Below are 70,832 nucleotides of genomic sequence, written 5' to 3'. Positions count from 1 at the left end.
GAGACCCTCGCAGGGCCTGGAGAGCCCCCGATCTTTTTACACTGGGTTTTACTGGGACCAGGCTGTTGGTTCACCCTTAAGGAGCTGAACTTGTGCCCCTCACCCCACACAGAAGCTCTGTCAGCAACTTGCCTCCTCCTTGGGTTCTTCCCCATTTTAGACCAAGGACAAGTTCACAGCCTTGAGAGCTAAGGAGAGATTAAAGGAGCTGTGGTTTTTAAAATTTGTGAAATTCTTGCAAGACAAAGGCTCCCACTGTTTAAAACCAGCGATATCAAGGCGGCAGAAGGAAAACCATAAGTTCTTAAGAGGTCTGTCTACTCCAGTCATGGGTTCTCCCAGAGTCGATGAGAGGCCCTGCTCCCCCAGGTTTCCTTGTAAAAGCCAGGGGATCTGACTCGCCCAAGTCACTCCTCTCTCGACTTCTCGGTCTTGGAGGTGCCCCTCTGTGCACAGTCTGGCCCCAAGCCTGAACTCCAAGGAGAGCTGATCTTCGGGGAATCTGCAGTGTGCCTTGGGACACTGAGGTTGGGGGACTTAAGAATGGTCCAGGTCACCTCCCTGTGACAGTGGGGCACACTGTCTGCCTTGAGGCATCACTTGTCACTTTCCCTCTCAAAAGCTACCTTCTGGCTTCTTATCAAGGAGGGGGCTTTCCTTATCAGAAAGGGCTTCTCTTGTCACAGCAGAGCCCCAAGAAGTGTTTGTCCAGTGAAAGGCTCCCTCTGCCCTGGACCTGGTCAGGGACTTTGTTGGGACCAGAAAGCTCAGTGCAAAGGCAGAGGGGCTCTGGTTTATGATAAGCAAGGAAGGTAAATAGAACAAAAGTTTCCCATGGCAGGATAAGCAGGTGACTCAAGGTCTGATGTTTCCAAAACTTGGACTGGGTCTCCAGTGCCCAGCTCTGTGTATGTGTATGAATATGTATGTGTGTATGAGTGTGTATACTCATATAGTAGCTGCTTAATTAACTGGTATTTAGCAATTCTGTTTGTACAATTGGACAGTAAGCTGATGCTGACTTTTCCTGGTCTCTCCAGGCTGGCCCGTGTGTGGTTTATAAGTAGGGTGACTGTTTAAGGGGGCTTCAAAAATAGTTCATGGAAAAATGAAATTAAGAGATACATTTATTTTGGTGCAAAATTATTTGAAGTTCATGCATAGCTTTTTTTCTTTAATTTATTTATTTGAAAGGCAGAGAGGTCCTCTATCTGCTGGTTCACTCCCCAGATGGCCGCAATAGCCAGAAATGTGCTGATCTGAAGCCAGGAGATTTTTCTCCGTCTCTCACGTGGGTGCAGGGGTCCAAAGACTTGGGCCATCTTCCACTGCTTTCCCAGGCCACAACAGAGAGCTGGATCAGAAGTGGAATAGCCCAGGCTCAAACCAGCTCCCATATGGGATGCCGGTACTGCAGCCAGCAGCTTTACCCGCTACGCCAGCCCCTGTGCATACTTCTTTTATAACACACATTTTGCAGGAACTTTTTGAAGACCCTTTATATGCATGGGTTTCAAGATTTTCTTGCACCGCAATGAACTTACCTTTTAATTCAATTTTTGAACATGTTTAAAGTACCCTCTCTCATATAATTATTATTCAAATTGGGACACTTTGGCCTGTGACAAATACTAAAGTCTTGGGACACCAGTACAATGTCCTGAACCAGAACCGTCCTGGGCAAACCAGGCACATGGGCTGGTTTTCTTCTAGAAACATCCTGCACTGAGATCCTGGGCAGCATGTGTCAAGGCTTTGTGGATCTACACGTGAGTATGGGGTGGGTAGACAGTGGAAGCTGCTGGGAGGCCCAAGGACAGTTGTCCTGATCTATGAGGGATTTATCGTGGCTGTGGCTTCTGGCTGGGCTTGGTCCAGGTTCTTGTCTCCATGAGGGAAAGAATTCAAGAGCGGTGTAGATAATGGTGAGCGGGGAAGCGAGATTTATTCAAAGCGAAAGCATACTCTTAAGGAATAAGAGCAGGCAAGTCAGGAAGGAGTGGGCTGCATGATGAAGGTTTGGGCTGTCCTTCTGTGCTCGCTGAAGGTTCAGGGTGGGGCTTGATGGCAAGGCTTGAGGGCCACCCATTCCCATGCCCGTTTTTGGAAATCTTGGAAGTGGGATGGCACAGGTGCATGATGGGAGTAATTTTATTATGACATTTTAATAACCTTCAAGACCATTGCAGGGATGCAGCCTGCAGCCATATTGGATTTTTTATTATTTTTTTGAGCCGATTCTAAGCTGTGAAACTCCAGCAGCTGTGGTCTGCACGGAATGGGGTGGAGTTTGGGGCTGTGGTGCACGTGGGCCCCAGTGCAGGTGCTGGCAATCTCAGTCCTCTTTGCTGGCCACCTCCGTTCCCACATCAGTTTGATTTATGATTAATCATTGACTTTCCAATGATGTGAAAGTGATATGCGTTCAGTAGAAATCCAACTCTGAATTTGGAACTTTGCTCTTTTCCCAGGATAGTGATATCAGTACACTACTCTTTCATGATGGCTGCAAGCCACAGCTGCCAGTCAACCCTGTGATTGCAAAAGGGAACAGCCAATCTCTGTACAGAGTATCAGATGGTGGAGAGTGCCGTGTTGCTAAGCTGGGCCGCTCAGGAGCTTAGGTGCCTTAAATACAATTTAACTTACATTTTCAACCTATCAGACCGCATCATAGGTTGAAGAGCATCTGTATTCCTGTTGGGATCCAGCTTCTTGTCTCTGATGCATCAAAGAATTTTTTTAAAAATATTTTAATTATTTATTTGAGAGGTGGAGTTATAGACAGAGAGAGGGAGAGACAGAAACAAAGGTCTTCCATCTGCTGGTTCACTCCCCAAATGGCTGCAACAGCCAGAGCTGGGCCTATCCATAGCCAGGAGCCAGGAGCTTCTTCTGGGTCTCTCATGCAAGTGCAGGGGCCCAAACACTTGGGCCATCTTCTACTGCTTTCCTGGGACATAAGCAGGGAGATGACTTGGAAGCGGAGCAGTGGGGACTCGAACTGGCGCCCATATGGGATGCCAGCACCACAGGTGGAGGCTTAGCCTACTATACCACAGAGTCAGCCCTGTGCATCATAGAATTTGAGGATGAGGCATAGATCAAAGTTAGCAGAAGAACAATATTTATTTATTCTTAAAAGATTTATTTATGTATTTATTTAAAAGGTAGAACAACAAAGAGAGACAGAGACAGAGAGATAGAGAAACACACACACACACACGGAGATTTTTATTTACTGGTTTACTCCCCAAATGATTTCAACAGCCAGGCTGAAGCTAAGCCAAAGCCAGGAGCCATCCTGGTCTCTGACAGGTGTGCAAGGGGCCCAAGTATTTGGGCCACGATCTGCTGCTTTTCCAGTGGCAGTTAGCAGGAAGCTGGGTCAGAAGCAGAGCAGCTGGGACTCAAATTTTGGTACTCAGCTATAGGATGCTGGTGTTGAAAAAGCAGTAGCTCAACCCATTGTGTCACAACACTGGCCCCCAAAGTAATATTTGTTTGCAAAGTGAAAGTACACACTCAAGCCAGACTGCAGGCTTGCTCCAGAGTGAGCTGCAAACCACGAGGTTTGGGGCCATCCCCTTCTGTGATCTGGAGGCGTGGGGGTGGTACGCTGGGCAGATTTCCAGGAATTTGGTGACTGCCCCTTTTCTGGCTTTTTAAGGAAGCATCATGGCATCAGGTGCGTGATGGCAGTGGGAGTGCCAGCCATGATAACCGCATTTAATGACATTATCATAGGCTATAGGTCCTCGTGGGGAAGTGGTTGGCAGCCATACCGGATATTTTCAGCCAGCACCTGCCCTGGGTGGCAGCTTTGCTCCAATCCTGATTTTAGGTTGTCAACCATGGGAGGAGTTTTAGAGGAATCCCCGGGGGAGGGTGTGGTGCCAGACTTCCTCCATCTCTTTCTCTGATCCCTGATTATCTCCTGACCTAGAGCATTTCTGGTTATCCAAAGAAGAGCTATTTCTTTCTTTTATTTTTTAAAGCTTCATTTATTTATTTTAAAGGCAGAGTCACACACACACACACACACACCTCAGAGAGAGAGAAAGAGAGTGTTATGCCCAGTTCAGTCGTCCCCAAAGACCACCAAGGAGCCAATACCGCTGTAAAGCACACGAGAGTTTTATTACAGGTCCGGCCTGGTCTCTCAATCAACACTGACACAGCGGGTCTGAATTGAGAGCCACGACCCTTCAGTTAACAGGGTTTTTATAGGGTTTTCAGAGACATTCTATATATCATGGTACCATTTAGCAAATCATCTCATCCTGTGGGACATTCAAAGGACATCTTCTAGAATTGATTAGTGCATCCACTGGCGGGAACAGACCTACTAAAGGTGGTTGGGTGGCTTTGGGATTGATGCCTTTTGAATTGGTTGGCTGAAGCATAGGGTCCGAGCTGCTGGGGTGCACGTGCCGAACTGCAGGGTCTGGGGTAGCTATCAGTCACCTTATCTGCCCTGAGAAGACACCAGGAACTCTAGGTATTTCTCTGTTATCTGTTAATCGGCTGTTGCTAGGAGAGTTTATTGCAAGGTGAGTTCATTTATTTACTTCTGGCTTAGGGTTCAGGGCCTGGTCAGGCCCAAGTTACAAGATGGAGGCCTAATTTAAAATAGTTACACCTTGATTCAGGCTCAGGTCTCACAAGAGAAAGAGAGAGAGAGAGAGAGAGAGAGAGAGAGAGAGAAGGAGGGAGAGAAACGAAGTTCTCATTCCTTAGTGCCTGCTGACTCCATGCCTACCCCCAGCTGGGTGCCCCCCAAGCTGCATCCCTATGCCTCATTCAGGGGGCCCCAGGGCCAGGATGGTGAAATCAGGTCTCTGCCTGGAGGATTCCAGAATGGAGAACTTTCGCTGATACCTGGCATGGGGACCTGGAGTACAGGCCCTTGGCACCCCACGTCACCTCACACTTGGGCTTGGAGGAGGGTGTCCTAAGTTATTCTCTGTTGGGGTAAATAAAGCCACATCCTCTTGCGAGTGATGACAGAAGATGTTCCTCTCCATTTCCTCTTCTTTGGAAAATAGTTATTTTCAGTTCTCTGCGTCATTTTCCCCCCTCGACCCTGCTGCTCACATGGGAAAGGCAGTGTTGTGTCCTGCAAGAGCACAGCTTCTGCACCAGGCAGCACCAGCGCTGTCACCAAGTACAGTGCACTGGGGGCAGCTGCTTCGTTTCCAGGTGAAATGTGGATGATAAAGTGGCCTCCTCCTGGTGTTCCTATAGCAACCACAGAGTGGGCGTACAAGGGGCAATGCACAGCACGGGCTTGTAGTAAGAAGTGAGCTCATTACCAACAAGGTGCAGTGTAATATTGTTATTTGGGATCCTATCTGTGTGCAAGAGATGTAGATTCACATTCTGATGTAGAAAACCTGAGTTCAAGAGTTAGAAGGTGGCAGTGGACAACAGACACCTGTTAGAGGCCAAAATGATTCCAGGCACTATAGAAACCTTTTGCAAGCTAACTACCAAGCCTATGTTCTATAAATTAAAGTGGGTCCTCAGAGAACCTGGACAAATCTTTGTCGTCAGGCTCTGGTGGTGCTGTGGCCTGGAGGTGGTTTGTCCCTCAAGGTTCTTCATAGGAAGCTTGGTCCCAAGTGGCGATGCTGGGAGATGGCAGAGATCTTTAAGAGGTGGGGCCGAGTGGAAGTCATTTGGTCATGGAGGCTCCACTTCATGCGTAGCTGAATACCGTCTCCCAGATGGTAGGAGCGATTAGTTCCTGTGATTAGTTCCTAGTCCCGCCCCAGCTTCCTGTCTTGTCATGTGACCTCTCGCGACTTGTGCACATGCTCCTGCCCCCGTGATGCCCAGGTACAATCCCTGCACTCTGGAATCTCCCGAACTGTGAGCCCGATAAACGTATTATTTTTTAAAAGATTGGTTGATTCACTTGAAAGAGTTATATAGAGAGAGGGAGAGAAGGGGAGAGAGAGAGAGAGAGACAGACAATATCTTCCGTCTGCTGGTTTGCTCCCCAGATGGTCGCAACAGCCGGGCTGGGCCAGGTCCAAACAAGGAGGTAGGAAGTTCGTCCAGATGTTCCACATGGGTAGCAGGGGCCCAAGCACTTGGGCCATCTTTTGCTGCTTTTCCCAGGCTATTAAGGGAGCTGGATTGGGGCCAGCGCTGTGGCATAGTGGGCTAAATAAGCCTCCCCCTGTGGCAACGGTTCTAGTCCCAGGAGCAGATGAGGAATCAGAGCTGATTCCATTCCAGCTTTCTGCTATGGACCGGGAAAGCAGTGGAAGATGGCCCAGGTGCTTGGGTGCCTGCACCCACGTGGGAGACTGAGAAGAAGCTTCTGGCTCCTGGCTTCAGATTGGTCCAGCTCTGGCCATTGCAGCCATTTAGGGAGTAAACCAGCAGATGGAAGACCTTTCTCTCTCTCTCTTCTTCTCTCTGTCTGTAACTCTACCTCTCAAATAAATAAATAAAATCTTAAAAAAAAAAAAGGAGCTGGCTCAGAAGAGGAGCATCTGGGATATGAACCAGCATCCACATGGGATGCCAGTGTCTCAGGTGGTGGCTTTACCCACTGCACCACAATGCCAGCCCCTAAACCTATTTTCTTTACATAAAGTACTCAACCTCAGGTATTTTGTCATAGCAATACTCAGCTGACTAGGACAGGTTGTTACTAGGACAGGTTGTTTTGGGATGCAACATAATTGCTTTAAAATTTTTTTTTTAAGATTTATTTATTTGAAAGAGTTACACAGTGAAGGCGAGGCAGAGAGAGAGGTCTTCCATCTGCTGGTTCACTCCCCAATTGGCTGCAATGGCTGGAGCTGCACTGATCTGAAGCCAGGAGTCAGGAGCTTCTTCCGGGTCTCCCATGTGGGTGCAAGGGCCCAGGGACTTAGGCCATCTTCTACTGCTTTCCCAGGCTGTAGCAGAGAGCTGGGTCAGAAGTGGAGCAGCCGGATCTTGAACTGGCACCCATATGGAATGCACTGCAGGTGGTGGCTTTACCTGCTATGCCACAGTGCTGGCCCCAGCAACATAATTGCTTCTTTTTTTTTTTTTTTTGGACAGGCAGAGTTAGCCTGTTCAAAAAGAGAGAGAGAGATAGAGACAGAGAGAAAGGTCTTCCTTCCATTGGTTCACCTCCCAAATGGCCGCTAAGGCCGGTGTGCTGCGTCCAGCACGCTGCACTGATCCGAAGCCAGGAGCCAGGTGCTTCCTCTTGGTCTTCCATGCGGGTGCAGTGCCCAAGGACCTAGGCCATCTTCCACTGCACTCCCGGGCCACAGCAGAGAGCTGGACTGGAAGAGGGGCAACCGGGACAGAATCCGGCACCCCGACTGGGACTAGAACCCGGGGTGCCAGTGCCGCAGGCTGAGGATTACCATGGCATCGGCCACATAATTGCTTTTACAAATACTATTATGGGACAGGTGTTACCGCCAGCAGGTTAAACCACTGCTTGGAATATCCTCATCCCTTCCCTTATCACAGTGCTGATTTGAGTCCCAGCTACTTTGCCCTTATGATCCTGTTTCCAGCTAATGTACCTGAGAGTCAGCTGGCGATGACCCAAGTGCTTGGGTTCCTGCTACCCAAGTGGGAGACCTATGTTATCTTGAATTTGGCTTTTGTTGATTTTCTTTCCTCTTGAGATTGGATCATATTTTATTCTTTCTTAGTGTGTCAAGACATTTCAGATTGTTCTCTGGATATTGTGAATGCCATGAGTGGAGCCTGGCTCTTGGTAGAGTGTAAAGTATAAATTCCTATTTTTGGGATGTCATCTTTTCTGTTCTTTTATCCTTAGGCTGCTTACAATCTGTACGTAGATAGTTAGGGGTCAGGCATAATTTTGGCTCGGGTTTACACATGCACTTTAAGACTTGCAGCATTCGCTATCACCTTCCTGAAGCTGGGGTTGCCTTGACCACTGTCCCCTGGTTCTTCAGGACCGAAAAACTGGGTGCCTTTTCAGTTTGGTTGTCCCTTAAGCTCCTGACTGCAGCCTGCCTGCGGGTCGGAACTCGTACCAAGGGAAGACCTGCCTCACACTGTTCTCTCCAGGGTCTTCAGGTTGTGCCCTCCTGCTGGGATTTCTAGTTGTTTATCTGTAGGAAGGTTGGGTCAGGGCAGTGAGAGCTGAGTAAACCCAATCAGAAAGGAAATTCAGTTCACTCTGATTTGCCTTTTTTAAAAAAATTAATTTATTTAAAAGGCAGAGTTACAGAGAGAGAGAGAGCGAGAGAGGTCAGTCTTCTTCCACTGGTTCACTCCTCAAATGGCTGCAATGGGCAGGGCTGGGCCAGGTCGAAGCCAGGAGCCTGGCACCGCATCTGGGTCTTCCTTGTGGGTGGCAGAGATCCAAGTACTTGCAGCATCCTCCACTACTTTCCTAGGCACGTTAGTAGGGAGCTGGATCAGAAGCAGAGCAGCCAGGTCCCGAACCTGTGTTCCTATGGGATGCTGGTGTTGCAGGCTGAGCCACAAATGCTGGTCCCTAGACCATGCTTCCTATCCACTGAGATGTATTGACTGTCACTTAATGAAACAGCTATTCTGACCTCATCAAATGTCTGTGGTCACTGCTATGAGAAATGTCTCATAAGGCAGTGGGTTTTCAGGTACTGCGTAATGCTGGCGATATCTTTGAGGAAGAGGAATTTTTGCCAATGCCTCTACCCAGTGCATCAGTGGACAAGGGCCCTTTTTCCTGAAGGGAAAGTAATGAGAATGAGCACACACAGGAGGTACTGACTCAGAAAGGATGGACCCAGCCCCTGTGGGTGACTCACTGAGCCTGGGGGAAGTGGCCAAATGGCTGGCCACATGCTAGTGATTGGTTCTGACTTGACTAGACTGAGAGCCAGTCAACTCCGACTGCAGAAAGGTTTGAACTTGATTTACAGGTCAGTAAGGAGGCATGGTCTGTTCACTTTTATTTACCATTGAAAGGGCATGAGATCCTAGGATGTGATTAGAAATGAGCAAATAAATGCAATTTGGATTAAGTCATCTGGACATGCAAAGGGGGGTTGGACATGGGAGCCAGAGGAGGCACTAGGACCTTGTGGGGGAAAGGTTAGAGAGGGATAGGGCACAAGTGGGCCCTGCTGGGGACTGGGGACTCTGCCTCCTCCCTTTCCTGGCCACTAGGCTGGGGAGTTGATGTTTGGGAGCAGCTGGGAAGAACCCACGTGTCAGATCCGTGCCAGCCTTTGTGATAGCTTCTGTAGTCCCTGACTTACGCACCATGGGGCCATTGGAAGGGCTTTATGAAATAACCCCCCTTTTCTCCTCTGTAAAACTGGAGCCAGGGGTCAGATGCTTTGGAAGCACCCTCCTGGTTTCAGGAATCTCTAGGAAGCGCAGCCCTCACTAGGGGGGGATCATGCGGAATGGGAGGGTGAGGAGCCAGAGGCCAAAGACACGCTTACCTGTCCCTAAGAACCCTTCTTTCAGGAAGATTCTCAGAGCGGAGGGTGGGGGGCAGGCAGGACCCAGAAACCCCTGCTGTAGAGCGCGTGATACGGCTCAGCGCTCCCCCAGTGGGCACTGCCCTCACCTGCCAGGTCAGTGTGCCCTAGTCCTCCCTTAATGCTTTGGCTGCTGCCTGAAATGCTGTCAGCTGGGCTCCCTCCGCCTGTGCCAGGCTCTGCTTCAGCTGCAAGCAGTAGCCTTGCTGCTCTCACACCTCTTCCTGGCTGCGACTCCAGGTGGGTTACAACTGGGACAGAGGGAGGAGAAGGAAGAGAACCAGAGCCTGGGAAAGCAGCTGAAAGGAAGGTGATCAGATCAAAGGTTTGGGAAGAGAGCCTGGGGTCCATGTGTCCCAAATTCTGCAATGCAGCAGGGGCTTGGCTCAGGGGCCATCCTCTTGTCCCTGCACCACCTCCCCTCCTCTTCCTCCCTTTTGTTTGTTAACTGTTGAATTTTTGCTCACCAGCACCCTCTATCAAACTTAAAAAAAGCCAGAGGAACTGTTTGGAAGCCTGTACACTCCCTCTTTAAAGGAATTTTCACCCAAATATCCCACGACAGATTTACCCTCCTTCTAAAGAGCCATGAGCCCTGTCCGCTCTGACTGCAGCGCTGGAATCCAGACTTTCTCAGGAGATGCTTGGTCTCAGTACACAGCTGTTCCTTGTCCACAGTCTGATGAGATGGTATGTTGGGGTCCCTGCAGAATTTCCCAGGGTGACCCAGCAGGAGACATTCATTCCCCTTCCCCAACCCCAGAAAGACTGGGCAGTGGTGGAGGAGGAAGCTCCAGCACCAAGAGCATGAGTGCTTGCAAAGTTGCTAATATAGGACCTCCAATGCCACATATGTGGCTGTGGCTCCATGGCATGCCTTCCCAGCTTTTGTTTTCAGTTTTCATTTGTCATCATGGGGCCGCCTGTGCATTTTAGAAATTTTAGAAAGCAGAAAAAGTGATAAAGAGGTCAAAGAAAGTCATCCACGAGTTTACTATCATCGGTAACCTTTTGGCACATTCCCTTCCAGTCTTTTCTTTTTCATCCTGTAAAAAATATACAGACCAAGTGGTGTGTACTGTTTCCTTTACTGCTTTTAAAACCTAACCATATACCAGTAGGATTTTCCTATGACATTACAGCTCTCTGAAAGCATCATTTAAAAATATTATTTGAAAGTCAGAGTTAGAGAGAAGGAGAGACAGAGACAGTGATCTCCCATCTGCTAGTTCACTTCCTAGACAGTCACAATGGCCAGGTTGAAGCCAGGAGCCAAGAGCTTCCTCTGGATCTCCCGTGTGGGTTTGGTCATCTGCTGCTGCTTTCCCAGGTGCATTAGTAGGGAGCTGGAACGGAAGTGGAGCAGCTGGAACTCAAACTGCTGCCTGTATGGGATGCCCGTGTTACAGGTGCTGGCCACAATGCTGGCCCCTATGCATCATTTTAAAAAAGATTTATTTATTTGAAAGGCATCATTTTAAAGGGTTGCATGGCATCCTGTCAAAAGTACATTTCTGGGCCAGAGTTATGGCACAGGGTGGCTGTTCAAGTCCCAGCTGCTCTGCCTCCCATCCAGCTTCCTGCTAGTGCACCTGGGAAAAGCAGCCGCAGACAGCCCAAACACTTGGGCCCCTGTCACCCACGTGGGAGACACAGTTGGAGTTACTGGCTCCTGGCTTCAGCCTGGCCCAGACGAGGCTGTTGTAGCCATGTGTGGAGTGAACCAGCAGATGAAAGATCTCTCTCTGTCCTTCTCTCTGTCACTCTACCTGTCAAATAAATAAACAAATTTAAAGTACTCTCCTATTTTACTTAGGAAATGTGCTGAGTTGCAGATCTGAACCACTGTAAGTCAATCTGAAGTGAACTTGTTGATGCACAAGTCCTTTAGGACAGACTCCCAGGGGCAGGAGGATTGGACAGAGGTCTTAGGCAGCAGAGTCTGTCCCGGCCTCCATCCTCTGCCCCGTTGCAAGCTTGAGGCCCATTCTGAAGTCACTTTGTGTCTCCCTTCTCATTAGTTCTGCAAAGCTTGTACCAGTTCACGTTCCCAACAGCGCTGGATAGAATTTGAGGTAGTGTTGAGGGGTCATTTGCAAGTTGCAAAAAACCCCTACGGTGCTTTGGCCAAAGAGAGTCACACGTTCCCCTGACCTTCCATCCTCTCTGTTCCCCAAATAACGACACGTCCAGCCGTCGCCAGAGAATCAGCGTGCCTTCTGGAAGTCCCAGCTTCTCCTGAGTGGTTCGTGTGTGTAATGACATCCTCACAACAACCCTGAGAGACAGCTGCTGTCCCATCTTATACATGGAGAGGCAGAGGCTCAGAGACCACGCGGAACTTTCCCTAGAGCCCGCAGGTGGCGAGCGGCAGAGGGGTAGAGCAGGTTGTGTGGCTCCGAACACCTGGGCTGTTGCCCCACACACCGAGGAGCTTCCAAGAAGCTGGGTGAGAAACAGGCTGAGAGCTGGGGCTTCGATCTGTCGGTTCTGAGAGTCAGTCGAGAATCAGAGTGGAAGGGCATGGTGGGGTGGCTACAATTTTGCTTCCTGTTGTGGTTTGGGTCACCTGGCACTGAGGCCGAGGCCAGTGGGTGGCTGTTCTAGGAAGGCTAGGCCTTGTGATGCTGACGCAGGGAAAATGTTCCCAAAAGTCTTGTTTCTGCCCCAATTCTGTGGTTCAGGCTTCAGGATCCTGGGGCTTGAATATCCCCGAAATCAAACAGTGCAGCTGCTGTGCTGCCCAGAAAAACCAGACATTTTAGTTTAATATCTTTGGACAACTAACCTAGCACAAGCACAATTTCAGTAAGTAATAAAAATATGATGTGCTTGTATATACTCGCCTGTGTGTGTTTTTCTTCTAGTTTACCTTTTGTTTTTGTTTTTCCCCCTTTCTTCCTTTCCTTATTTTAGCTCAGTGTCCTGAGCCACCATCAGGTAATTCATGTGTACAACTGCTGTTCCCCCTGCCATATTTCTTTGTGCCATGTGATGCTGTGTGTGTGTGCATGTATATACCTAAGTATGTGTGCATACAAACATTTACATAGACATAATTTTTTGGTGACTAACAAAATAGATCAATCGATAGCCATCTGCGTGTGGCTTGCTTTTATTTCCCAAGAATGCTTCCTGGAGATCTCTTTAAGACATATGGTAGGTAATTTATTCTTTCTTTCTCTTTAAAATCTGCTTATATGCTTATTTGGGATAGAGAGATAGAGATTGAGCAGGAGAGAGACACAGAGAGGGTCAGACCAGAGAGCTTCCACTTACTGGTTCACTCCCCGAATCCCTGCAGCAGCTAGGGGTTTGGGTGTGGCGAAGCTGAGGACAGGAGCCAGGAGATCCATTCAGGCCTCCTACATGGATGCAGGGACCCAAGTGCTTGAGCTGTTGTCTTCGGTCTTCCAGGGTGCACATACGCAGGAAGCTGGATTGGGAGCAGAGGCGGGACTCACTCCTCGGCACTCTGGGAAGGAGATGCCAGTGTCCCAAGTGGTGGCTTAACCACTGCACCACAACACTGCCTCTGCTGCCTCTTCAACATTTGGCCTCCACAGTTACTGAGGAAAGGGGAAAGAGAGCAAAGGACAGAGGACCAGAATCCCGGGAGTTTTGTGTCTTCCGTTATTTCTTCCTGTCTTCCATTGCGTAGAAACCAGAACTGAATTAGGAGGGAGATGGCGAGATGTCTTTTCGCATGCTCAGAGAGAGCAAATGTGTTAGTGAGGCCAGACTCTACCATATTCTTAAATACCTAACTCGTTAATTCACGTGGGATTAAGAAAATTATGCTATAATATATGCCTTCGCCTGCATTTTCTTCCAGATAACTACTCAGTTGCAACAGCAGCATGTGTAGCCTATTCTCTTCCTACTGAATTGCATTTATTGTTTTGTTGTATGGAAAATCACATTTATGATGGGACCTTTAATTTGATTTTCCATTCTGTTCCACAAATCAATTAGTCTTTGTGCCACATGAATCTGATTACTATGGCTTTATTTTAATATTGGATATTTTAATATTTAACAATGACAGCCTCTTATTGTGCTTCATTTTCATGTTTTCTTGACTGTTCTTGATGATGTTATTCTGTACTATCTTTTTTTTTTTTTGTCTGATTTTTTTTCTTTTCTTTTTTTTTTTTTTTTTTTGACAGGCAGAGTGGACAGTGAGAGAGAGAGACAGAGAGAAAGGTCTTCCTTTTGCCGTTGGTTCACCCTCCAATGGCCGCCGCGGTAGCGCGCTGCGGCCGGCGCACCGCGCTGTTCCGATGGCAGGAGCCAGGTGCTTCTCCTGGTCTCCCATGGGGTGCAGGACCCAAGGACCTGGGCCATCCTCCACTGCACTCCCTAGCCACAGCAGAGAGCTGGCCTGGAAGAGGGGCAACCGGGACAGGATCGGTGCCCCGACCGGGACTAGAACCCGGTGTGCCGGCGCCGCAAGGCGGAGGATTAGCCTGTTGAGCTACGGCGCCGGCCTCTGTACTATCTTTTAATAATTAACTTTATTCAACCAATTATTAATTTTAACTGATTAAAATTCATTACCCAATTTAAATATTTAAATATTCAATGTTTAAATATTTATTGATTTTTAAATGCAATTGCACAAATTTTAGATACAAGTACTTTAACAATATTTATTTATTTATTTATTTATTTGAAAAGCAGAGTGACAAAGAGGGGGAGAGACAGAGAATGAAAGATCTTCCAGGGGCTAGCGCTGTGGCTCAGTGGGTTAATGCCCTGGCCTGAAGCGCCGGCATCCCTATGGGTGCCGGTTCGAGATCTGGCTGCTGTTCTTCCGATCCAGCTCTCTGCTGTGGTCTGGGAAAGGAGTAGAAGATGGCCCAACTGTTTGGGCTCCTGCACCCATGTGGGAGACCCGGAAGAAGCTCTTGGCTCCTGGCTTTGGATTGGTGCAGCTCCAGCTGTTGTGGCAATCTGGGGAGTGAACCATCAGATGAAAGAACCCCCCCCCCCCCCCGCCTCTCCTTCTCTGTGTAACTCTTTCAAATAAATAAATAAATCTTAAAAAAAAAAAAAAAGAAAGATCTTGCACCCAGTGATTCACTTCCCAAATGGCTCCAATAGCCAGGTCTGGGCCATACCACAGCCAGGAGCCAGGCACTCCATCCTGGTCTCTCACATGGGTTTCAGAAACTCAAGCACCTGGGCCATCTTCTGCTGCCTTCCCAGGCATGTTAGCAGGAAGCTGGATTGGGAGCAGAGTAGCTGGGACTCAAACTGTCACTCTGATATCAAATGCCTGTGTTGCAAGTGGCATATTAGCGTACTGTGCCACAATGCCAGAAAGCAGGAAGTGAATCCAGGTCTCCCACAGGGTGGCAGGAACACAGTCACTGGAGCCATCACTGTTACCTCCCAGGCCATGCGTCAGTAGGACGCTGGGCTCAGGAGTGGAGCTGGGACTCGGACCCTGGGACTCTGACTGGGGTGTGGGCATCCCAAGTGGCGTCTTAACTGCTATGCCAGATGCCCGCCCCTAGGCTGGTGTTGTGGTGCAGTGAGTTAAGAAGCTACCTGTGACAGCAGCATCCCCATTCGAGGGCTGATTCCAATCCCGGCTGCTCCACTTCTGATCCAGCTCCCTGCTCATGTGCCTAGGCAAACAGGGGTTATGGCCCAAGTGATTGGGCCCCTGTTACCCACGTGAAAGACCTGTGTGGAGTTCCAGGCTCCTGGCTTTGGCTTGGCCCAACCCCAGTCGTTGTGGACATTTGGGGAGTGAACAAGTAGATGGAAATTTTCCTTCTTTCTATCTCTGCCTTTCAAATAAATAAAATAAACCTTTGAAAAAATACCTCCCCTGTGTCTGCTATTTTAAATCTGCTTTCAACACTAGAAGAGAAATCACTGCCTCCTGAGTTGGCCGTTCACGTTCTTGGCTGATTCCTTTTGCTCAGACGTAGCTACTGAGAAGTCACACCACTTCCTTTCCTCATTGCCAGCTTCCTCACTTAATCAGCGACAGCACAAGGTTGATCGGTACCGTGACTTCAGCAGAACTTGACTTCCTGTGGCTATCCCTGCTCCCCCCCCCCCCCCACCAGTGTGTTGCATCTGGATTTAATTTTATGATGCCAGTTAGGGCAGGAGCATCAGGCCTTTGATCTGGCTGTGTGTGTGTGCGCTGTTCTATTGAAATGCCGCCTCTACCGAGGTGATTATATTGCTACATATGTGCATGCTTTTGTACCCTTAGGTACCACTTCCCATCTCTCTTCCTTGGGAATGTGATGGCCTCAGTCTGCGGTGGAACAACTCTGAATTTAAATACTATTTAATACTATTTCTGGCGCTCAACAAGTTACTTAGCCTGTGGGATCTGATCCGGCTCATCTGAAAAGTGGGGAGAAGTTGACCTGGATGAGTCTCGGACACCTCTGAGGGTGGGAGTGCTGGGGGGCCCTGGCCACTCACCACCCTCACCTGTGCCCCAGAGCCTGACTTGAGTTTGTGAAGGACAGCTTTGTCTCTTGTTCTTCTAGAAGCGGAGATAAGAGACAAATGTTTCCTGGAGTTGCTCTAGTCTGAGGGGTCTGTGACTGATGGCCAATTTTATGAGAGGTTTTTTTTTTTTTAAGTATTAATATTAAAGGGAGGGAAGGAGAAAGAGGGAGAGGGCAGTGTGAGAGAGAGAGGGGTGGGGGATTGATTTTCCAGTCTCTCATTCATAGTTTCACTCCCCAAATAGTGAATAGGGTATCAACAGCTGGGTTGAGCCAGGTTGAAGCTAGGAGCTGAAAACCCAATCTGGGTCACCCAAGTGTGTGGCAGGGACCCAAAGCTTGATCATCGCTTGTGGCCTTCCAGGGCGCGTATTAGCAGGAAGCTAACAAGGGAGCAGGGGCTTGAACCTAGGCACCTGGATCTGGGGTGCAGGCATGCCAGGTGGTGTCCTACCTGCTGTGTCAGATGCCTGCCCGATGGAAGTGTTTTGATAAGCAGGAACAGGGCGATGAGGGCTGAAAGGGGCGTGGGAGGAGGATCGCAGAGAGGACAGGTGGAGGCCAAAGACAAAGCCCCTGGCTTTGGATGCTCTGACGCCTGTTTAACCCTTTGCTGTCTCTTGGACACATTGTTTCCTGAGGCTTGCCTATGCTATTTGTTGTCCTGAGCAGTTTCACTGGCCACTGTTTGTCCACACAGAATGGATGGCATGGTGATCTGTGCAGCAATGGGGGTTCATGGTGTCATTCATCAGGATGTGCAGAAAACGTGCCATGGCTGTGGGTCCACAGGGCACCTGTTGTATCCTTGACATGGTCCTCCACAAGAGGGCAGGACTCCCTGGGGCCGAGGTTCTACCCTGCGAACATGTTGGCACCAAGAGAACCAGGAGTTCCACTCCCCCTCCCTCCTCTCACTTACAGGTGTGGGGGCTGGGAGCCTGGCCTGAGCTGTGGGGAGCCCCAAAGAGCTGACAGTTTTGAGCTGTGAACACACAGTTCCCCACCACTTGTCACCTGCCTGCTCAGTGAGGGCGAGGGCTGGCCCCTTCTCTAGATCCTGAGCCCTGGGAGGATGCCATCAGGTAGCAGAGGAGTTTGGTGACTACTCGAGAAGGCTGGGTGTGAAAGTGTAAGGAATTGAGGCTGAGTAAGAGGTGCTCATGCCCGTTTTGAAGACTCGGGATGAGGAAAAGGTAGAGCAGGGAAAATCAGGAAAAGAGGCTTTCAGCTTTCACCAGCCTGGGCTGACTTCTTTATTTGAGCTGAGGAGTGTGGTGCCCAAGAGCCAGGGCCACTGATCATGCATTTGTCCAGCAGTTACCCATCAGACCATTGCCAGTGTGTGCTGGGGATACAGAGAGTGAGACAGATGCAGTCTGTGATCTTCAGGAACTCACCCCTCCTTTCCACCTCCACATGTGTGCTCACGGCACGCTCTCTGCCGGTCCTTCTTTCCAGCTGGTCGAGGGGTTCTCAGGTTGGGCACTATGGACCTGGCAGGCTGGGTGATTCTTTATGGTGGGGGACTGTGCTCAGTACTGTGGGACCTTTTACAGCCTCCCTGGATTCTGTCTACAAGGTACCACTCCCTGTCCCAGGTTGTGACATGGAAAAACATCTCTAGACGTGGCCAAATGTCAACTAGGGGACAATGGGTTTATTTTGAGTTTATTTGTATTTCATGGCCTTGCTCAAGTGCTACCTCTTGGAGCTTGCTTTGGCTACTTCTGCTCATGTTGATTTCTCCTGAGCCATTAACTGCTACTGTTGTACAATTTAACATGCAATGGTCTACTCTCTTTTGATCTCTGTGAGGAAAGAGGTATTTTATTTTTAAGTAATCCCTAACTTTTATTTATTTATTTAGTTGAAAGGCAGAGAGAGAGAGAGAGAGAGAATCTGCCATCCACTGGTTCACTCCCCAAATGGCTATAATGGCTGGGGCTGGGCCAGGCAGAAGCCAGGAGCCAGGAGCTTCCTCTGGGTCTCCCATGTGGACAGGGTCCCAAGGACCTGGGTTCTCTTCTACTGCGTACCCAGGTGCACCAATAGGAAGCCATATTGGAAGTGGAGCAGCTGGGACTCAAACTGGTGCCCATTTGGGATGCTGGCATTGCTTTCTGTGGCTTTAACCTACTACACCATAGCACTGGCCCCATCAGGTCTTGAAAATAGTCTTGGAGGTGAAGATCCTGTCTAGGCACTGTGGTACAAATTTTATATCTTCTAGAACTAGCTGTTCCATTCTGCCAGGGACACCCCCATTCCTTCAATTGTCAAATTGCACACAGAGCTTTATCAGAAATCTTAAACCACACATCATTAAAGACACAGAGGGCTAAGCAGGTAGGTTTTTAGGTACTAGTCCTCCTTAAACTGAATCAGATTTTATGCTTTTTATATTTTCTGAATGGTATATTGTTGGCATGGCACTGGCCAAAACATATTAAAAGCCATTAGATTATCTTAAGGACTTTTCTAATATTTGATAATGAGCGTTCTCTTGCATTGGATTATATCTCTCAGGTTGTCTTGTTCTCTACAGTCTAGGACAGGTTTAATAGCAGTTGATGTTATTAGTTAGTAGATGACTGAACAATCTTATGCTCTTTCCCTTTATTTTATTCAGTGAGCATTAATCATGGATTTTCCATCTACACTAACCTTCACCAGGCATTGTGGGGCATCCAGACATAGATGGTACCCACCACTGGCCTTCCAGGAACTTATATGGATATTGTTGGAAAGGCAAATACCACAGGCAGAGTTCACAGAAAAATCCCACCCCACCATTTGGAGGTGTATCTTCAGCAATGATACTGACCACACATGTGTTACACCCTTGGGAGTGTTGGGAGGAAAGTCATCTAAGTGGCCAGTGAAAGTTTCAGAGAGGTGGTGATGCTTGGAATGTACTCAGGAAGACATTAACTGGGCAGGCAGCCAGAGAGGGGCCTTTCTCAGTTCTAAGTGGAGTGGGAGGGACACAAGGTGAGAACGGCATGACCAGGGTGGCGTTGAGGGGAAGTTAATATAAGCGAGAAGTGTCTGTGCCACGGGAAACCTCAATTCTGGCAGCTACAGTCCTGCCTTTCTTTGTATTTTGGGTGACCAGAAGCCTTACTAAAACCACAGGATGTGACACGCTCCTTCTTGTTGGGCTGCACCGGAGACCGAGAACAAAGACTGAGAGCTGTTAATTGTGAGGGCTCAGGTTTTTTGTCTCCTTCAGAGCCAACGATAAATGGCACATGCCCTGGGAAGGCACACGAGGTCCAAAATGGGAAACAGGAAATTGTCTGGGGTTTTATGGACAGGCACATAACAGGAGAGGGATGTTTGATCGTTCTGATTAAGAAAATCTGTTTAACTGTGGAAAATGGATTATTCAAACCCCAGCTAGGCAGATGTTGGAGAAAATCTCATATTTAATGGGTTCTTAGTTAATAATCAGAGCAGGGCTAGAAGGAAAGAATGGGTTGTGGAAAGCTGAGTGGAAGAGAGAGGAGTCCCAGGGGATGCGTGATGCTTATGCGAAGCTTTGAACAACACTTAATACACAAGTGCTTTGTTTATCATGACAGATACATTCTCCCTGAAAAATAAATCTGTAACGTCATTATTTCAAAGGAAAAGAAGCAGCAGCCATTTTCAGGTTCAGAAGGTAGCAAGTGTTAATGAAGATTAAATGCTGGGGGAGGGAGATGGGAGTAGGCATGTTCTCACATCTAATGTGACATTGATGGCCTTCTTCTGGTCTGTAGAGGAGACCATGGAAGAAGATGGAGAGGAAACCCCAGGCTGTGTGTGCTCAGCCCCTCTCCTTCCAAACCACCCTCACCCTCACCAATCTTGTGTTGATTTCTTATATTAGTCCTTGCCCTGGAGATCATTTGGAGCCACTCAATTCTTACTTTAAAATGAAACACACTCCAATGGGAGCAGAGAAGTTGACAGGAGGACAAGAGGAGGTGTGGGGGATGAGATTTGAAGGGCACTGAGGTTTGGGGCATCTTGAGGAAGGGAGGTATGAAAGGGGTCTGCAGGAAGATACTTGGGGCTGGCAGTGGACTGTGAAGATCAGTGAGTGGTGGGAAAGGGTGTTAACAAGGAGCTAGGAGGGCACTAGGCATAAGCATTGCCTGGTAAACAGTTCATGATAATAATTCAAAAAGCTCATTAAGTGACAGCTATGAGAAGGAAGCTGTTTCAGAACTGGTGAGGGTTCCAGCTCTCTGTTGCTTCCCCACAAACTGTTCCAAAATGCAGTGGCTTAAATCAATAAATATTTTCTCATATATAATGGTTTTATGGGTCAGAAATGAGGATAGGGTTCTGCTGGGTGATTCTTCTGTCCTCTGTGATGTCTCTGAAGGTCATTTGATGATGCCCTGCTGGCATTTTAAGAAGAAACAGTCAACCCACGAGCATTTGTTGACCACCTACTTACATGGTGTCTGAGAGCACAGGCTCTGGAGTCAGAATGATGCTGTTTCTTCCCATCTGTGTGGCTGTGCAAGAGTCACTTAGCCTAAGAGTCAGTTTTCACATCTATACAACAGGAAAACTTTCTCATGGGGTTACGAAGAGGTTCAAATGGCATCATATGTATGCGTAATCATTGACTCTACATTGGTGCTGCTGCTGTTTTTATTTCTCTGGGAAAGATATCTTGCTCCATGTATGGGAGCACGATGGTGTAACAGACACAGTTCTGGTTTCAAGCGCCTTTGTGAGACAAGCCTGATACTACAGATGAATAATGAGATCATGAACAGTGGCCATGACAGATGCTGGCTTAATGCAGAAACTTGCTGATAGGGAGATGACTCGGATCCTAGAAGACATGGAGGGTGAGTTTGTTTTAGAGAAATGAGTCAAAGGACATTTGAGGTGGCAGGGGATGCAAAGGAAATGAGGAGGAAAAGCTGAAGGGATATAGCAGGGGCAGTGGAGTAGCTAAGCCTGGAAGGTTAGTGACAGACTGAAGATTTGAAATTCCACAGTAAGCCCTTTATCCTGTCTGCCAGTTGTTTTTCATATTTTCCGCTGAAATGTTCTAAGCAGGAGCTGTGTGAAATCCAAAGCAACAACTGTAAGCAAGACATTTTGTGGAAGTCTCATGTTTTATTTCAGAAGTTTATGTGGCTTTTGTACTTTGCTCAATGATGTCCATTTTTTTAATATAAAGATGAGCTTTTAAATTACTTACCTTTGAGTAGAAGGAAAGGACCTGGTGTAATATCCTCCAGCTTCCCTTCTTTGGGGCACATCATCCCACACTTTGGTGGGGTTCCTGATCCTGATGCAAGATTCGGGGTTTGAGTAGGCACAGGCTGTAATGAAAACCACAGTTCAATGGAGATGGGTGGCAGTTGCTGGAGGAAAGGGTCCACGAGCCTGAGCTGAAGAGCTCACCAGATGTGATGAGAAGACATGTCAGCATCTACAGGTCCAAGGTCAAATCCAGATGCTGTCACTTTCTGACCGTGTAATCTGTTGAAGATGTAACCTTTCTTAACCTCAGAGCCCTTCCTCACAGGTACTGTGAAAATTTGCTACAGCACCTACTTTGAGGGTTGTAGGATTCGATTACAGGTGATAAAACATATATTGTCTAGCAGATTCTGAACCTAATAGAGACCTGGGAAGTATCATTCTTAATTCCTAATCCCCCCTTCTTTCTTTTTCTCCATGGCTACCTGCTTCCCACCTTGCTATGCTTTGCATGATATTTGGCTCCCAAATGCAGGCAGAATGACGTCCCTAAAGTCACAAGTTAATGGTACTAACAGGGCAGGAACTTAATCCAATGATGTAGGTAGGCCAAGTGGAAGGTGCATAGGCCATTGGAGGCATGTCCTCAGAAGGTTGTTCTCAAGAAACGATTTGCAATACAAGACTGAGTTGGGCACAGCTGCTCTCTCTGCTTCCTGGTTCATCATGTGATCCTTTCTCTATTTGCCCTTAGCCATTTCCATCCCAGGGCCTCACCACATGCCTGAGCCAGTGAGGCCAGCCCAGTGTTGGACTATGAGCATCCAACACTGTGAGCCAAAACCACTCTCCTTCCTTGAAAGTAGCCTGTGTTAGGTGTTTCATTATAGTGATGAGGAGCTGCTGAGTCCTCCCTCCAGCATTACGGAATGGCAGTGGGAATGGAGGGAAGGAGGTGATGCCTGGGTCTCCTCTCCCAAAGCCAATCACAAATTTCCCCTCTCTAAGAGTCAACTCCAGTGTCCACGTCTGTAGAATGGGAAAACTTCCTCATGGGTGTGATGGGGTTCACACGAGATCACATAAGAGTACTCAGTAGGCCGGCCGTGGCTTAACAGGCTAATCTTCCACCTTGCGGCGCCGGCACACCGGGTTCTAGTCCCGGTCGGGGCACCGATCCTGTCCCGGTTGCCCCTCTTCCAGGCCAGCTCTCTGCTGTGGCCCGGGAGTGCAGTGGAGGATGGCCCAAGTGCTTGGGCCCTGCACCCGCATGGGAGACCAGGAGAAGCACCTGGCTCCTGGCTTTGGATCAGCGTGGTGCGCCGGCCGCAGCGGCCATTGGAGGGTGAACCAACTGCAAAAAGGAAGACCTTTCTCTCTGTCTCTCTCTCTCTCACTATCCACTCTGCCTGTCAAAAAAAAAAAAAAAAAGTACTCAGTAAATCAAAGTCGTTTACATCTCCCCATGGCTATCATCTTGAACATAAGCACCCCCTGTTTCTCACCTGCTCTGGTTGCTGCATTCTTTTGAACTCCCTACAGTTGGCATCACCCAAAGTTTTCTGCTTCGCTACTTCCACTTCCTATCTCTCATTCTCTCTCTCTCTTTTAAAGATTTATTTATTTACTTGAAAGTCAGAGTTACACAGAGAGAGGAGAGGCAGAGAGAGAAAGAGAGGTCTTCCATGCACTGGTTCACTCTCCAGATGGCCGCAATGGCCAGAGCTGTGCTGATCCAAAGCAGGAGCCAGGAGCCAGGAGCCAGGAGCTTCTTCTAGGTCTTCCATGTGGGTGCAGGGGCCCAAGGACTTGGGCCATCTTCTACTGCTTTCCCGGGTCTAAGGAGAGAGCTGGATCAGAAGTGGAGCAGCCGGGCCTCAAACTGGCGCCCATATGGGATATTGGCACTGCAGGCGGTGGCCTTTCCCGCTTTGCCACAGCGCCAGCCCCTCTCATTGTCTCTTAAATCCAAGGCCCTCTGGCTTTTTCTCTCTATTCCCAGCTCTTCCTCCTGAGGTTATTGTGGATTCTATTAGGAGGACACGGTTTTTCTTTTGATCAGCCTTTCCTTAACCTTACTGGCAACCTGTAAGTATCCCTATGTTCTCAATCTGTCAACCTTGCAACTTCATTGTACTCTGATTATTTTGATAACTTGGGAAATGAGAATGTAGAAACTCAAGAGGCAGAGACCTATACAAAGCTTACATTTTCTGTTTATTTGGTGTTAGTTTTGAGTACAACTCAGAGGTTCAGGGGCATTGCTTCCATTTAGCTTATGATTCCTCAATGAACCAAGCAGTCCTGGGCCCAGGAGCTGACATAGCTTGCTTGATGAGGTGGGGAGATGTGGAGGGGGCTTCTCCACAACCCTTAGCAAATCCCTAAGGATGGTTTTTCTAACAAACAGGGGAGGGGAATCTGATCTCTCCTCTGCTTCCTCCCTCCCCCTCTCCTTTCTCTGTGACATTATGGACGCAATGACAGTCATGACTTCCCTCCTGCTGTATAGCCCGAGAACTTTGGAAATCATCTTCTAAAAAGTACCATTTATAATGTTTCTATTCTTCTTCCACACCAACAAGAGAACATGACTGCCCACACTTGAAGCACTTGCGTTAGTCATGCTTTGGGGAGAAGTGATGCCTCTTTGTTTTCTATGGTTCTGCCAGCTCTCATTCTGTACCCGCATCTGTCATGTCTCCTGAAATGGTGCCAGTGCTTCCTCATGCAGCATGAACATGGATTTGTGTCTTGTTTCTAAGATGTTGACTGTTAACACCGAGAGGGTATCTGCTAATGTAATGATTCCCATACCTGTTGGATATGAGGATGTATGCACTTAAAAAAAAAAACAAAAACAAAAACAAAACAAACAAACAAAAAAACTTACAAACTCTCAGACCCCATTCCAAGATCAGAAACTTGAGGTGGGCCCAGGATTTTAAATCCTCTTCCCAGGGGATTCATGTTTCTAGCTCAGTACTAGCCTGAGAAGCTTCCAGTGCACCCAAGCCACAGATTTGCAAAGGAGAAAATGGAGGGCACGTAGGTGATGTGCCTTTTCCAAGGTCACACGAACTGGTTGGAAGTCCAGAATTAGCCTCAGGGGCTGCTGACTTCACTGGCCTTTCCTCCACAGACATGTTTGTGTGGGACCTCAGTGTTTTCCAAGGGAGTCTTTGTCACTGATGTCTCCAGGCTTGCATCGGCAATGATGCCTGCTTGATCTGATGCCTGTGTCTAAGCTGGTTCAGGCATAGTGCGTGGCACATAATATCTTAATAAATATTTGTTGAGTGAGGCAAGAAAGAATTGTGATGTGTTTTAAAAGTGATTTATTTATTTGAAAGGCAAAGTGACAGAGAGAAGGAGAGATCTTCCATCTGCTGGTTCACCCCTCAAATCGCCACAATGGCCAGGGCTGTGCCAGGTCAAAGTCAAGAGACTGGCACCCTATCTGGGTCTCCCACATAAGTAGTAGCGGCCCAAGTACTTAGACCATCATCTGCTGCTTTCCCAGGCTCATAGCAGGGTGCTAGATTGGAATCAGAGCAGCTGGGACTTGAACTGGCCCTCCAAGATGGGATGCCAGCATTGCAGATCTGAAGCCAAGAGCCAGGAGCTTTTTCCGGGTTTCCAAGTGCAGGAGCCCAAGCACTTGGGCCATCTTCCACTGCTTTCCCAGGTGATAGGCAGAGAGCTGGATTGGAAGAGGAACAGTCAGGACTCGAACCAGCACCCATATGGGATGCCAGTGTCACAGGCAGAGGTTTAGCCCACTATGCCACAGCACCAGCCTCTTGTTGAACTCTTTATTTAGTAGAGCATTAAGTCTTTGACTATCAAGTAAGTTAAAAATATGTTATTGCGCTGGCGCCGTGGCTCAACAGGCTAATCCTCCGCCTTGCGGCGCCGGCACACTGGGTTCTAGTCCCAGTCAGGGCACCGATCCTGTCCCGGTTGCCCCTCTTCCAGGCCAGCTCTCTGCTGTGGCCAGGGAGTGCAGTGGAGGATGGCCCAAGTGTTTGGGCTCTGCACCCCATGGGAGACCAGGAGAAGCACCTGGCTCCTGCCATCGGAACAGCGCGGTGCGCTGGCCGCAGCGCGCTACCGCGGCTGCCATTGGAGGGTGAACCAACGGCAAAAGGAAGACCTTTCTCTCTGTCTCTCTCTCACTGTCCACTCTGCCTGTCAAAAAAAAAAAAATTAAAAAAAAATATGTTATTGCAAAAATTAAAAAATAAAGGAAAGGGGAGGGAGGGAAGTATCATTATATTAGAATTCTATCTATGAACTACATGAAATCAGTTCTCTTTATATTAACTAATATAGGTAAATAAGAAATGAAAGTCAAATGACAGAAAAATAAGGGGAAGGGGACAGGAGATGACAGCTCAGAGGGCAGCTCACCCTGCTTGTTGGGAGGAGGGAGGAAGCCAGCAGACCGTCTCGGGGTCTCCGGGCTCGCTGTCCTGGCTGTGCGAGGGGTCACCTGTCAGCCAGCGAGGCTTCCCTGCTGGCTGAGGTCTCTCATTCAGGGTTCACCTTGGCCATACCTGGGGAGTACTGGGGAGGATTTTGCTGCTGGGGCTACCCTGCCTTGAGGTCTACTCCCTCCTGGCACCAGCTCTGGGGCCCAGGTTTGCCTTAGGACTCACAATCGTAAGCTCCTGCGGTTCAGCCCAAGCTTTCTGTGGCTGTATAGCCCCACAAAACCCTGCCTTAGTCTGTCTGAGGGTGCTCTACTGGCAGATAAATCATGATGCTGGGACCTGCGCCCTGGTCTTACTGCTATTTTTTTTTTTTAAGATTTATTTTATTTAAAGGCAGAGTGACAAAGGGCAGAGAGAGGGGGGAGAGAGAGAGAGAGAGAGAGAGAGAGAGAGAGAGAGAGAGAGATCTTCATTGGCTGGTTCACTCCCCAAATGGCCACAATGGCCAGGGCTGGGCCAGGCTGAAACCAGGAGCCAGGAACTCCACCTGGGTCTCTGATGTGGGCAGCAGGAGCTCAGGCACTTGGGCCATTTTTTGCTGCTTTTCTAGGTGCATCAGCAGGAGCTGGATCAGAAGCTGAGCAGCCTGGATTTGAAGCAGTGCTCTGGTATGGAATGCCGGTGTCACACGTGGCAGCTTAACTCACCGCACCACAGCGCTGGCCCCAACCTTGCCGTCTGTCTCTTAGCTCATCCCCTAAATTGCTTAGCTTTCTTGGCCTTTGTTGTAGATCCAGGGACCAGGGTAGACTTACTTCCTGTCAGGTCCTCCCCTAACATTTGTGGGGCTGGGACAAGAGTACATAAAGTGAACACCTTGGTCCATGTCTCCGTCTCTTCCATTTAGTGTCCAATTTCTTTCTATCCTGGGATGTCTACTTGGATTTCAAACTCAAGCAGGGCACAACCTGATTGGCTCTGTCTGGATCACGTAGCTTTCCCCTGGGCCAATCCCTGTGGCAGGGGGGATTGGAGTACTGTCACTGATGACTAGGTCTTAGTCAATTTACTCCACTGTGTCTGAGAGTATCATAGTGAGGCTTCCCGAGGGACCCCAGGGATGGACAAGGAGCAGATGCCTTCGGGAAAGGGGAGCGCTATTAACAGAAGAAGCTGGGGAGCAAGCTGGGAAGATGAAATGAACAAATGGCTGGGTAGGGAAGGTAGGCTGTTTTTTCTTTTTTAAAGATTTATTTATTTAAGAGGTAGAGTTACAGATAGAGAGGGAGAGACATAGAGAAAGGTCTTCCATCTAATGGTTCACTCTCCAAATGGCCTTAATGGCTGGAGTTGGACTGATCCAAAGCCAGGAGCCAGGAACTTCTTCTCGGTCTCCCATGTGGGTACAGGGGCCCATGCACTTGGGCCATCTTTTTTTTTTTTTTTTTTTTTTTTACTCAAGAAGGGAAGAGGTTTATTAGACCATTTCCAGGAGAGGGACCTGGGGCAGGGCAGTGGCCGTGCTCAGCATTCTCACACCCGGAGGAAAGGCAGCCGTGCAGACCGCCCACCACCTGCCTCTGCACCCGACCACGCCAGCTTTGTGCTCACAGAAGCCATCTCCTCCTGCTGTGAGGAAGACACGGGCCCCAGATGCAAATAGGGTGGATGGGAATGGCTTTTCTTACTCTCAGTTTCTTACTCTCACTGTTTTCCAAGGTCATTAGCAGGGAGCTGGATTGGAAGAAGAGCATCTGGGACACAAACTGGTGCCCATTTGGGATGCTAACACTGCAGGCAGGGGCTTAGCCCACCACATCACAGCACAGGCCCTAGACTGGGATTTTGACTTTATACAAAGAGGGACCAGCACTGTGGCTCAGCAGGTTAAGCCACTGCCTGTGATGCCAGCATCCCATATGGGTGCTGGTTCCTGTCCTGGCTGCTCTGCTTCTGATCCAGCTCCCTGCAGTGTGCCTGGGAAAGCAGGGAGGATGGCCCAAGGCCCTGGGCCCTGCACCCACGAGGGATACCCTGATAAAGCTGCTGGCTTCTGTCTGGTGCATCACTGGCCATTGCGGGGCGTGAACCAACAGATGGAAGACCTTTCTCTCTCTCCTGCTCTCTCACTCTAACTCTGCCTTTCAAGTAAACAAAAAAACCTTTTCAAAGAGGAAGTAGCCACATTGTAAATGGCATGGAGGGGAAAATGTCTTCTCAACCCACAGGACTGCTGACCCCATAGCCGTCCTGCTGGCACTGGTGCACACCCGATCTGACTCTTTGACCCTTGCCTGCTGGCTTCTCTCTTCCTTGTACTGTGTTAGCCTGGGACATGCTGCGAATGGGACTTGTCCTTGGTGTCCTCTTGTGTGTCTGTCTCCCACTCCTCATTCCTCTCCTTTGTGTGACCACCGCCCTGCCTCTGATGACTGCATCCCTTGGATTTTCCCATCAAACCCAATCCTGCTAGAATCCATTCCCTGTGGTGTTTTTCTATGGCTATCAGGTGGGAAGAGAGCAGAGAGAGACAAATTCACTGGGCATTTGATATTTGAGACCGTCATGTGTTGATTTTCTTATAACACGGCACTCTTTTTCTGAAAGCTCAAGGGAATGCGGAGAAAGGTTGGTTCTCCAGGTGGGCTGCTGCGACATGCATCTTAGGGGAAACAGTTTTGGTTCCTCTAGGGCCACATCGTGCAGGTGTCAACCTGACCCCTTGTGGGTGTGGCTGCACTGATTCTGATGACATGGTGCACACACCCCTGTGTACATACTGCTGGGTCCTGCAGATCCTCAGACCCCATCTTGTAACCTCAAAATTCATGGTGCTCTGCATTAAACTACAAGAAACACTGGGCATATAATCTATTTGTAATGGATTGTTTGATCCAATAGATATCAGAGTGACATCTGAAGTCTCTAACAACTGGTCTGGCAAGGGTACTGCCCAGTGAGAACTAATACTGAAACTCTCAGCTGTGCTGAGCATTAACCCTTTACTTGCTGGATTGCAGAGAAATTCATTGAGATCTGAGAGAGAGAGAGTGAGCGTGCGAGCGAGTGAGTGAGCGCAGAGTGACGGGGCTTGGGGCAGTGGCTGCTCACCACAACACATGCAAGGATTTCACAATCACTGGAATGACCTTCCTTACGTGGGTCCGCAGCATGTCAGTCCCAGATGTGAGATGCAGGGCAGAGTCACCTGGAGCCCTCATGGGTCCAGGTTTGGAAGTTCCCAGAATGAGGGGCAGTGCTGGGCTGTTTGGGATGCTGAGTAAGGGTCTTCTCAGGCTGCCAGGAGCTTTGGAGCTGGGAGCCTTGAGGGGCCTGTGACAAGGCTGCCGGTGACAGGGGTGCCCATGAGGAATGAGAAGGTCACGGGGCAGAGCAAGTGGAGACAGGGGTGGCAGGAGGTGGCCGGGTGGAGGAGCGAGAAGCCCAGCCTCCCTCACTTGAGGAAGGGCCTGGAGAACCATAACCTCCGCCTCTTTCCTCATCATTTCTGCCTCTGTGTGGAGGTGAGAAAGGTATTTCTGGGTCTTGTGAACAAGTGAAAGAGGAGAATCGCACAGCAGCTCACGAGGAGTGGTGAGGTGGGCTCTGTGCCGTTGCTTTGGCTGTGAGGCGAGGTGGGAGTGAGGTGGGGAATAATAGTTACTGTGGGCTGACTTGGTCTTTGTGAGCTTCGGGTATTTAAAGAAATCGATTCTCTGCCAAAGCCACTTCCCCCTTGCCTCCTCCACCCCCACTCTCCGCAGAAAATGGCACCTTGGTAAGAGCCTCATTTCTGTGGACCCTGGCAGTGCTTCCGAAGGGCAGTATCTGGGGGATGCAGGAGGAACCCACCCAAATGAGCTCCCAAAGCCAAGTGCTGGTGAGCCTGGGAGGGAATGTGGCCGCGTGAGGCAGCACCTTCTCCAGAGACCACCTCAGTCACTGCAGTGTCCAGGGATCTCTGGACTTTCTAAGTCACGGTTGTTTCATGTGGTAGAGCCCACCAGAGACATCTTAGTCTTCTAAAGACTCACGAGACCCAGGATGGGATAGGAACAACTCTTCTGTATGATTCTGACAAACGCCCCTGGTTGAGAAGCATTTTAGAGCATTTATGAGAGGTACCTGGGGCTAGAACCTGCAAAATGGAGCCAGCAGAAATCCAGATCTCCAATGGGTAGCCAGGGTAGTCAACAAATCTGAGTGCTTTTAGGAGAGGATGTGTGTCACTTACACTTCGCTGCAGTCCCCACTATTCCCTATTGCCTTCTTCTCAGGAGCTTCCCTTTTTTTCTTTGCTTATGGCTGATGAGCACTTCTCCATCCATAAGATGTGTATGAGGATCCTGCACATGGATGCTGGGAGGCAGCCCACTTGTGCCCACTGTGCTGCCCACTGTGCTGCTCTGGGGCCCCTCTTTAGGTACTGCCTGCAGAATAGTTTTTCATATATACATGAAATCAGCCTCTGCCTTCTGTATCTATTTTAAAAAGTGACATCCTTGTGGCACATAGGTTGTAACATTCCCGGAAAGATGTAATCTGACATTTATAGTCTTTGAGCTGATGCATTTGAGATAGAAGCTGTGGAAGCAGTGAGCTCTGCCTCCACAAGGTAGCAGAGGAAAGGTTGCCCATGTGTTCTTCCTAAGGGAGGGATGGGTTCTCCAACACTTGAGTTCCAGTAGTGGTGCTAGCTGAGTTGCCTTGGAGACTTTGTAAACTGCTAAGAACCCAGGGCTGGGGCCCTGTCTAGCTCAGTGCTGTCCAACAGAAATACAATGTGAGTCACAAATGCAGGTCATATATGTGATTTTACATGTTCTAGTGCCCACATTGAAAATAAACAAAAAACTAATTTTAATAATATATTTTGTTTAATCTGATGTGTACAAAGCATTGTTGTTTCAACACTTATTCAATAAAAAATTATTGAAATATTTAACATTTTTCTCTTTGGCCCTCATTGTTTGAAATCCAGTGTGCACTTTAGATGTAGAGTGTGTGTGTATTTGGCTTAGCTTCATTTCAGTGCTGCAAGTGGCTCGTTGCTACCATGTTTGATAGTTCAGACCTAGGCTCTCGGTGAGAGGCCAGTATGAGGCTCTCAGCTTGAAGCAAGGCCTCCTTGTTGGGCTGGCCGGTTCTGTGGCTGCCGCTGTGCGTTTGGTTGTTCCAAGATGCACTTGCACTTGGGCCACTGACTCATGTCCTAGCTGCCATTTGTTTCCCATGGTCCGAGGGGCTTAATGTTACCCAAGTTTCCCGGCACAGTGCCAGCTCTCCTCTGAGCTTCATTTCTTCCCTTTCAAGTCTTTGCATGTCATTGCAACATAATTCAAAGCTTCCATGGGCTGGGAGCCAACAGACCCAACCCAAACAGGAAACTGGCTTTCTCATTGTTTATTTAGAAGCACAAACCAGAAAATGTTGAACACTTGTTTTCAGTGCTTCAATGAGCTGGAACTGAATAGAAACTCAACTCTTTCCAGTGGGGCCTTCCAACACAGAATGATTTAGAGGCTTGAACCGTTAGATCAAGAGAACTAATTAGAACATGAATTGACCCTAAGCTTTGCTTGTCTGACTGTGATCATGTCTCATCCTCTACTTAGAATCTTGTGAGTCAAGGGCTACACAAACAACCTTGCATGAGGTTGGGGTATCCTACATAATCTGGGAAGATCCCAGCAAGTATTACACAGAGCATCTGGATGAAAAGGTTTTGATCTAGTCTCTTTCCCAAATCCCTCTGTGAATCCCTTGTCAGGGAGTCTTGCCCATCACTGTAGCACTCCCCAGGGTGAGCACACAGGGACTGTATATTATATGGCGGTTTTACATACCACTATGGCGGATGTGTTGGCTGCATGTCCTCTGCTTTTCCTCCAATATGGCAGAGTTTACCTGTTGCAACAGAAGCTGACAATATCAGATGCATGCTTTTCCAGACTTGGTTGCAGCCAGGAATGGTCATGTGATGTGACTGAGTTCCTTTTTTTTTAAATCTCCAGTAGTTCATTCCTGTTAAGATTTTTTCATGTATTTATTTGAGGGAGAGGGAGAGGGGGAAGAGAGAACATCTGCTGTTACACTCCCTAAATGCTCACAACAGCTGGGGCTGGACCAGGCTGAAGTTAGGAAATGGGAACTCAGTCTGGGTCTCCCACATGGGTGGCAGGGACCCAAGTACTTGAGCCATCATCTGCTGTCTGCTAACTCACCAGTTAGCAGGAAGCTGAAATTCAACATGGAGCCAGGACTTGAATCTAGGCATTGCAGTATGAGTTGTGGGTATTTTAAGCAGTGTCTTAGCTGCTGTGACAAAAACCTGCCCCCTTTCTCCACCCCTGCCCATATGACTCGCTCTATCAGAAAGACTTAAGTGAAAGTATTTTGCGGGGGCCGGCGCCGCGGCTCACTAGGCTAATCCTCCGCCTTGCGGCGCCGGCACACCGGGTTCTAGTCCCGGTCGGGGCACCGATCCTGTCCCGGTTGCCCCTCTTCCAGGCCAGCTCTCTGCTGTGGCCAGGGAGTGCAGTGGCGGATGGCCCAAGTCTTTGGGCCCTGCACCCCATGGGAGACCAGGAGAAGCACCTGGCTCCTGCCATCGGATCAGCGTGGTGCGCCGGCCGCAGTGCGCCTACCGCGGCGGCCATTGTAGGGTGAACCAACGGCAAAAGGAAGACCTTTCTCTCTGACTCTCTCTCTAACTCTGCCTGTAAAAAAAAAAAAAAAAGAAAAAGAAAAAGAAAAAAAAAGTATTTTGCGGGAGCTTTTGGGAAAGATTTCTCTCTCTCTCTCTTTTTTTTTTTTTTTTTTTATAGGCAGAGTTAGAGAGAGAGTCAGAGAGAAAGGTCTTCCTTTCATTGGTTCACCCCCCAGATGGCTGCTACGGCTGGCGCGCTGCGCCGACCCGAAGCCAGGAGCCAGGTGCTTCCTCCTGGTCTCCTACGCGGGTACAGGTGCCCAAGCATTTGGGCCATCCTCCACTGCCCTCCTGGGCCACAGCAGAGAGCTAGACTGGAAGAGGAGCAACCGGGACTAGAACCCAGCGCCCTTATGGGATGCCGGCACCGCAGGCAGAAGATTAGCCATGTGAGCCATGGCGCCTGCCCTAAGATTTCCTTTCTAGATACAGAGAGACATGAGAGGCTGTCTTCTTGCAACTCTGGTTGCCGCTCTCATTCTTGATGTGGTTATGACGTTTGCATCCAAGGAGGCCATTCTGGGACCACGAGGCAACAAACCAACAAACCAAGGATGAAAACAGAGCCTTCTGGGGATGCTGAAAATGCGGAGGAGAATGAAAAAAAGATTGCACCCTTGATAGCATCGTTGGGCAGTGGACCAAACCTGGAACTTCCTGGTTCTGGGCATGGGATTCCTATTGGTTAAATAAAGTTTAGTCAGGTATTCTCTTACCTGCAGACAAAAGCATCCTGCCTGGTACAGATTCCTGGTGTTTAGTAACATATTCTTGTCTTTACTTTCTAGAAGGAAAAAGTCACTGAATACTCTTCCCGCAATCTTGTTGCCTGGCGATTTCTTGCCCATATTGTTACATTTATTCAGCTACTTCTCAGTTCACCTCAAAAAATTCTCACGAAGGGAGAGACCGCGACTATCTGTTTCACTCTTTTGGTCGAACTTAATGTTATATAACATTTAATCATTCAATAAATACTCATCACTTCACGAATGGGAGCTAAGAGGTGGAGTTCTCAGAATTTGGTTATTACTTAGAGGAGAGAGAATGAACAAGCCAGTTTTTGGCTTGTTTATTTGGGTAGAGAATGTTTCCTTTCCCTATGAACTGATATGAGAGAGAGAGAGGGAGGGAGGGAGGGTAACTGTTGAATATGAGTTTTGTCCTGGATATGTTGAGTTGGAGGAGGTGCTTTTGGAACAACCCCTTTAGGCGTTGAGGATCAGTTCTGGATTGAGGTACAAGAAGGATGGGTTGACAAGGAAGAGAGTGTAGCACAAGAAGTGATTTCAGTACTCAAGATGATGTGGCTCCACCACCCACTCTGCCCAAGCTAGAAGTCAGGAAGTCGTCCTGGACACCTCCCTTTCCTTCTTCCCCCCATCCATCCATCCTCTTGTCTCTCTTACCCACGGACCTCCCTCCATCCTCCTTGTGGGAGGACCACTAGGGCTCAAGCCGCCACCATGGCTTCCCCACATGGATACAGTGGTCTCCTAATTGGCTTCCTCGGTCCACGCGATGCTCCATTCGCTCACCATGCTACAGATCTCCCTCAATCCTTGAAAACCCCGATCTGCTGCCTGGCTGAAGCCTTTATACACAAGGTTTCCACTTCTAAGAAAACTCTCTTCACATTTTCCAGTTTCCTCCACCATCTCACCTCTTGCCTATGCTTTTGCTCTCTGCTTAACTACCGCTTCTTCAGGGAGGCTCTCCTCACTCGCCTTTAGCCCACTCAGCCTTGTGGCCTCAGAAGTTTAACTTTGTTGGAGCACCATTGGGAGTGATTTGGCTTTTGGTAGCATAAATAGGCAAATAAAACTTTAGAAGACTTATATGTAAACAGCAGATGTATTAATTAAAATTAGAACTGTAACTACCAAGAATTAGAAGCTCATGAGTGTGGATACTTTTTTTTTTTTTTTGACAGGCAGAGTGGACAGTGAGAGAGAGAGAGACAGAGAGAAAGATCTTCCTTTTTGCCGTTGGTTCAGCCTCCAATGGCTGCCGCGGTAGGCGCACCGCGCTGATCCGATGACAGGAGCCAGGTGCTTCTCCTGGTCTCCCATGGGGTGCAGGGCCCAAGGACTTGGGCCATCCTCCACTGCACTCCCTGGCCACAGCAGAGAGCTGGCCTGGAAGAGGGGCAACCGAGACAGAATCCGGTGCCCCGACTGGGACTAGAACCTGGTGTGCCGGGGCCGCAAGGCGGAGGATTAGCCTAGTGAGCCACGGCACTGGCTTTTTTTTTTTTTTTTTTTTAATCCTAAAAGGCAAATGTGCACAGGGAGCCAAATAGCTTGTGAGTGGAGGATCAGGATCAAAGAGCATATGAGACTAGGATCAGATAAAAGCCGTTAGTTGCTAAATCTATATGGTTCAAATTACCAAACTGTGAGGCCCCAGTGCACCTGTGTCCATCACAGGGCTCTCCCTTGACACCCGCTCCTGTCCTTTCCATTCCAGGGATGAAGACTCCGTGTCTGTTTGCCTCCATCTTCTGAAGTCCAGTGGTTGGCTGACCTACCTGATGGACGCCATGGGCTTTCAGTGTGCTAGCATCTCCCTGGTTAGTCCTAAACATGGTCTGATCAAGCTTGGGAGGGACCTTCCCTTCTAGGTGACTTTGTGTTTGTCTGCTGTGATCTGTTGTGTCTATTTTATAGTTCAAGAGCATGGAGGCAGACTATATTTACATTTCTTCCTGTAAAAGTCTATGAATTACTGTATCCATTTATTGAGCCTTAGGTTCCTTCAGGACCTGTATTGATGATTATTTTAGCGAATGGAGCTGTAAGCCCTTCCAGTGGTCTGGAGGAGGAGCTCGGACGGAACTTGTTAGATGAGGGGGAAGGCTGAAAACAGTCCTGTGCATAAAGTCTCATCCTTTACTTGCTTGTCACAAACACCTTCTGTAGAAAGCCCATTGGAAAGTCTTGGTCCCCTGCAAACCTGCACTTTCATCTGGACACATTCCCTGCTAATCAGATATCATGGGTTACATGCAAATGGCCCTTGCCCTTGCAACTCCTCATGGTAGATACTGTCCAGAGTCCACAGCATAAGAGCCTTAAAACCCATTGTCTTTTCTCCCTCACACAAAAGAGGATGCTTAGTGACCAGGCCTGGTAGATTTATTATCTTGAAGTGATAGGAGAGGTTTTGTTATGATGGAGGGTACTCCATTGTATCTTCCGTTTGGGCTACTTTGGAACTCATCCTTGAAACTTGAAGTAAATATCCAGTTTTATTGTGTGTTCTTTCAAATATCCTAACCACAGTAACCATGGTAAGAGGTAAAAGACTAATGCTTCTAGTTGCTGTGGCAAGCAAGGCTGGGACTTCACTCTCAGGGATCACACTCTGAGAAGTGGCTTGTCCTAGACACTTGACCCCTGAGGCATGCCATGGCCCAGGATTGGTCCCAAAGGGTGTGCCCAGGACCTGTGTGACAAGGCATAAAATTAGCTCTGAGCAGAGGGAGCCCACGGTGTGAGGGGCGTGCCCCCAACATCTGTAATTGGCCTCTGTGTTTCTTTCTCATCCCTGACTTGGGAGAACAGTGGCGAGTTGAGAGGCTTCCCAAGGGCATGGGGTGGTTCAACCTGAAATTGAACAGGGATTGCTTAACGACACACATGGTGCTATTTCCGAGTGTGATAAAGGAATAAGGAACAGAAGCAATACATATATATGTAATGTGACTGTTCATATACATTATAGCTATAAAAGGCCCATGATACAAAACTGAGCTTCGAATATAATTTATTCATCTACTTACCTAGACATTTGTTATACAGACAATAGGACAAAAGACAAGTGCTCCTTGAGAATCCTTAGTTAACTTTAGGATAACACTTAGTAACAAAAATAGCCTGAGAGAATTAATATCATTTAAATTAGACAATGCCCAAGGCTCTAAAACGTTCCTATTAACAATTGTGCATGGGCGGATGGGGAGAAGGTGCTGTCTCCGTCACACCAGAGCTCTTCTCTGAAGATCAACGTGGGTCCACGTCAGAGGACTGTGCTTCGCTGAGTCTTGGCCCAGATGCTTCTGCTCCTGATGCTTGCTCATCAGTTCCCCCAGCTCTTACTTCACAAACTCCCTAACAAGGAAGATGTCAGTTCAAACCCTGAACATTTAGTTTTTCCGCAGGAATATCAATATATCTATGACAGTTTCAAACTCATGATTTCAAAAGATTTTGATCACAGGTTTTTAAAAACGTTTAAAAAATTATTTTATTATTTATTTGAAAAGGAGAGAGAAAGAGATCTCCCATTTGCTGGTTTACTCCCTTAAGTCCCACAATAGCTAAGTCTCCCATGTGGGTGGCAGGCACCCAAGCACTGAGTCATTACTGCTTCCTCCCAGGCTGTGCATTAGCAGGAAGGTGGAGTCCGAAGCAGAGACGGGACTCGAACCCTGCCCTGCACTAGCCCAAGTTTCCCCGGGGGCATCTGCACAGCTGCACCAAATGCCCGGCCCTGCCCTCAGGGTTTCTTAGTTGGAACAGTGTTTGCTTGTCTGTTTGCCTGAGAAAAAGAAGAGGTGACTTCCCTAAAATACTCGCGGGTTTACCACCCCACTGCTGTTTATCCATTCAGAAAACTGAGTATTGTGCTTGGGGCGCTGCAGACCGGAAGGCGATTCCAAAGTTTCACATTTCTGACCTCCAGAACACTGAACGGGTACATACTGAAGTGGAAGGCAGTGAGCGTAGCTTTTCACCGCCTTCATTAGCATGTTTGCTCATAGAACATTTTGAGAACTTAGAACTCTATTACATTAAAAAGAAAAGCAGGAGACTTCCTTAACTTTATCTATTTCTTTTAGGTGGTTCAAATACCATTGGTTTCTGAGAGAGGATATTATAAGTATGCAGGAAATATTTTTTTTACATCACAAATTCAACAATTTCTAAAAATAACACCTGTACACAATCTGACCTTAACCTCCAGTCATCCTTAAGTGAGTTAGAAATGTGACTTTTAAGGGCTCTTAGATGTTGATGATACTATGCCTTTGTGGCATTCACAGAATCAACTAAGGGATTAGAGTAGAAATAGCTGTGCTGAGTATTTTATAAACATGTCTAGGCATTGATTACACCAGGAACTTCTCCAACTCACTGAAAACATATCTTTTCTCACAAGAAAAATTAGTAAACTCTACCTTTAAAAGTCCTTTGCCATATCTGAGAAAAGTGGCAGTTACAGAATAATGTTGATGGATAAAATCCCTTGCCTACTCCTGCAGCTCTGTGGGCCTGAAAAAACCCAATTATCTCCCTTAGAGAATGCCACACACACACTCACACGGTGGAGCAGGGAGGCCACACTGCTGACGACCTGGGGAGCCAGCGCCCGGCCAGGCTGCACCTGCTGTGGTGACCACAGCTTTAATGTGTAACATGCATTGATTTGAAAAGAACAGTCTGTTTCTGTGAGAATTCCAGGCTTCATTGTTTTCACAGATCTTCATCTGTAATACTGTTAACATCATCCAGCCAATAAAACACCAAGACATCAGCAAATATCGATAATTAGCTCCTGATTTACTTCCTCTTCCTGTTGGAGCATTTTGACTTTATAAATACATTATAGGCTTAGTGCCAATCCCTACAGGGGTTTAAACTTCTATATGAGAGCACATTAGCTGAATGTGGCTCTCATGTGCTTGAAGATATTCCTGGAGTCCAAAAGAAAAATAGGAAATGAGCTTAAGAACACATCACCCATCGGTTAGTATCAACAACAACAGTTTGTTGGGACCTGGGGATGAAATGGCGAAGTAGGCAGGTGGAAATGACTCAGGACCATGGCTGTGGGTGGCGGTCACTCTCAGAGAGGGCTGTCCACCATCCTTTTCTTGGTTTGTCGGTAAAAGATGCGGTTTTCCTCCGAGTAAGTGACTTTACTGAGGGGCATCTTGTAGATGTTGGGGTTTTTGGTGGTCAGCAGGAGGAACAGTAGTGTGCCCAGGCAGAAGGGCCAGGTGCAGGCCGGCAGTCCAACCTGCGGAAGAGGAGACACGCCTCAGAGTTCTTTGAGAGCCCATCTGAAAGCGAATTGCACAAGCACCACCCTTCGCCCCATTCTCCTTCAACCTGGGCGGATGTGTCACTGAGGACATGCCCCTGGATCTTGCTGATGTCCACAGAGTGTAGGACCTCAGAGCATTCAGCAGTGGGAATGTTTTGATCCATTCTCTAGGGTGGTCCATTATGTTACGTCTCTATCCTGTGTGTCTTTCCCTCCCTCTTCTACAGTCAGACTTCGCGGACCGGAGGTGTACACTTGGCACAAGCAGATGCCATTGAGCAAGCTGGTAATGACCCCTGACCCCTCATCACGTCCACAAGGTCTTCTCCGGTGTATCCAGCCTTCATGACCTGACTACGACTTCCACCCAGTCTAGGCCTTGGGCATACTTGCTTTATTTATTTCCATTCTGTCTTCCAAATAGGCTGCAAGGTCCTGATTTCTCATTTACTACATGGTCCTGTTTTTGTTGGTCTGTTTAAGTAAAAGACATTCAAATGTCAAGTTCTTGACACTCAGAGTTAACACTATGGACTTATAACATGTTTTCAAGTTATTGATAAAGTGTTGCTATTTTTTAAACCAGGAAACCTGCCATTTGCAACAAAGCCTGCTGCTTGGACTTTGTTCTAAAGCTTGCTGGGAAGCCGGAGGGTCTGAGAGAGGACAGAAGGGTCTGAGAGAGGACAGAAAGCTCTGCAGAAGGGCGGGGCGTGGTTATCACCATGGATCCTGCCCTGCCCTGTGAACTTCAAGAGGGTTTTCCACTCAGCTGCTGAGATTAAGCAAACTCACCCTGGCCATTAGGTTTGTCAGGCTTCCTCCGAGGTAGGCGGTGAACAGGGCTACAAAAGAAGAGAGACGCACAATGGCTCATAGATACACTTTGAAAGACCGCCTTCCAATATTAATCCCCGGGAATGTACACTTCCACATCCCACCAGTGAGCCCAGCACCCTGGCTCAAAGTATGAGCTTTCAATCAGCAGCTCTGGGTTCAAGTTCTGGCTCCTACCCTTAGTAGCTCAGTGAACTCTGTTCTAAGCCTGCATTTCCTCCCCTGTACATGAGGGTGATAAGAGTCCCTCTCTCATGGGCTTGATGTAAACATCAAAGGGAATAAATAATGCTGGTGGTTGGCACACAGTGAGTGCTTCATAGAAGTAAGATTTTGTGGTTACTGTTCTGTTGTTATTGCTAGTAGTTAAGGGAAAGGATTTTCTGGCAAATAAACAAATAAACGTCCCCCTGTTGCTTTGCCCAAGTGTAACTAAATCAAAACACAACTTACAAATGTTTCTTAGGATTGTATGTTTTCTATACACTCTCATTACATCTAGGAGTCCCATTTTAGTGGTTAGAATTCATAGTTGCCCAAAAAAAAAAAAAAATCATGCTCTATAAAAATCAGAAGGCAATGATACCAAGTGCAGCAGAAAACAATACAAACTTAGGACTCTTGTCCACGATGACTTTTTTTTCCCACAAAAATACAAGGCTATTTCCCAACGTTTGTGGACAATGGAATTAAAAGGCAACTTCATTTTGGTTCCAAACATTTTGAAATCCATGCATAGTTTTTTCATTATATGCACTTTCCACAAACTTTTTGAAGAATCCTGTACCATTGAGGTTGGCACACCAGTCAATACATAAATATCCTATGTTTGTATTTACTTTGGGTGAGTGGAGAAAGTGTGAACAGGTAGTTTTAGTGTATGTGTGACTTTTGACGTAAAACACCAGGCACACAGGTCTCAAACAGAAGGCCATGGATTCCCTGGTTCTGGGTGAGGAGGAGACTCAGGGGCTCTGTCGGGGATGTCCTGAGATGTCATGGGGGCAGCCTGGAGAAGGATCTGCATATGTTGACCGCATGGCCACCTGGGCCACCAGACCCCCTGCCAGACACCCTCACCATCCATCTAGACTTCACGTCTGGCGAGAGATCCTATTCGCTCTCTTGGAGGTCGGGGTGTGTCAGAAAATGGTGGGAAGCATTCTGTGTGCCTCACTTACTGGACACCTGTGCTTTTACCAATATCATGTCTTTTTACCTGGAGTTTCTGATTCAGTAGGATACTGAATTCAGTGATAGCTGAATTGTTTCATACTCCAGGGAAGAGCCTGTCTTTGGAAACAAACAATGCTGGTTTCAAATCCCAGCTCTGCCATTGTATGTGTTGTCTGAAAATCATGACTATCTCAGAATCCAGTTCCGTCATCTACAGAAAAGCAGTACAGAGAATGTGCTTCCCAGGGAGGGGATGGAATTGCAAACAAGATCCTGTATTTCCACAAACAGCAGCTGTAAACGTATCCCTTTCACTATGGGATTGAGACACTGTTCTGAACAGAAGAGTGCCTGTGGCGTGGGTTAGAAGGTTTCCACCCTTGGCCGGCGCCGCGGCTCACTTGGCTAATCCTCTGCCTGCAGCACCGGCACCCCAGGTTCTAGTCCTCTTCCAGGCCAGCTCTCTGCTGTGGCCCTGGAAGGCAGTGGAGGATGGCCCAAGTCCTTGGGCCCTGCACCCCATGGGAGACCAGGAGAAGCACCTGGCTCCTGCCATCGGATCAGCGTGGTGCACTGGCTGCAGCAGCCATTGGAGGGTGAACCAACAGCAAAGGAAGACCTTTCTCTCTGTCTCTCTCTCTCACTGTCCACTCTGCCTGTCAAAAAGGAAAAAGGAAAAAAAAACAACCTTCATGTAGGGCATGAGTCTTTTTTTTTTAATTAATTAATTTGAAAGGCAGAGTTACAGAGAGCGACAGAGAGACAGAGATCTTCCATCCACTGGTGCAGACCCCAAATGGCCACAACAGCCAGGGCTGGCCAATCCAAAGCCAGGAGCCAGGAGTTTCCTCTGGGTCTCTCACATGGGTGGCAAGGACCCAAGCACTTGAGCCACCTTCAGCTGCTTTCCCAGGCACATTAGCAAGGAGCTAGATCAGAAGTGGAGTAGTCAGGACTTGAACCGGCACACATATGGGATGCCAGCGTTGCAGGCAGAGGCTTAACCTGCTACACCACAATGCTTGGAGGGCACAGGCCCTTACTCTTGCCAATGTCAGTAATGGCAAACATGAGTGCGTTGAACTAGATAAGAGCCCAGACCCTGACCACCTGTATTCCAACCCCACCCTGCCACTGGACAGCTTTCTGCACTTCAGCATATTCCATCACTGTTCTGTGCTTCAGCCTCCCTCCAGAAATGGAGCCTGGAGCACCTGCCTCCCAGAACTGCCCTGGGGAGCAGGTCAGTGGACATTCGTGACAAGCACGTGACACATGACTTGCAAAGCACTCCTGAAGGGTCCGGTGGCTTTGCTTCAGTTATGAAGGCTCGGGCTCCTCTTATCTTCCCCCGTCAATACCTTAAGTTTGTCAGGACCCATATGTCTGATACCTCAGCCATTTATAGCTCCTCCGCAAATGCCCACCCCCTGCCAACTGCCAAAACCCTACAAATGTAGTGTAGGATGTTCGCTGTGCACTTATGAGTATACATTTTTATTTTCCGCTCCTTGCTTATTCACACAACGAGAAACTTCATTAACTTGCTTATTCACCTTCCCGCCCACAGCCCACACTGCCTTCCAGATGCCTTCTTCAGAGAGGGCTTTATGGAACAGCCGTCTGAAAACCCTCTATGTTTCATGACATCTGCATTTCACTCATTTAAATTTTAGTTTTGTTGGCTACAAGTCTCCAGTTTTATCTCTCTCTCTTTTTTTTTAAGATTTATTTATTTATTAGAAAAGCGGAGCTAGAGAGAGAGAGAGGATCTTCCATCTGCTGGTTCACTCCCCACATGGCCACAATGGCCAGAGCTGGGCCAGGCTGAACCCAGGAGCCAGGAGCTTTATCCAGGTCTCTCATATGAGTGCAGGAATCCAAGCACTTGGGCCATCTTCTGCTGCTTTCCTAGGCACATTAGCAGGGAGCTGGATTGGAAGTGGAGCAGCTGAGACTCAAACTGGCATCCATATGAGTAGCCAGCGTGGCAGGCAGCAGCTTAACCCACTAAATATACCACAACACCAGCCCTTCCAAATTTATCTTTCTTTCTCTGGATGCTTTGAAAATTGTCTTCCAAGACTACACCAATATCTTCTTAAACTCAAAATGCTGTTAAGATATCTTAAAATAATCTGAATTTTGTTAGATGTGATTTGTTTTTTCCCTCTGGACTCTTAGAATTTTCTCTTTGTATATGAGATATATGCATATATATGAAGGTACTTCAAAAAGTTTGTGGGAAAATATAATTCACAGATAAGTCGGGGTGGGTCTTTGGCTTAGTGGTAAAAACACCACTTGGAATATTCACATCCCGTATCAGAGTGCTGAGGGCCTAGTCACAGCTCCATTCTCAATTCCAGCTTCCTGCGAACACATATCCTGGGAGGCAGGAGAGGGTGGATCAAGTGGTTGGGTCCCTGCCACTCGCCTGGGAGACCTAGACTGCGTTCCTGTTTACTGCTGTCACCTGGCCTCACCCCAGCCATAAGGGGAATTTGGGGAGTGAACCAGGGGATGGGAGGTCTCCATCTACCAGTAGGTCTCGCTCTACTTCTCAAATAAAAATAAAGAAGTGAAAAAAACTAAATGCTAAAAAGGTTTATTTTGGTGCAAAAAATTCCAATCCATGCATAGCTTTTTCACAATGTACATTTTCCATAAATTTTTTGGAGATGCCTCATATATTTTTTCCACCATTGTCTCTCTAGATGTGGAGGGTCTCTTCCCACTTCTAAGCTGCCACATACCCAGGTCCTTTCAGTGTGAGCCTTCAGGTATTCAATTTACTGCTGAGACGTTATCAGTTTTTAATTTTTCAAATCTTTTCCCTCCACTTCTTATTCACCCTCCTCCTGGGATTTCTAGTATTTGACTACATGTTTCCATATTCACTTTTTTATCACTGGACATAGTATTTTCCCTCTCTACCCCTTCACAAGCACCTGCAGGGTAGTTGGTCACCCAGGCCATGCGTGGCTGATCATGTCGTCTACTGAGCTCATCCTGGCTGGTTCATCGATTAGCTTCATTCTTTGTCGGTTGTTCAATCTGTGATCTTTCTTATACAGTGTTTGCTGTCCTTGGATGCTGCCTTTCCTTGTCCTGGGAGCTTGCATTGCCCTAGGGTTGCTAACTGGGTGAAAAGTGTCCGAGCGGGGAGCGGGGAGCGGGAGCCCAGGCAGGGCTGAGCTGGCTTCTCTGCTGGTGCGTCTGAGGAGTGGGGAGAAGGGGGCACCATGCCCCAGGGCACAGAGCCTCTGCTTTGCAGGCAAGCCCCTACGCAGAGGCTTCCCAGGACAGGCACCCTGTTACTTGGAATCATTTCAAGCAGTGCTATATCATCAGCATTTTGGGTACAAAATTTCCTTGTGTATTTATTACAACTATTTCTGGAAGATTCATTTCTCGAAGCTGAATTAGTGCTTCAAAGAGAACGGCAATTTTAATTTCAATAGGTGCCCAAGTCCCCGTTCCATAGGCCCTGTAAGTTTCCATGGCTACCAAGTGCCCATTTGTCCACTCTTGGTCGGTCCTATCGGATTTTTTTCATCTCTGCACATGAATTTCCTCCAGCCCCTCTTGTAAAGCAAATCTCACATGTGAAATGCCACAGCGAGCTTCAGCTTGCCCTCATCACCTTGCTACTGCCAGACAAAAGACCAGCCTTGTCAGCCAAGGTAAATAAATAACAGACATGTCGTATAGTGCTGCTCTTTTGTTAGAGCCAAACTCTTTATCAGGAAGACAACCTAGGACATTCCGATAGTACCTGGCACTGCTGCCTTCCCCGCCTCCAACTCAGAACTGCCTGGCCATGGGATTTCTCAACTCTGTGATGTCATCAGTGAAAGCTGTAAACACATTTTGTATCTATTTCCTTTATTTCTTTCTTTTACAGCTTTTTGTTGTTGTTGTTGTTTATTTATGTGAAAGGCAGAGCAAGAGAAAGAGAGATCAGTTTTCCATCTGCTAGTTCATTCCCCCAATGTCCCCAGTAGTCAAGGCTCTGCCAGATCAAAACCAGGAGCCCAGAATTCCATCATCTCCCACATGGGTGGCAGGGGCCCAAGTATTTGAGCCATCATCTGCTGCCCGCCGTGGTGCCCATTAGCAGGAAGTTGGGTCAGAAACAAAGCTGGGACTGAAACCCAGGTACTGTGGTATGGGGTGTGGGTGCCCCACGCCGTGGCTGACCTACTGTACCATAATGCCCACACCTGTACTTCTTTCCAATGGACTCACACATGGCAGTCTATTGGAAGGACGTTATCCATGAAGAGCTGAAATCCAGTCTTCCCTCTCCTCTCCTTCAGTTAGCCAGAACACGACTGACCAAGGTATACAGAACTTCCCGTCTAATGTAGGCTCTCCCAGCCCAACTCTGAATCTTAACTGATGGGCACCTAAAGGCTGACTTATTACTCAGGACAAAAAAGTAACCAAGAATGGGAGATCATTGCAGACAGCAGAACAGTATGAGACAGAAGCCTTGGAAGAACAGCAAGTGTTACAAGGAGAGACATGAAAATAAGCGCTCCTATTTTCAGGGGAGAAGTTGTGACAGAGCGAGTACTCAAGAGAACAGGGACAATGTCCCCGGTGCTTAACAGAGAGCCAGTGAGTAGGTGTGGAATGAATGAATGAAATGAATGAATGAATGAGATTGGCTAAACCAAGGGTGGAAACCTTCTTTTTTTTTTTTTTTTGCCCTATTTATTTGACAGGTAAAGTTATAGACAGTGAGAGAGTGACAGAGAGAAAGGTCTTCCTTCCATTGGTTCACCCCCCAAATGGCCACTACGGCCGGCGCGTTGCAGTCGCCAATCCAAAGCCAGGAGCCAGGTGCTTCTCCTGGTCTCCCATGCGGGTGCAGGGCCCAAGCACTTGGGCCATCCTCCACTGCCTTCCCGGGCCACAGCAGAGAGCTGGCCTGGAAGAGGGGCAACCGGGACAGAATCTGGTGCCCCGACCGAGACTAGAACCCGGTGTGCAGGCGCCGCAGGCGGAGGATTAGCCTATTGAACTGCAGCGCTGGCCCTACATGAAGGTTTGAAACCCCAAACCAAGCTTAGAAGAGAACTTGGAAGATTGGATGATAAAAGATTCTAACTCAGTGAGCTCAGGTGGCCACAGAATCTGCCCTCTCTTTCTCTTTGCTTTGAGCAAAAAGCTTTGACAGGAGTGTTAGGAGAAATAGTAGGGTTGCTGTAAAGACCAAATGATGTTTAAATAGTGATTCCACGGCAGCCTGAGTTTTGTAAATCTTACAGCATTGGAAAATCCAAAGTGAACAAGGAAACCCTTGGTCCCAAGTGGGTATGTGATGCAGTAGTTAGGTTGCCATTAGGGACATCCACGTCTCATATCAGAGCGCCTGGTTCGAATTCTGCCTCCTGTGTTTCTGATCCAGCTTCCCGCTAACGTGCACACTGGGTGGCAGCAGGTGCTGGCCCAACACTGGGAGTCCCTGCCACCCACACTGAGACTTGGATGGAGCTCCGGGCTCCTGGCTTGTGCATGGCCCAGCTCTGGCTGTTGCAGATATTTGTAGAGTGAACTAACAGAGGGAAGATCTCAGGGCATTGGTGGTCCAGTGCTAGAATTCTCACCTCCCACAGATGGAAGATCTCTGTTGTTAATAATAATAATAATAATAAATGATAAACAACACTTGGTTCTGCCCCTCCCTTTGCCAATGCAGGAGACCACTCTCCTGACACATGTCCGCATTGTAATAACTGCTTGGATTCCTTGGACTGATTAGCCTGGTGATAAACTGAGTTTAGATGTATTTCTACTAGGTTAAATACCATTTTCCACATTACACTTCCCCTCCCCCACTCGAGAATATTTTCTTAAATGCTTTCACCTGTATTTAATTAGCGACACCAGAGGCTGGGGGTGAATATGCCTCCCCTAGAATCAGCCTGGGAAAGCCATTAGCTGTTCAGATCCAAATCACCTGAAGTCTGTTTCAACCTAGGGGGCTTCCCTGAGGGCCTGAGTGCTACAAAAGAGAAGCTGATTGGTGGCTTGTGAGTGACGCTAAAAGTTGCTGGAAAATGTGGATTCTAGACTTGGATTTACCCGCACTGACCACTTCCCTGTAGCACGCCCCTGGACCTCTCTGGCCTCAGTACCCCAGGAGTTAAGTGAGAGGGATACACTAAGTCTCCAAAACACCTCTGGCCCTGGCAGGCTGGGTGTGGGTAGGATCTTGGGGATCAGAAAGGATGAAAGGAGCCGCACTCAGAATGTGGCTCCCCGAGCAGCCCCTCCACTCCGAGTCTGCCTGCAGCTTGTTGGAAATGCAGCTCCCCCCACCCTCCCATGGAACACTGAATCCGAGACCGAGCACGGGGCCTGACGGCCCGTATTTTCACAAGCCTGGATATATCTCAAGTTTGAGAACAGCTGCATTCCTGTGATTCTCAAAGGACCACACATCACCCCGGCTTCACCAGGGGTCACGGCGCCGTGTCTAGCTTGAGCTATTTCCTTTCAGTTTCTGGGACCAAATCATCAAGTTTCTGCCTTGAAACATACGCATTTTAGAATGGTTAAGACAACTCAGCAGACTCCACAGCCAGTTGGCAAGCAGAGCGGACTTTACTGCTCCCAGAGGGAGGCATCACTTGTCCTAGTCACTCATGTAGATAGTAGGGAGCCCAAATTAGAACGCCGGCTCTGATTTCTCACATAGTCCTTTTTATTTCTTCCTTAATTTTGACCCAATAGTCATGAGCAACCCTTGCACATAGATGCCTGATTATACTCACCGCAGGCGAGAGCCAGGAGGTGGGTTTGCCAGGTGAGTGCCAAGAACATTCCTCCAATTGCGATGCAGGCCAGAGAGCTGTTGAAACCCCAGAGTCCGAAATAGATGTCCTTAAATGGAGCTGCAAGGCTGAGTCCTGTTAGGCAAGACAGGCTTGGTCAGGGCATTGGACTAAAAGCAGGATGCTCCAGTAGAGGTCTGGGGGGTGGGATCATGGTAAGCAGCTCAGAAGCTCCTGTTTGACCCATGGAAGCAGAGACCTTAAGAAAGGCCTGGGGGGGCTGGTGCTGCAGCTCACTAGGCTAATCCTCCGCCTGCGGCACTGGCACCCTGGGTTCTAGTCCCGGTTGGGGTGAAGGTTCTGTCCCAGTTGCTGCTCTTCCAGTCCAGCTCTCTGCTGGGGCCCGGGAGTGCAGTGGAGGATGGCCCAGGTCCTTGGGCCCTGCACCCGCGTGGGAGACCAGGAGGAAGCACCTGGGTCCTGGCTTTGGATCGGTGCAGTGCACCGGCCGCAGCGCACTGGCCGCAACTCGCCGGCCATAGCAGCCACTTAGGGGGTGAACCAATGGAAAAAGGAAGACCTTTCTCTGTGTGTGTGTGTGTCTCTCTCTCACTGTCTAACTCTGCCTGTCAAAAAAAAAAAAAAAAAAGAAAGGTCTGGGGGAATCTACAAAGAGATCAAGAAACTCTACAACAACAAAATAAACAACCCACTTAAGAGATGGGCCAAAGACCTAAAAAGACATTTTTCTTTTTTTTATTTTATTTTATTTTATTTTTTTTTTATTTTTGACAGGCAGAGTGGACAGTGAGAGAGAGACAGAGAGAAAGGTCTTCCTTTTGCCATTGGTTCACCCTCCAATGGCTGCCGCGGTAGCGCGCTGCGGCCGGCGCACCACGCTGTTCCGATGGCAGGAGCCAGGTGCTTCTCCTGGTCTCCCATGGGGTGCAGAGCCCAAACACTTTGGGCCATCCTCCACTGCACTCCCTGGCCACAGCAGAGAGCTGGCCTGGAAGAGGGGCAACCGGGACAGGATCGGTGCCCTGACCGGGACTAGAACCCGGTGTGCCGGCGCCGCAAGGCGGAGGATTAGCCTAGTGAGCCACAGCGCCGGCTAAGACATTTTTCAAAAGAGGAAATCCAAACGGCCAACAGACACATGAAAAAATGTTCAGGATTCACTAGCCAACAGGGAAATGCAAATCAAAACCACAATGAGCTTTCACCTCACCACGGTTAGAATGGCTTACATACAGAAATCAACTAACAACAGATGCTGGTGAGGATGTGGGGAAAAAGGCACACTAATCCACTATTGGTGAGAATGCAAACTGGTAAAGCCACTATGGAAGACAGTTTGGAGATTGCTTAGAAACCTGAATATAGCCCTACCACATGACCCAGTCATCCCACTCCTTGGAATTTACCAAAGTAAATTAAGTTGGCAAATAAAAGAGCTGTCTGCACCTTAATGCTTATTGCAGCTCAATTCACAATAGCTAAGACATGGAATCAACCTAAATGCCCATCAACAGTATACTGGATAAAGAAATTATGGGATATGTACTTTATAGAATACTATACAGCCATGAAAAATGAAATTCCGTCATTTGCAACAAAATGGCTGGAAAACATCATGCTGAGTGAAATAAGCCAGTGCCAAAGGGACAAATATCATATGTTCTCCCTGATCTGTGACAACTAACTGAGCACCTAAAAGGAAACCTGTAGAAGTGAAATGGACACTATGAGAAACAATGACTTGATCAGCCCTTGTCCTGACTGTCAAGGAACAACTTACTATTTTATTCCTTTTAGTATTTTTTTGTTCTACTTAATACCATTGGTTGAACTCTGTAATTAACACACAGTTATTCTTAGGTGTTTAAATTTAACTGAAAAGTGATCCCTGTTAAATATAAGAGTGAGAATAAGAGAGGGAGGAGATGTACAGTTTGGCATATGCTCAGTTGGACTTACCCCTAATGGTAGATCTAGAAATGTGCCAGGGGATTCCAATTCAATCTCATCAAGGTGGCATGTACCAATGCCATCTTACTAGTCAAAGTGATCAGTTTCAGTTCATAATTGATCCTAATGATAGGACTAAGAGTCAAAGGGATCACATAAACAAGACTAGTGTCTGCTAATACTAACTGATAGAATTAAAAATGAGAGAACGATCCAACATGGGAAGCAGGATACACAGCAGACTCATAGAATGGCAGATGCCCTAAATAGCACTCTGGCCTCAGAATCAGCCCTTAAGGCATTTGGATCCAGCTAAAAAGCCCATGAGAGTTTCTCAGGCATGGACAGCCAAGACACTCTGGCAAAAAAAAAAAAAAAGAAAAGAAAGAAAAAAAAATTGACCTAAATGAAAGATCTCAGCGAGTGAGATCCCAGTGGAAAGAATGGGGCCATCAAAGAAGGAGGTACCTCTCTCTGAAGGGAGGAGAGAACTTCCACTTCGATATGGCCTTGTCTAAATAAGGTCAGAGTTTGTGAACTCAAGAGGCTTCCATAGCCTTGGCAGCTCACGACAAGAGCCTTGGGTGATTACTGATGTCATAAATAAGAGTGTCAATTGTTAAATTAACAATGGGAGTCACTGTACACTTGTACATGTAGGATCTCTGTCCTTAATGTGTTGTGCTATGCAAATTAATGTTAAAACTACTACTCAAATAGTACTTTAGGGCTGGCTTTAGCTCAGTGGTTCCTTCGTATACTGAATCAAACAGTACTTTATACTTTGTGTATCTGTGTGCAAACTGTTGAAATCTTAGTATACACCAAGTTGATATTCTGTATATAAAGATAATTGAAAATGAATATTGATGAAGAATGGGATGAGAGAGGGAGTATGAGATGGTATAGTTGCAGATGGGAGGGAGGTTATGGGGGGGGGAGACACTATAATCCAAAAGTTGTACCTTTGAAATTTGTATTTATTAAATAAAAGTTTAAAAAAAAGAGAAAAGTTTGGTGTATAGAAAATGTCCACAGTGATGTGGGATGGAGCAGGTGCTCAAGAGTTGGTAACGGGTCTTAGGCTTACCAGCTACTATGCCCAGCAAAGATCCAATGGCAGCGTGTATGCACATGAGTGGGGAGGAGAGGAGGATGGCGAACAGGAAGATGCCCCCAGTCCATGGGTTGTCACAGCCATATATCTGTCCGACTCCCGCCGGCAGAGCCTTCAGTAACTGCAAAAGGAATCACAGAAATAAGGCCACACAACAGAAGTCCACAGGATGCTCACACACTCACACAACGTGATTGTAGACGTGGCGTGCCTTCTCTTTTGGATGAGTGGTACCAAGTGCTCAAATTTCCTCTCTGTTTGATTACAGGAGACTCCCATTCCTGGCCATTCTTTTGCTTTATCAACAGGGATATCCTAGTCCTTTCCTGCTGCCTGCCGAGCCCACCTTCTCCAAACTGCCCCTGCACTCACTGGGTCTGCTTCTTGCCCCGACACTTGGTCCTGGTCGCTGACTAGCTCCCAGTGTGGCCTCACCGCTCCTGGCTCCGAGGGTGCCAAGCCTTTCTCTGAGGATGGCAGGGGACACAATGTACACTTGTTGAACTTTGGGCTATCATCAATGCTTCCCCGTGACCAACAGGAACACTGTGGCTACCACGCCCTTCAGTTCCTTGTGCTCAGGCCAAAGCCCTGAAGCCAAGTTGAATCTTGTCCACAATTTAGAAGCAATGACAGGTACGCTCAAGCGTCAGAACTGTATTCGCCCTTTGTTGCTGACTAGAACATGTATTACTTTAAATCAAGACATCTTTAGCTTGTTGCAGTTACAGACAGTTGTCAATCCAGCTTCAGAACCTAAAAACTCATGCAAATGTCACAGTTCCACTTGATGGTTGAGGCCTGAATTTGACTATGTGTTCACACCATGGCATTTCTCAGGAAAGCACAGGGATTGACTCAAATGAACACACACGGATTCCTTATAACAGGACCAGATTAGGCGTAATGACCTGTGAAATGTCCCTCTGGAGCAAGGTCATTGACTTACTGAAAGCCGCTTTCCCCACCCTTTCCTCTCGCCCCTCCACCCTTTCTAGCTCATGGGGTTCCCCAGGTCAAGAACCTTCTGAAGGAGGTAGCCCCAGTGTTGGAATGGGGGCAATGCTCTCTTCCTTCTTGCATTAGTCTGAGTGTAACGTTGGCTTCTCTGTTCTGGTTTGGTCCTTTCTCAGGGCACAGGACCAGGCTGTGAGTTTGAATCTACCCTAAGATGGGCAGTGGATTCTTCCAAGCCCTGCTCCACAAGGTCATTTCCTGTTTCTTCTAACCAATGCAGACTGCATAGGCTTTGCCTCAGAACTTGGCGGTAGAGCTGTCTTTCAGGTAGCAGGAGGGGGGAATTAAGAGGCGGGGAGGCGGGAAACAGTGTGCTGATGGTTCTGACAGAGAGGACACGTCTAGCCCTACCCCAGACCAGCTCCATTCCATAGAACTTTCCGTGATGGTGGAATAGTCTACATTTGCGCTGTCCAGTAGGCATTAGCCTCGTGTGGCTACTGACCATCTGGAATGTGACTAGAGAGGTTCAGGAACTAAAATTTTAACTACTCTACATCCAAATCTGAACAGCCACATGGAGCTAATTATCGTATAAGGCAGGGCAGTTCTAGATAGCCACTATTTTATAATTTATTTAAGCTTATTTTTTGTTTGAAAATTTAACAATTTTTATCATTTTGCCATATACACATATACTATTTTTTTCTTGAAAACAGAGACGCTAATATCATAAAGTAAGGGATTCAAGGCAATGATCATCACATGGGGAAAGTAGACTATTGTTTTTCATGGGGAATTCTAATAAGTCTTTGATTTTCCTTCCAAGTTATTTCTAAAATGCTCCCATTCATTTTCTGAGCAGGACGCTCAAGGAAAGGCCATCTGAGCCCCCCAGGAGCTTCTGAACACTCAGAAAAGAGCAGAGCAAAGGGAGCAGTACAATCTGTAGTGGGAGAGCTACTTTTTTGCACACTAAAGAAAGTAACTTCTTTGGTTTTCTTCTGATTTCAAGTGTTCTCTTGTTCCCAACAACAGAAAGCTTAAACAGATTTATTCAATAAACACCAACAGAAAGAGCCGTGATTTGGTTTGGGTTCGCAATGTTTTTAAAAATGTGTGCTCCCTCTGCCCATCTGTCAAGAGGTACACAACTCCATGTACATCCAGTGGCACAATGGTTCTCACAGTTGGTCACGATTTGGGAAGTTTGTGAGTGCAGGTGCGCAAGCCCTTCCCTTCGGGGTGGTGACTTAGAGGGTCTGAGAGGCCGCCTGCTCTGGGATTTAAAAACTCTGCAGGTGGTTCTGGTACCTCCCAAAGCTTGAGAACCCTCAGTCGTCATCCATGTGCTCTGAGATAGCATACGAACAAGCCCGACAGAGCTCTAAGAGTCAGCATGTAGTTCCTTTGCATGAAGAAAACACATTATGGTAGCTTTAACTCAGGCCCAGGGCTGGCTGCCTCAAGGGCTGGTCCTCGTCATACCGCCCCAACAGAGGCTGAGCACCCAGCAGCTCTGACTTGCAGCGAGCTACACTCTGGAGTTAGCGCTGTGGATTTTTAGGAACAGGGAAGGGGGCACATTAGCTCTGACAAAAGTAATTTTCAAAGTAATCCCTTAGACCCCAGAACTCTGCAGTAGAACAAATGCTTTAGGTGGCAAAAGGAAGGCAGAAAGTCCCTCCAAGAGCTGAGTATCTAGAAGATTCTGATGCCCACACATAATTAACCAGGAGGACACTGGGTGTCTTCAGGGAGCAAGACAGTGTTTCTTACCTCCAGGGCGCTGAGATTAGGCCAGGTGATATTGGGAACGGAGGCTACAGGTATGATCAGGGTGCTTGGAAAGAATGCATTGTAGTGTCCTGTGGCTGACAGGTACATTGATAAGGCCATGTTGAAAGGGAAGGTGAAGACAGGCAGGTCCCACTTGCAGAACACAGAGTTCAATGCACTTGAGAAGATTGGGCTGAAAAAGAACAGAACAGAAGAATCTGCATGTCTCCAAAGTGCTGTGTTGGCAGACTTGCCACAGAAGGAGGCTGGGGTAAACCCTATCAGAGAGACAAACCCTAAATGAAGGCGAAAGTCAACCCGCAGAGTGAGTTATAGATCAAGGAATATTTTTGAAATACTTTAGACATTTAATGTTATCACACAGTTAAGGCCCCTGTATAGCACCTCTCTCGTTCACATGGCTGGTGCTTCCCTGAAGGGCACGACCACCATCTGACTGGACGTGTGTGATTTCAGGTGTGTTTCCATGGACGTATGTGAGGAAAAGAGAGATAATTGTTCAAGGAAGGATGGAAGGCACCTGCATACCAGGTCGCCTGCCCTCAGCCTGTTTCTCTAAACAGGTGCCAGGACACTTCCTGGAGAGTTCGGCTCTGCCCACAGGTCCTCTGCACACCTGTGGGTGCAGTCAGGATAATGGGCCTCCTGTAGACACTGTCCCTAGAGGGTTGGACATCTCATATGTGCATAGTAGTATTTTGCATTCTAAATATGCTATGTTAAGAAGGAAATGTTTGCTTCCAGAAAAAGATTTAAATAATATCCACCTAGACACTAGTTTGGAGGATTCAGGCTTTTTCTTTCTTCCTTCCTTTTTTTTTTTTTTTAAGATTTTTATTTATTTATTTGACAGGTAGAATTACAGACAGTGAGAGAGACAGAAAGGTCTTCCTTCCATTGGTTCTCCCCCCAAATGGCTACTACGGCCGGCGCTATGCCGATCCGAAGCCAGGAGTCAGGTGCTTCTTCCTGGTCTCCCATGCGGGTGCAGGGCCCAACCACTTGGGCCATCCCCCACTGCCTTCCCAGGCCACAGCAGAGAGCTGGACTGGAAGAGGAGCAACCGGGACTAGAACTGGCGCCCATATGGGATGCTGGTGTCTCAGGCAGAGGATTAACCTAGTGCGACGGGTCGTTGGCCCTCTTTCTTTCTTTCTTTCTTTCTTTCTTTCTTTCTTTCTTTCTTTCTTTCTTTCTTTCTTTCTTTCTTTCTTTCTTTCTTTCTTTTTTTTTTTTTTTAAGAAGGGATTGAATTCAGTAAAACATTTTCTTGAAGAGGGCCCATGCAGGGTGTAAGCAGAGTTCATATAAGCATAGTCGTTCTCAAAGTGGGGTCCTTTTCCCAGCCACATCAGTGTCACCTGGGAACTCATTAGAAAGGCACCTTCTCAAGCTCCATCCACGTGGACTGAAGCAGAAGCCACGGGAAGAAGGAGCAGCCATCTGTGTTTAATAAAGTCTCCAGCTGATTCTGAAAGCACCCAGGTCGGAGAACCACCAGTGTAGGGAGTGGGTCTCAGCCTCAGCTGCACTTTAAAATAATCTGGGGGGCACCGCAGACCGGTCATGTTGGAATGCTGAGTGGGGGTGAGGTGTGTGGGAGCCACCAGCACCGCTGTCTTCTGGTGCTCCCAGGGCTGCAGTGCCATTGTGCAGCCAGGGCTGAGAATCTCTGGGTGAAGGAAGGGATTGGTGGCCATGCAGGGCACTCAGACATGAGGCCAAACGACTGGTTCTAAGCAAACATGCATCTTTGCAAGTAGTTGTTTCTGTTGTCAGTGGACATAATCTGAATCTGTTTTTTGAAAACTTTGTATTTGAAAAATTTGTGGCAAAATACACAAAACATTTAGCATTTTAACCAATTTTTAGCTATGTATGACATTAAGCACAGTCACATTGTTCTCCAACCACCCCTGCCACCCATTCACAAAATATTGTTCACCTTGCAAAACTGAACTCTAGGGGCCGGCACTATGGCACAGTGGATTAACACCCTGGCCCAAAGCGCTGGCATCCCATATGGGCACCAGTTCGAGACCTGGCTGCTCCACTTCTGATCCAGCTCTCTGCTATGGCCTGGGAAAGCAGAAGATGGCCTAAGTCCTTGGGCCCCTGCATCCACGTGGGAGACCCAGAAGAAGCTCCTGGCTCCTGGCTTCGGATTGGCACAGCTCCGGTGGTTGTGGCCAGTTGGGGAGTGAACCACCGGATGGGAGACCTTTTTCTCTCTGCCTCTCTTCTCTCTGTGTAACTCTGACTTTCGAATAAATAAATAAATCTTAAAAAAAAAAACCCCTGAACTCTATACTTGATAAACAATAACTTCCTATTCCCACCTCCCTGTATAAGTTTTTCAAAGCTGCTTTCAAAACCAAGTGTCACTTACCACGTCATGGACACAGCAGATACGGGGAATAACAGCCACCAGAAATAGTTTCCCTTCTCTGAAAAGACAGCCATGAGTACTCCCACCAGCGTGGCATTGTAGCCCTGGAGCCCCGCTGCTATGGCCGACCTGGGGACAAGAGCATGGATGTCTCCTTGGTGGACTTCAACTGGACTTGCACAGAAACAACACTTGTAACCTCCAGATCACACTCACGTTAGAAAAGGAGGCTACGTATGGAAATCTATTTCAAAGTCTGTGTAAGCATCATACAGATAGCAATACAAACACGAAGATGTAACGTACATGTTAACCCAGATGGAAACATGAATGCATGTGCAGAGCCAACCCTCCACAGGTGTCACAGCTAAAGACAGGTCGCAGCGTCTGAGGGAGGGAGGGGATCGGTAAGGCAACCTGCTCTGTTGCTTTTAGCCTTTCCTCTAGAAATGTATTATTTCCTTTAACTCATTAAGGGCCTCTTTATTGGATTGGGCTTTTAGCATATGAAACTATTTCCTATGTCTGCTTTCTTGGTGATTCCTGGACTGTAACTTCACCTTCGTAGAGTCTTTGATCTTCCAACTTAGCATGCATTTCCATGTTCCTGTGCTTCTAGTTTGTTGTCCAAATATATATTTTTCCAAATTACTGCAAAAACATTACTATTTTTTTTAACTTGGCAAAGTACTTCGTTTAATGGTGTACATGTTTAGCCTTTCTCTTTCTGAGATCTGTTTTTCTGCTCAGTATTCCAGCTCACTTTTAAAGGTTAGCCAATGGGTACCTTTCTACTCTGGCCCAAATTGTTCCCACTTCATAATTGGGAACTAGAAGTTCTGCATGAGAAATGGGACAATTTCTATAGAATTAGCTCCAAGGCTGACGAGCCAGGTCTCCCCTGCCCCAGGGAGCTCTGAGAGCTGGCAACATCGGGCATGATGGAGCACGGAGGGTCCCAAGAGCCTGGAGCTCCAGGGCAGAGTCTGCAGTGGGCATGGAGCAGTGTAGATGGGGGAGTGAGTGGGCGAGGCTGAATACAGGGCCTGAGGGGAGGGCCTGCAGATAGTCAGCTACACTGCAGGGCCTTGGAAGGCTTCTTCCTACAAGGCCAGGAGGCACCAGTGCAACAGGCATGATAATGTCACACATCCATCTGGGCCAGAGCATTGGAGGTGGGATTTCCTGTTCACGAGTCCTTTGTATCCTTAAATAAGCCTTCAGGGCAGTTGAGGGGTGATGCAATTTGCCTTGGTGTAACCCCGAAGTTGGCACTCCACATGATGACAGTGGAGAGCACTGCAAAGACTTGTCCTTTCAATAAATGACTTGGAGGTTTAATGCTTGGGTTTGATCAGTGGAAAATTAATGGCAACATCTACATGTTGTGTAATGCTATAGTCAAAGCAATGGGAAGACATATATTCACTTAAAATAGGATTGACATTTTAATGTGGTATTTTAGGAACAAAGAAGTAGATTTGAAAACAGACACACATAAATACAGGTTGAGGATGCCTTATTTAAAATATTAGGAACCAAAAAGGTTCTGATTTAGTTTTTTTTAGTTTGTAATATTTGCATATGAATACTCATAATGAGACACCTTGGGGATGGGACTTGAGTCTAAACAGGAAATTCACTTATATCTCAAATGTACTTAAACATATGGCCTGAAGGTAATTGTGAAAAATATTGTGGAATTTTCCACTTGTGGTGTCATGTCGGTGCTCAAAATGTTCCAGATTCTGGAGCACTGAGATTTCAGATTTTTGGATTAGGGATGCTCAACCTGAATGACCTGTCTTCTAAATAATATTGACAAGGAAAATGGGGCAGGCCCTGTTTCCCTGGAATGAAACAATGGAGGTATATTCACTGTGGCAAAGTCCTAGACCACATTCCCAAATGGAGAGGGCTCTCTTGGCCCTCATTTTTGGATAGGCTTTAACCCAAGATAGAGACTCGCCCTCCCCAGGGAGCAGATTGGGCCCTGGAATTGATAGGAAAGTGGAGTATTTGCGTATTTCCCCCAAGAGCCTCCCTAGGTGATTTGCAGCAAGTAGGACAAGAGCGTAGCTGTGCAGTGGCCATTCACTGGGCATTTAGGCACTGATCCTGGACACCTGGAAGCCTGGCACCCTCCCTGAAGGAACCAGAGGTCAGGAGCTGCTTACTCCTCTGCTGGGAGTTAGCACATCCGTTCTTCAATGATGAATCGATTTATAAAGTACATGATATGTTTACCCAGCATATACATCAGAAGACTCATGAATGCTTACCAAGACAGATGTGTAAGCTTGCAATTTATTTGGATATTCATCTCTCTGGGAACTAGGCTGACCTTTGCTCTCTCTCCTTGAAAACAAGTTTGCTGGGGTAACCATGGAAATAAGACAATAATGGTGTTATTCAGCCACTAAGACTTTTCATGAACTCAAATGAAACGATGATGACAAACAACTTTATCAATCATTGAAGAAGGTCCCCTTTAGATTCTCTCCTGGTCGCCACTGCATGAGGATCTGGCATCATTCAGACTGGCCCCTGATTCAGAATAAGACTTTCAGTGCTTCCCTGACCCCTGACAAAAGGCAAATACAGAGTGCTGTGGAATAAAGCTTGTTTCTCTCAGGAAGGGTGTGGCTTTGTCACTGCTGCCCAGTCACTGGTTGGCTGCCATGTCCCAGAAGTGAGCTGAGCAGGCTTGGATAGCTGTGCCTACCTGTCCTGGCTGAGCAAGAGGGCAGTCAGAGTAGAGACCACTGCACCCACACAGCCTGTGAGAGCCCACCAGGGGTTCTGGACCAGAAGCCCCACCACGATCAGGATACCACTGATGGGGTTGCTGACGAACACCACTTGGGATATGCCCCGGAGAACCCAGCTGATGAACTGGAGTACCACAGGCTTGTCTGGAAGAGATGACATGAGCAGAGCTGAGATTGCAAGACGAGCCATCCTCTTGTGCAATGCCAGGGCCCACCCTGAGCAAAACCATCAACATCCCTGGAGGTGAAACTTACTTTTGCTATTTCTTTTATTTTTTTTTAAAGATTTATTTATTTACTTGAATGTCAGAGTTACACAGAGAGAGGAGAGGTAGAGAGGGAGAGAGAGAGAGAGAGAGGTCTTCCATCCACTGGTTCACTCCCCAAATGGCTGCAACAGCAGGAGCTGTGCCGATCCAAAGCCAGGAGCCAGGAGCTTCTTCCGGGTCTCCCACATGGGTGCAGGGGCCCAAGGACTTGGGCCATCCTCTACTGCTTTCCCAGGCCACAGCAGAGAGCTGGATCAGAAGTGGAGCAGCTGGGACTCGAACCAGCCGGCACTGCAGGCTGCAGCTTTACTCTCTATGCCACAGTGCCGGCCCTCCCTGCTATTTCTTTAAGCCTTTTCTCTCTGAGCCCTTTGACCCTCCAGTGGCACCCAGATCCCTGAGCACATCAATTCTTCATGCTCAACATAGCTCCTGCTGGTATGTAAGCTCCAGAAAGCATCTAAGGTACTTACCACACTTACATGGGCAGATGCATAAGCCAAAGGAATGAGTTACCAATAGCAAAGTTTTAGCTTTAAGTAAGGAAATTCCAGGATGAAGCCAAAAAGCCTTCCTGTCATATGAGTAAGACTGGCTCTGACCACTGTTTCCATAAAAAGAGGTGTGAAGAGGGTTGCAGGTTAGAAGATTACAAGTAGAAAACTGCAGAGTAAAGAAACAGAAAAGGTTGGGGAATATAACTAAAGATAGAAGTAGAAGTAAACCATTTTCCCGAGTTCCACCTGTCTCATCTCTACAAGGGAAGAAAGCATAAATACCTTGAAGCCATTCGGCGAATTCTTTCATGTCGCCGGTGACATAGCCAAGTGCCTTGGGGATGCATCTTCTGCCTCGAGATGGTGAAATCTGGTTTTCACTGTGGTCCAGTTTAACCATAGTGGGGAGATCCTCCATGGCAAGCTCTTCTTCTGTCTCCTTGGGGGAAGGACAAAACTCATGAATACCTCTCAGTGGGGATATATATCGGCACCAGCTCTGGGCCAATAGCCACAGAAGATGAGTTTAAAGGCATTCACCTGGACCAGGATGTCCCATGGTACAAAGAAAGCACCATTTTCCTCCTAAAATATCCCCATGGGAATTATAACCCAACCCACCCTGCCTTTGTCATCAATGCCCTTCATGCTACAATGGGAAGGTTCTGGCCCTGGCCCCGTTTTTTTTTTTTTTTTTTTTTTTTTTTTTTTATGTTCAGCTATTTTGATTTTATTTGAAAGGCAGAGTGATGGTGAGAATGAATGAGCTGTCTTTCACTTCCAAATGCTTGCAATAGTTGGGGTTGGGCCAGGCTGAAGCCAAGAGTCATGGACCTCTTCTGAGTTTCCCATGGGGATGGCAGGGGCCCATGGAGTTGAATCATCACCTGCTCCCTCCCAGGGTGTGGACCAGCAGAGGTGGGACTCAAATCCAGGTACTCGGATAGGGCACGTGGGCATCCCGCGTGGTGACTTAACGGCTGCACTACAACAGCAGCCCTAGTTCTGGTCTTTCAATTTCCTAAGGATCAGTTTCTAGTGGAACAAGCAATTGTTGAGCATCTGCTTCCTGCATTCAAGGAGCTCTGTCTGGTTAGCAATTCTGAAAACCGTTGATTTCAACATAATGAGTCCAATAATAATATACAAAAAGCTAAGCTCAGGGGCTTCCACTTCATGCTGTCAATTCAAGAAGGAAGCCATCAGGTTACAAAACGGCCTGCTCCCTAACACGGACCAATCAGTCACTTTTCAAGACAAGCAGCCTTGTCTTGGAAATTAAAAAAAAAATGATATAGAGTTTTGAAAGGGAGGTTCAAAAGGCAAGACATTTTAAAACCAGTCAGTGTGTGTTGACATAGTTTAAGGTACTCGCCCCTTCCAAGTTCAAGATTGCTTGAAGTTAGTCTACATGCAACTGCCTCAGATATTTTTTACATTTGGAATTTATTATTTAAATATCTTAAAACAGGTAAGAATGATGTTTGACAAAGGGAGGGAAACTGGGATAGGTGGATGTAGACAAAGCTGCCAAAGCCAGGGTTGTAACCTCAGGGTTGTATGGTGTAAGAATGTCCAGGGCGTGATATAGGTAAGCAGGTTCCAGGAAAACACCCAAGACATACCATGAGTTGGGTTTACTACAGGACTGTACATCTCTCATGGTTAAACAAGAGTTTCATGGTGCCGATGGCAGATACCAAAAACCCCAGTGACGTAATCCCAGAGGTAGGCAGAGAGGAAAAGACAATGGCCAGACCACCTGGAGTGTGCAGAAAAGCCCAGAGCACAGCCAGCTCCGTGGGAAGCGGGGGAACCCATCAGCCATCAGACCCCAGAAGGTGTAACCGTGGAGTGTTGAAGCCCCAGTCATAGAAGACAGGACCAAAGAGACATCCAAAGACCACGCAGATAAACTAGCTCATCCTCTCCTTGTGGCTAGGCTGTGAACAAGGGGTCCTCACGGCTATTTTGGGCTTCATCTATGATAAATTGTTCCATTTACCATAGTCATCAAGTAGCTATTAACAGATAACACACTTCTTTCTTTTTGTTTTAATCCTAATGCTAGTTTTGGCATCTGTGAATTCTAGTACAGAAATCAATGTAGGTAACTGATTTATTACTGAATAACAATTGCATTTCCGCTCCATGACTTCACTGTCCAACTTGCCATCCTGCTTTTTTAAACAATGGGGAACCATTAATCACTGCCCAAAGTAGAAGCTGTTTATACAAAGCATTCCAGACCCGGGTCATTTTGTCTTGGCAGAACAATGTTAGGAGCCAACATGTGTGAGACTTCCAATGAATCTTTGCATTAAGACATTCTGAAATTGAAAACTGCTGGAAGTCAGGAACCAAACCAAGGCCATATGGAGCTCAGCTGGTTTGGTAGTTAAAGCTGTAAATTGTTCAGATAATTAAGCATTTACAAAGAGTTGCCTTTGATTTCATAAGCCAAGCAATAGCTATCATGTTTTTCCAGTTATCTTCCTCTTTAAATCTCAGGAGCTTGCTAAGCTCCTTCCTCAGCTACAATGACCTGTTTTCAAAGCCACCCCAGTGTCTGAGAGGCATGGAGCTTCAGCCCAGGCAACAAGCCCTGAGAGACCACTGCCTTGAATCTCTGGACCTGAATGCAGCAGGTCTTAAATGTGGCAGCATCCAGGGAAGACCTGAAAGTGGCACTTTCCATCAGCTACAGGAACAAACCCCAGAATAAACAAATTCATGTTTTATTTACCTTAGAGGGTTTTTAATACCCCATCACCTCAGAGATTCCAGAGATACAGATCCGAAACCCGATAATATAACTGGCTGGACGTGATTGAGAGCCTGAATGGCGTGAGTCCTCTGATGAGCCACCCGAGGTTAGGTAAAGGTTAAACCGTCCGACTCCACAGCCCAGCCTAGAGAAGGCTGGTTGCAATGTGCGTCTCCGACATCCACAGAGCGGGATGGGTTGGAGGGCTGGCAGGGCACAGACACAGGGTCTCCTCACTTGAGCAGAGAGCAGTTGCAGTTCCAGGGTCCCAGGAGCTATCTACTCTGCACTGCTGAGGTCTGATGGAGCCTCTGGGAGCCAGAATGCAGGCATGAGACTGTTGAGGAGAAATCAATAACTTACACTTGGGGTTCACTCTAGTAGAATTTTATCCTGCTAGAGCATTTGCGTGTCTTCAGGGAGCTTCAAGAAGTCACACATCCTACGTGAGAAGGCAATGCAAGGCTGCTGGTGCTCAAGTCTCAATCCCGACCGAGTAGGCTATTGCATTTCAACTAAGAGAGGGCAAGGAAAGAAAAGGAACTCGAATAAAATAGAAGCAGGAGAAATCTAAAAAACCCCAGACTATATTTTCCCAGCCTTTCCAGGGGGTGTCAAAACTCCCCAGTTCAAAGTTCTAGACCCGAAACTAAGGTGACTGCCACGTGACAAGGCAAGATCCCTGTGGCCCTGGCTCAGCCCGGGGCTGCATGGCTCAGAAGAGCTTGCTGACTCTGCTCCCCAGGCTCTGCTCCAAAAAGACACAACAGAGCTTGAAGCAGGTACCCCAGTCTGCTGAGACAGAGGCTGCACAAAGGAGACGCACCCGGCCTTGGGCTGCATTTTCAGGCTCAAGCTTAGTCTGGAGATGAAGTCTCTGCACCCGGCCTCACCAACTTCACTTCCAAACAGGGTCTTCCAAAAAGGACCTCCACGGGTGTCACCAGAGCCACCAATCAAAGATCACCCTTTATCCTTGCTTTTTCTCCATGCAAAACGAAGGACGAAAATGTGTGACTCAGCAGGATGCATATCTTGGCTCCACTGAGCGCGGGGAGGCAGGAGGGCACACAATGGGTTTCTGGAGCGGAAAGATGTGGCCCTACAAGTCCTTCCTCATGGGCGAAGAATTTGCAGGTGGAGTGGAGATAAGGAGTTGACTACAGAAACCAAGTACTCATCTTGCTGAAGCAAACAGAAGCCATGCTCAACCACCCTGTCAGAGCCCATTGCGTGGATTTCGTACTGCTCCGCTTGTTTCTGCACTGGAAGGAGGCTGGCCGGTCTGAGGCTGGTTCTGGAGGGCCAGGATGCGGCTTTGAAAGCGTGGGGACAAATTGTAAGGGTTCCATGGGGACCAGCAGCACCGAGGCAACAGGTGGCCTCAGCTTGTTCCTTCTTAAATGTGAGACAGAGGCCTGGCGCGGGCTGCTTTCTACCATGATAGCAGCCATACCTGTTATGATGCAGCAAAAGCCCAGCCCCAGAGACGGATAAATGGCTTTTCCCTGCTTGTATTTAAACATGAATTTTGGGGGCCGGTGCTGTGGTGTAGCAGGTAAAGCTGCCGCCTGCAGCGCTGGCATCCCATATGGGATACTGAACAACATGTTGTTACTAACAAGTCTTCATTGGATATATTAAAGATAGCTGTTCTTTTAAAATAAATTTCCCATTTTAAAATGTCTTCCACTGTGTCCAAGGATATCATTCTTCCTTAAGAAGTTCCAGAGAACTTATCTGTGGCATTTCTGTGTTTCTCTCCATTGTATTCATTTTTACTATCTTCTATTGGCTTGGTCTGAAACCTGAAAATGTTACCAGAGTGACCTGGAAAAATTCACAATTGTGGAAAATATTTCAGACATGTCTTAGGAAAAACGTGAGTGTGTGCGTGATTATGTCTGTGTGTGTATGTCCAAACTGATGTGTCTGAGGGTTGCATAATAGTAAATATTTTTGTTTGGTAAAAAAACACCATGAAGAAACCCAAGGATAGAATTCATATTAGGTTATCAAAAAAAAGAAAAAGAACAAAGGAAGAATGAGGGAAAAAAGGAAAGAAAAAGGCCAGCAGGGGCTGCCACTCTCTCTTTGTGTAGATGCCTGCCCTACGCCCATCTTTCCCTTCACCAAAATCACACACAACTCAGAGAACACAACTTGAGCTCAACAGTCACTCAGTGCGTTTTTCAGAGCCAAGAGACAGACCAATTTGAGAATGAGCTGGTCTCTGATTTTAGAGACCACATGGTTCAAGCTTTCAGAGAAAACAGAGGTTCTGAGTGGGGCCCCCGCAAGTTCCCCGGGCAAGCAGCAGGAGGCAGAGGCAGCCCTGCAGAACAGGCGAGCCCTGCTAGTTCTCTGTTTTTCAGTCTGGGGCCAGAAGCGTTCCATCCAGTCACAGTGAAGGCGCAGCTTCTCTGTGCCAGGGTCTGTAGCAAGTGCCAGAGCTCAGTGAGGGAGGAGACACAGCCTCGCTTCACCATGGCTTTGGAACAACCGTGGGGTTGGGGCTGAACAACAGTAGCGGGCCCTACCGTCCGTTGCACCTGATACGCTGGCTAGAAGCAGTTGCTCCATGATACACAAACATCTCCCTGTGCCTCCGAGGGAGCCTGCCTCTCCTGCCTGCACACGTGCACCTGTGCTGAACTTAACATCCCCCAAATACTCAGGAAGCTGCACCCGAAGAGCTCTCCAGCAGGGCTTGGCAGTCACTTTGCAGAGCGCAGACCATTACTGATTTTTTAAAAAATTTTTGACAGGCAGAGTGGACAGTGAGAGAGACAGACAGAGAGAAAGGTCTTCCTTTGCTGTTGGTTCACCCTCCAATGGCCGCCGTGGCCAGTGTGCTGCAGCCAGTGCACTGCGCTGATCCGAAGCCAGGAGCCAGGTGCTTCTCCTGGTCTCCCATGTGGGTGCAGGGCCCAAGCACTTGGGCCATCCTCCACTGCACTCTCGGGCCACAGCAGAGAACTGGCCTGGAAGAGGGGCAACTGGGACAGAATCCGGCGCCCCGACCGGGACTAGAACCTGGTGTGCCGGTGCCGCAAGGCGGAGGATTAGCCTGTTGAGCCACAGCACTGGCCACCATTACTGATTTTAATACGAGGCAATATCAGGATGTCAATCAGCTAATATGCCCTCTTTTTTGTAAGGTTTTATTTATTTGAAAGGCAGAGTTATAGAGAGGGACACAGAGAGAGAAGTCTTCCATCCACTGATTCACTCCCCCAAAAGGCCACAGCGGCTGGGGCTGGGCCAGGCTGAAGCCAGGAGCCAGGAGCTTTTCCAGGTCTCCAATGTGGGTGCAGGGGCTCAATAACTTGGGCCATTCTTTGCTGCTTTCCCAGGCACATTAGCAGGGAGCTGGATGGGAAGTGGGGCAGCTGATATGTGACCTGATGCCCACATGGGATGCTGGTGCTGCAGACGATGGCTTAAACTGCTATACCATAGTGCTGGCCTCGATATGCCCTGGCAACACAAACTCATTCTCTTGTCAACACACATTAGAAATCTGTACAACTAGAGGGGCCTGAAAATATTCAATTTTCCATGCCTCAGGGATCAGTTTAAAACAGCAGAATTTTGGGTATGGATATGGAAGAAAGAGTTTGAACATGCAAGGAGACTCTCAGCACTGACATTTGTTCAGCATTTAATCTTTATTTCAGAGTGGGGGAGGGTTGATTTTAAATGCCAGGAGTTGCTCAATTTCCTTTACAGGTGTAATCGGAGACGAGGAACATGCTGTCGGGTTTTCCTGCCTCCCGAGCAGAGCACTTCCCTGCGCGGAACACGCTGCCCCTAGAAGCCTGGAACCCACATGCTGAAAGGTGCAGCGGCGGGAGCTGCCCATTCCACTGACTAGTTCCCCCCGGGGGCCCCTGGCACCCTCCCTTGAACATGACAGCACATGCAGAAAGGTCCATAAACCCAGGCTTGGCAAGGGCCATGCCCAGTTCCCCTGCTTTCCCCTTTGAGTCATACAGGGGCTTGTCTCCAGCCCAGCTGTCCCCAGGACGCAGCCTGGAACTTGAACAGCACTGAAGGGCTCAGAGCCATTTAGCTCATCCAACGGACACCTTGCTGAAAACCCCCTTGCACCTCGGTTCAGGTATGGCTCCCACCTTGCTGCTGACATCAGGGATGAAGCCATTGCCCCTAAGCTGCCAGAAAGGAGGCTGTGGCTGTGGGAAATTGCTCTGCAGTCTATCAGAACCAACCTGCTGCTTCTACACCTTCCCAACAATGTGGGAGCTCTTTCTCCATGAAAAAGAGACAAAGGGACAAAGAGCAAAAATTAGGATGCAGAAGACAAGCCCCAAACAGTGATCCGTTGGAAATTCTTAGAAATGAAGGCACTTACACTGCAGCTGGCTTCCCCCGGGCAGAAGGCGGTGGCTGATACAGGCCTGCTGGGCTCTAGGAGAAGGCGAGTGTCTCAGAAGAGATAGTGCCAGGGGCCGGCACCCAACGGCTTTATACCCACAGCCCCACTCTGCACATCCGTGCGCTTGGCTTTCTCCTCCCACTTCAGGCTCTGGTGCCAAAGCAATGCTGGGGAACTGGTCCCCTGGCTGCAGGACCTGCTGCCTGTCTCTCTCCTCTGTTCTTGATCAGGTGCCAAGTGCCTTGCCATCGTTTCCACGGCGTTGTGAGGTCTTTGGCCGGTGAGAATCCTGCTTACAGTCATCTTTTCCTTGTCCACGCTGTTTCCTCCAGCCCCCTCCCTCGCCCTGATGTGATTTCGGGAGATCTGTAACCGAAAGGGATCCACACGGTGTCACTCAGAGTAAAAGCCACGGGTCAGGCAGAGTGGGAGCAGATGAAGGCTCCTCAGGTGGAACTTTCCTGCACCAGACACAGTTTCTGCACAGGTGTGAGGCCTGAGGAATGGAGGGAGGACAGGTGTCTACCAGCAGTTTTCTGTAAACCAGTGGCCCCCTTGCTCGCCTTTCCCTGGAATGTCTCTCTTCCCAGGTGAGAATCCCAGGACAGACTCTCCTGCAAACAATGCATAGCAAAGGAACCTCACACTGAATTTGAAAATGCTCTCTTTCCCCATTCTTAGTAAATTTCAGTTTTTTGTGGCTTGTTCTGTTAGGGCAGAAATCTAACTAATTCAGGTGCACGTCCACAAACACAGAATTAAAAAAAATAAAAAATCCCACAGCAAGCACGCAGATGGCATTGGTCCTCCTTTCAATACCACCCCCCACCCCCGACTCGCGGCTCCGCCTCCTGGATGTGCGGCTCCACCCCCCGCCCCCGGGACGTTCAGCTCCGCCCCACCCCCTGGACCTGTGGCTCTCCCTTATCGGCCTCCAGCCAGGCGGCCGGGAACTCGCGGGCTCCACATCCTGGGCACTCGCCAGACCACAGCGTCCTGGTTCCTTTGGGGCTCCGACCCTCAAGGTGGCTCGCATGGTTCAGGCCCTGTGTGTCTGGGGCCTGGGAGGAAGTCCACGGGTCCAGGTTCATGATAGGGTTTGAGGTGCAGGCAAATCTCCCTCCAACATTTTTTCCTGGTCGAGTTAGGAGAAAATGAACTTCTAGGGATAGCATGAAGGGGGCAGATGAAATGCAAGCCAGGGGTGGGAGGGCCTGCTCTGGGGATGAAAGGAATTATGCTGGTGGTTCCAGGAGCTCCTTAGGCTCCTGGGCCACAAGGCTTCCCCGTCAGGATCATGGTGAGTAATGCCACCCGGGGCTCCGAGTACTCTTCTGTCTGCCGGCTTGTGTTTGCAGGCATTAACCTTGTAACCATCACAAAGTTTCCTGGTTTTGTCCCTTACTAGCTGTGTGACTTTAGGTATGTTACTCACCCTCTCTGAATCTCAGATGCAACCCTGTGAATTGGGGTATTGTTTGCATTTTGCAGCTTCTGCAAGGTAGTAATGAAGACTGACATGGCCTGGCATGTGGAGCTGCCACCTTTCTGACGTCTGCCTTTCTCAGTCAGCATCTGTTTGCCCTGAGAAGCCCTTCTTTTTTTTTTTTTTTTTTTTTTTGACAGGCAGAGTGGACAGTGAGAGAGAGAGAGAGACAGAGAGAAAGGTCTTCCTTTGCCGTTGGTTCACCCTCCAATGGCCGCCGCGGCCGGCGCACCGCGCTGTTCCGATGGCAGGAGCCAGGTGCTTCTCCTGGTCTCCCATGGGGTGCAGGGCCCAAGCACTTGGGCCATCCTCCTCTGCACTCCCTGGCCACAGCAGAGAGCTGGCTTGGACTTGGCCTTGGCCTCAGAAGGGGGAAGCAGGTAGGTGGCTGGTGCAGGACTTGCCATGTTCTCATTCTGAAGGTCCTTGGATGCCAGGGTCTGGGGCCACCTGGCTGCTGTGGCTTTGGAGAGGACTCGGGCTGGAGATCAGAGACAGCTGAGCACCCAATACTGAGAGCATATGTGCATCCTCTACTCTCTCTTTTATAAAAAACATTTTTGTCCATTTATTTTATTTATTTGAGAGGCAAAGGGACAGAGAAAGAGAAAGTCAAACAGAAGATCTCCCGTTTTGCTGGTTTACAACCCAAATGCCTGCGGTGGCCAGGGCTGGGCCAGACCGAAGCTGGGGGCTGGGAACTCAATCCAGGTTTCCCTGTGGGGGCGGGGGCCTCACTACTTGAACAGGGTGTGCATTAGCAGAGACTCAGGGGCAGGTGAACCAAGTGGCCTCTTAACTGCTGCACCCAACACCTGCTTCTGGGCTTAGTATTTTTAAACAATCCTAATTGCACAGCTCAGTGCCTTTTTCTCGGTTCTTTTTCCAGTACCTCCTGGTGTCACTTGCTGAGTGCCAAGGCCCTACCTTGTCCTTGCCATGCCTTTCCTGAGTCTGTCCTCCCACATCTTCTGTTCATGTGAAGCCCCCTCCCCGTCCCTTTCTCAGTGACGACACCTTGCAGCTCCCAGTCTGGCGACAATCACAAGTGAACATACAAAGAGCCTCCCTCCTCTTTGACTTACTCCATGGAGTGTCTGCCCATAGGAAGTTCTTTCTCCCTCACACTCTGCCTAAATCCATTTGGATTTCCAAGTGGACTCTGGATGTAAAGTGATTTATGTCTAATTCCTCAATGGACACATAGTGCAGTCCCTCAGCTCTGCACCACTCTGGTCTTGTCTTTTATTTTCTAAAAATATTTCCTGCTAGAAGGGACTGGACATGAAGGTCAGAACCCAACAGCTCTCTTCATTCATCCTGGATGTCTTTCTTTCCAGAGAGATTTTGAGGAAGTTATCAAATGCATGTGAGAGGAAATAGGACTAGAGAGAGAAGTGAAGAAGAAAGAATACAGCTACAGAGAATAGTGATTTTTTAAAAAAAATATTTATTTATTTGAAAGGCAGAGTTACAGAGAGGTGGGGGGGGGGAGAGAGAGAGAGAGAGAGAGAGAGAGAGAGAGTCAGAGAGATCTTCCATCCACTGGTTCACTCCCAAATGGCTACAATGGCTGGAGCTGCGCCGATCTGAATTCAGGAGCCAGGAGCTTCCTCCAGGTTTCCCATGCAGGTGCAGGGGCACAAGACTTGGGCCATTTTCTACTTCTTTCCCAGGCCACAGCAGAGAACTGGATTGGATGTGAAGCAGCCAGGACTTGAACCGGCGCCCAAATGGGATGCACAGTGCTGGCCAGAGAATGACAATTCTTTTTTTCTAATATTTATTTATTTATTTATTTATTTATTTATTTATTTGACAGGCCAGGGAGAGAGTGACAATTCTAATATTTGTTCTAGGATGTTTTGCATTTGTAGATCTTTCTAAATATGTGTTCTTTGCCTCAGATATTATGACAGCACTTTAGCTTTGATTACATTTGTAGGCAGTTTAACCTTATGAATAATTTGCAAGCGTGTGTGACTAGGCAGCGCCCGTGCTCAGGAATTCTGTGAGAGAATGCCAAGGAGGCCTCTTTTGCAGCCTGGGCACGGCTTTTTCTGAGTGGAAGAGAGAGTGCTAGAGGAAGAGCTTTCTCATGCTTCCAACCCCTGCCCCCAGGAAGAGACCAGCACCGACCACAGCCTGGAACAGAACATTCTCCTGCAGTGTGTTCGGAGCCCACGGACGATTTGGTTTGGTAAACAAACAGGCGCCAGATGAGAGTCCAAACTCCCACTGACCCAGGACGCCCCGGGAGATGAGTGCCCCACGCGGTAAGCATGTCATAGACGTGAAGCTGCGGGACAAGCAGGTGCAGTGCACGAATCTCACGGCAGCCTCGGCTGCCTGCTTTTTGCCGGGGAAGTGTGGGGCTGGAGGACGGCACGAGACACAATGCACCTGCGTTCTGAGCCCTTCAGTGCAGTCCAGGAGTGAAAGGGGCTCAGCAGCTGGGAGCACCAAACAGGCTGTTCTTCCTGCCCAAAGCAGAAGGGCAGGGGGATCTCTATCCCCAACGACCGCCTTCATCAGGCACCCACATGCATCACATTTTCAGCTTTGAAATAAAAGCCAGGCCAGTGTGAGGCTCATGATGGGGATCTCGGTGTCCTTGGCCAGTGCCTAAGTGTGTCCAGGTTGTGCCTTACACAGATGCACCATGTCTGAGGGATCACCCTTAACAACCCAGACATTGATGCATTTATCAGAGCGCAACTCCTGCAGATGGCACTGAAATATCTTGGGAAGAGGGTGCTTGCACAGAGGGGCTGTACTGGCTAGCAATGTCCTGGGATGCTTTTTTTTTTCTCTTGTATTAAAAAAAATTGTTTCTTGGGGCCGGTGCTGTGGCGCAGTGGGTTAACACCCTGGCCTGAAGTGCCGGCATCCCATATGGGCACCAGTTTGAGACCCGGCTGCTCCACTTCCCACGCAGCTCTCTGCTATGGCCTGGGAAAGCAGTGGAAGATGGCCCAAGTCCTTGGAACCCTGCACCCATGTGGGAGACCTGGAAGAAGCTTCTGGCTCCTGGCTTTGGGTAGGCGCAGCTCCAGCTGTTGTGGCCAATTGGGGAGTGAACCAGTGGATGGAAGAGCTCTCTGTCTCTCTCTCTCTTTTTGCCTTTCTTTCTCTGTGTAACTCTGACTTTCAAATAAATAAATCTTTAAAAAAAAAAGAAAAAAACTTTCTCAATGAGGAACAAAAGGGATAGAGTTGGGAGAGGAGGAGAATCAT

At 48.1% G+C, this 70,832-nt stretch overlaps 1 protein-coding gene across 3 annotated transcripts; it reads right to left on the bottom strand.

The window, feature by feature from the left end:
• Nucleotides 1-36,113: 36,113 nt before the first annotated feature.
• On the bottom strand, nt 36,114-66,157 carry SLC14A1 (solute carrier family 14 member 1 (Kidd blood group)). Of its 3 annotated transcripts, XM_062201598.1 has the most exons (10): nt 66,086-66,157; nt 62,074-62,225; nt 59,226-59,382; nt 58,132-58,321; nt 55,407-55,535; nt 52,997-53,189; nt 50,234-50,381; nt 47,173-47,307; nt 39,167-39,216; nt 36,114-38,344 (listed from the first exon to the last, which is right to left on the bottom strand). In XM_062201598.1, exons 3-10 carry the CDS (start codon nt 59,359-59,361, stop codon nt 38,171-38,173), a joined length of 1,155 nt encoding a protein of 384 aa, XP_062057582.1. In that variant the 5' UTR covers nt 59,362-59,382; nt 62,074-62,225; nt 66,086-66,157; the 3' UTR covers nt 36,114-38,170. The 3 variants fall into 3 exon arrangements, with proteins under 3 accessions (XP_062057582.1, XP_062057583.1, XP_062057584.1); XM_062201599.1 differs by lacking the exon at nt 62,074-62,225 and having other exon boundaries at nt 66,086-66,150; XM_062201600.1 differs by lacking the exons at nt 62,074-62,225; nt 66,086-66,157 and adding an exon at nt 59,484-59,560.
• Between the last annotated feature and the right edge of the window lie 4,675 nt (nt 66,158-70,832).

Source organism: Lepus europaeus, chromosome 9 (genome assembly GCF_033115175.1).
Source record: "Lepus europaeus isolate LE1 chromosome 9, mLepTim1.pri, whole genome shotgun sequence".
In the NCBI taxonomy this organism is placed as follows: Eukaryota; Metazoa; Chordata; class Mammalia; order Lagomorpha; family Leporidae; genus Lepus; species Lepus europaeus.
The sequence above is the reverse complement of the archived record's forward strand: the minus strand, read 5'-3'. Positions and strand labels throughout refer to the sequence as shown.

What these genes read in the sequence shown, in the direction of transcription:
- SLC14A1 (XM_062201598.1), bottom strand. Translation starts at nt 59,361, where the DNA reads ATGGAGGATCTCCCCACTATGGTTAAACTGGACCACAGTGAAAACCAG. An exon ending in TTTGCTGGGCATAGTAGCTG is followed by an intron (nt 47,308 to 50,233) that starts GTAAGCCTAAGA and finishes CTTGCCTAACAG; the next exon opens with GACTCAGCCTTGCAGCTCCA. An exon ending in TGACAAACCTAATGGCCAGG is followed by an intron (nt 38,345 to 39,166) that starts GTGAGTTTGCTT and finishes CCTCTTCCGCAG; the next exon opens with GTTGGACTGCCGGCCTGCAC.